Source organism: Cupressus sempervirens, chromosome 10 (assembly GCF_028749045.1).
Source record: "Cupressus sempervirens isolate cs-2001-9-10 chromosome 10, ASM2874904v1, whole genome shotgun sequence".
Classification (NCBI taxonomy): domain Eukaryota; kingdom Viridiplantae; phylum Streptophyta; class Pinopsida; order Cupressales; family Cupressaceae; genus Cupressus; species Cupressus sempervirens.
In genome coordinates, this window is record NC_143127.1 from 977,823,339 (window position 1) to 977,895,427 (window position 72,089).

Genomic DNA, 72,089 nt, shown 5'->3' on the forward strand with positions numbered 1-72,089 from the left:
GACTCTTTCCACGAAGTCTCGGAGGCCCTGCATTTGAGTGGTTCATAAATTTGCCTAAGGATTCTCATACTACCTTTGATGAATTGGAAAATAAGTTCATAGCACAATACTCTTACAACACGGACAATCAGGTTTCATTAAGTGACTTGTGTAATACTAAGCAACGAAATGGAGACATCTTGCTAGTCGTATGCCATACAAAATTGAGGACTCTCATCTTGTAGATATGTTCATCAAAAATTTGATACCTGAAATGTCCTTTCACTTCAAAATGGCGAGTCCTGAGGACTTTCCTACTCTAATCAAAAAGGGTAAAAACATTGAAAGTGGACTTTTAGAAAAAGGCACCATCAAACATTATAGTTCTTCATCTTCCCATAATGAATCGAACAACGATAACAAGCCTAGATCATGGTCTAAGAATAGGGGTGTTACGCACGGTGGTGTTACTGATGTCAAAAGCCTTCGAGGAAGTAGCAACAATAATTACCACAACCGTAACAACAATAACTCAAATCAAGACAACCAGGGCAATCAGCAAACTTGATTCTTTCCGCGTGACAATTACAATCGTGATTATGATCAAAATAGGACATTCACCAACTTCCGTGAACCATTGAAAGCCATCTTTCAAAAGGTGGTAGATCATAATTTGATGGTGTTTCCTAATACACATCCTTTTGATCAAAATCAACCAAAACCTAGGTGGTATCAAGAAAATGAATATTGCAAATACCATTGCGTCAAAGGACATGATACCAATAAGTGTTTCAAACTCAAAGTGTTTATCCAAAACCTTGTTGATAATGGAGAAATTGAAGTGGAAAGAGGTCCTTCCTCTAAGAATGCTAAGTATAAAATATTTCAAAAGCCATTTCCCGATCACAACAATGGTAACAATAATACGAATCAAGCCTCCACATCAAACATTGTACCTTATGATTACTCTACTAACCACATATTAGGGTTTGACTCCTTGTGTGGAAAAATAGATACCAACGATATATGTGGTTTCGACTCCTTATGTGGTCACATTGAAGGGGTAGATGCTCATGTGAATACCCTTGTCTTACAAGCAGCTGATTGTGATGCAACCACTGGATGTGGAAGACTCATTTTGCAAGCAGCTACTCCTAATAATAGTAATTCACCAGCTCCACACGCGCCTGTTGTGCCGTCCACTCCACAAAGGCCCACTTTATGCTATGATGTATTATCCCAACTAGGTAAGACTCTTGCACAAATATCCATCCTCGAGCTTCTTACCACCTCGCCTATACATAAGGAAATCTTGGAAAAGGCTCTTTTAGAGTCCTATGTCCCTGATAATATTAATGCCGCCCAATTCACTGCCATGATTGGAAACCTTGCCGCTCAACAACATTTGGTCTTCACAGATAAAGATTTCCAAGCTCCCAATCCCAACCATAATATGTCGCTCCATATTGAAGTCCTTATACAAAGACATAAAATAAAAAGAGTACTCATAGACAATGGATCTGGTCTAAATCTTTGCACATTCAAGATGATTCATTTCCTGGGACTTCCAAAGGATCTCCTTGATTCTAGCAAAAGAATTACTATAAAGGCATATGATGAAAGAGAAAGGGAATCAAAAAGAGTTATTATGTTGCCTCTCAAAGTTGGACCAGCCATTATCAATACTGAATGTCATGTCCTAGATTTAGAGTTGCCATATAACATCTTGCTTGGTAGGCCATGGATACATACTCTCAAAGTAGTGCCTTCCACATACCACCAATGTTTGAAATTCCCACACCAAGGATGAGAAGTTAAAATTCTAGGGGATCCTAGACCTTTTGAATTTTGTAGAAGATTGGAAGGTACTCTGGCAAATCTTTGTCCCATAAGTGAGTTTTTTGTAGTCATACCTAAGCCTCTTGTCATTAAAGAAACTGCTTCCCCTACAGTACCGAAAGCAGCCCATGAGAGTTCAAATTCCTGTAAAGGAAAAGAGAAAGTTGAAGATGCTAAAGTTAGCACTACAGGGAAAAAGACCACCTTTACTAACTTGGGAATGAGAGAGTATAAGTTCGAAAATGCCTTGTGTGTTGGACAATTACTACTCTCCCCTCGTTCCCTTGGAAAGCCTTCACAATTACCATCCTCTACTAATAAGGAAACCATGCAAGTTAAAAAAATGACATTTGAACATTGGAGTTCCCTTAGTGATGAACACATGGAAGATAATATTTTGGATTGGTTATATTATGATGGCAAAGACGAACCTGTGGAGTTTCCTAAGGACAGATATGTCAAAGCACTTCCCATTGTTGAAAGCATGGGATATCATGGTACTGGTCTTGGCTGAAATGAAAATAGAATTAGACAACCCTTAGAAGCTAATAGCTATCCTAAAAGATGAAGTTTTGGTTCCCTCAAACCTAAGGTTACCTTTGCTGACAACTATTTGGCCGAACCTGAATCTGAGACTGAAGAGGAGGAATTCTTCGAAGTGCCTTTCCAATACGTCAAAGATGACCTAAATAATCATGTCCATACCATTACCGTAAATGATCTTTCATTCATTGATCTACCCCTCACTAACCCTGACATGATAGACTGGGACCTTCAAGATATGCCACCAAGTTTGGACATTTGTAAGTCTTATGAGGCATTGATGGCACTCTTTGGCCTTAAGAATCTTCGAGATTACGAGAATGAGATCCAATATGATGAAAAAGCCTACTTTGGTAGCCAAATCAACTCTCTTAGTCACAAAAATGAAAAGGAAAACAAAAATAAAAAAATCAAAGAAACATCCTCTAGTGAAAACCCTTCTAGGGCGCTTTTGGATGATGAAAAAGATAAAATAAAGGACGCATCTTCTAGTGAAAACCTCGTAGAGGCACTAGAAGAGGGAGAGTTGAATTTTCCATTCAGATCCTTGGAGCCAGAAAAGTCATCCATTTTGAATGAAGACACTATTCCAATAAACTTGGGAACAAAAGATAATCCACAAATTACCTACATTGCTGCCACCTTGAGTCCTGAAGAACAAAAAGCTATGACAATATTCTTGAAAAAAGGAAAGATCAACTTTGCATGGACCTATAAGGATATGCCTGGATTGGATACAGATTTAGTGGTACATCATTTGATAGTTGATCCCAAAATCAAGCCAGTAAAACAAAAGTTGCGTAAAATACATCCTAAGGTAGCACTTCTAGTCAAGGCAGAATTACAAAAGATGCTAGAAGCAAAGTTCATTCGACCCATTGACTATCCTGAGTGGATCTCCAATATTGTTCTTGTAGGAAAAGCATCTGGGCGCATTCATGTTTGTTCTAATTTTCAAGATTTGAATCTCACATGCCCTAAGGATGATTTTCCACTACCCAACATAGACATCATAGTGGATTTGACAGCTGGACATGAGATGTTGTCTTTGATGGATGGATTTTCCGGTTATAACAAAATCAAGATTGCAGAAGAGGATCAACATAAGATGGAATTTATCATGCCTTGGAGAATCTTTTGTTATCAAGTCATGCCCTTTGGTTTGAAAAATGTTGGCACCACATATCAACACGCGATGACTACCATATTCCATGATCTTCTATACATCATAATGGAGGACTATGTTGATGAAATCTTAGGAAAATCCAAGACTAGAGAAGCCCACATTGATGTCCTTACTACTATTTTTGAAAGATTGGAGAAGTACAAAGTGTGCCTTAATCCAAAAAACTGTGTATTTGGGGTCAAATCTGGTAAATTATTAGGTTACATTGTATCCAGAAGAGGAATTGAAGTAGACCATGCAAAAGTAAAGGCCATCATGGATATGCCTCCTCCTACCAAATTAAGAGAGCTTTGCAGTTTTCAAGGAAGATTACAATCAATCAAAATATTTGTGTCACAGCTAGCTGATAAAGTTCATCCCCTTCAGCATTCGCTTCGTAAAGGAAATCAGTTTCAATGGGACTGCTTGTGCCAAAAAGCATTTGAACAAATCAAGGCATATTTGACTAATCCTCCAGTCTTAGTCCCTCCAGTAGCAGGACAACCATTGATTTTGTACATTTCAGCTACTTCAATTGCCTTAGGAGCACTCCTAGCACAATTAGATGATAATGGAAATGAACAAGCCATATATTACCTTAGTAGAACACTAGTTGGTTATGAGTTGAATTACATTGCTATTGAAAAAGCATGTTTGGCCGTGGTCTTTTGTACATAGAAACTATGCCATTATATGCTTAATCATACTACATTTCTCATTGCCAAAATTGATCCACTCAAATACCTATTTTCAAGAGCCGCCCTCACTGGTCGAGCAGCAAAGTGGGTCTTAATCCTAAGTGAATTCGACATTGTGCATAAGGATTGTAAAGCTATTAAGGGAAAAGTAATCACAGATTAGTTAGCTGAAGCACCTCTTCCAGGCAGTCACCCTATTGTGGCAAACTTTCCAGATGATACCATTATGACTATAGCCCCTAGTATATCATGGAAACTATTTTTTGATGGATCCTTCACACGAAAGGGATCAGGGGCAGGAGTTTTATTTGTAACGCCACAAGGGGATTTAATTCCTAAGTCCTAGAAAATTTCATTCCCTTGCACAAATAACATAGCTGAGTATGAAGCATTAGTGACAGGAATGTGTCAAGCCATTAAATGGAATATTAAGAATCTTCTTGTCTTTGGAGACTCACAACTGGTTATTAAACAAGTGACTGATGAATATCACACCAAAGATGAGAAATTGTTGCCCTACCGCCGAATAGTTGAGAATCTTAAGCAACACTTTATAGAAATTGTCTTTCAACAAGTTCCAAGGGCTAACAATAAAGTAGTAGATGCCATGGCCACTATTGCTTCTATGATTTCCATGCCAGAATATATTCCAAAATGTGAGTTTCTCGTTGAGAATCTTGTTACTCCATCTTATGAGCAGAATGATTCTAAAATGGTGTGCGAGATCGTTGGTCCTGAGTCTCCATGGTATGCCGACATTTTTGCCTATCTATGTCATAAAACTATTCCCATAACCCTCACTCCAAACCAAAGTAAGACCTTTATTCACCGAACCGCTCGCTATACCATTATAGGTGATACCCTTTTCCAAAAACACTTTGATGGAACCCTCCTCTGATGTCTCAATTTAGATGAAGCTAAAACGGTGTTAGAAGAGGTTCACCAAGGGATTTGTGGGGACCACTTTAGTGGCTTTAAGTTAGCGAAAAAGCTTCTTAGGATAGGTTATTATTGGCCCACTATGGAAGCAGATGCATATCATTTTGTGAAAAGATGTATCCCTTGTCAACAGCATGGCGATTTGATACACGCTCTCGCCCAAGACTTGCAACCTACCATCACACCATGGCCCTTTTCCCACTAGAGATTTGATCTTGTTGGTCAAGTGTATCCTAATTCTGCTAATGGCCACAAGTATATTATTGCCGCAACTGAGTATTTCATGAAATGGGTTGAAGCTATTCCCTTAACCTACATCACCGGCAAGCAAATTTCTAAATTTATCCTAAACTATATTATTTGCCGCTTTGGTATACCTAAAGATATTATCACTGATAATGGAACCCCATTTAAAAACCAAGAGGTAGCCACGTTATGCCAAAAATTTGGAATAACCCATCATTTCTCCACCAGATACTACCCTCAAGGCAATGGCCAAGCTAAAGCCACAAATAAAACCCTCCTGAAAATCCTAAAGAAAACTGTTGATGCAGCTGGCCGTAATTGGCATCTCCAGATTGCTCCCGCACTTTGGGCCTATCGAACCTCCATTCGCACCCCCACAGGAGCCACTCCATTCTCCCTTGTCTATTGTTCTAAAGCCATTTTACCCATTGAGATTGAGTTACCCTCCCTTAGAGTCTCTCTACAAAACCTCATATCCGATGAAGAATACTGAGTTGCTCGCTTGCAAGAGTTGGCACTCCTTGATGAGAGACGCCTCCACGCCCTTTCCACCTCTGCGTGTATCAACATCACCTCCAACTACAATATAATAAGAGGGTCCAGCTGAGAGAATTTGAAGTGGGTGATCTAGTGCTACAACATAATATGAGGAATCTCCAGAACCGTGAAAAGAAAGGAAAATTTGAGGCAAATTGGCTAGGTCCATTCGTTGTTACAGCCAAATATGGTTCTGGGGCATATCAGATTGCTACACCTGAGGGGGATCCGCTCCCTGAACCTGTATATATATTTTTTTTACATCTTTTGCTCTATTTTCATCCTGATGATGGATCACATAGTGTGATTCGAAATGTTGATGGTAAAAAATCTCTACACAATCAAATCCAGAAACAAATATATATTATGCAATGGATTGTGGAAATCTGATCTCTTTAATCTCAAGCACTTTTATGCTTGAGCATTTGTAGATCTTGTACAGTCTTTAAAAGTCCTGAAAAAAACCAAAAAAAAAAAAAAATAAATAAATAAATTAAAAAAATGCCAATCCATTGTCTATCCAAACCATTCCTTTCATGTCCTACCATCATTCCTTTTTTTTCCCATTTGTGCAGAGTAGTACTTAGTCTTTCGCTTGTTGCTAAATCCAACAAAAGACCTCTTGTCTGCGAGGCCTCATTTTCATTTCCATTCTTGCATGCTTCCTGTCAAATGGTTTTTTAATTACATTCTATTGCACACTCTTACGATAGTGACCACACTTGGATACGCATAAAATCACCTTTTAGAGGCTAAATGATTCGAGAAGTTTGTTCATTTCACCAACCCCTGCCAGAATCACACAATCATATTATCAAAAAAAACTTGATTCAACATTTCCTTGTAGGTTGAGTCCTTCCTATAGGCGATATGGGGACTTTCACTTTTCCAAACTTAAGGCTCTTGGCAGGAACTGTGAGATAAATGACTACTTGGTCATGAAGTCTCTTTTGTTTGGTTTGTCGTATTTTCTTTATGTCTTTTATGGTTTTACTATGTGTGTGTCTTGGATATTAATGCCTGCCGCAATGGGGGCAATTACACAAAGGAGCTTTTAACATTTATGCTTCTATAGCATATAATGCATACACTCTTTTGCAAAATAAAAATAATGGTATGCTCTCCACATAAACACAACAGAATCCCTTGATTTCGCTTAGTTAGGGTCCATGTAATATAGGGTTTCATTTGAGTCGTGCTTGAGACAAGGTTCTATTTATGTCCTCCTCCTATGCTATGCTCCTGGATCTTTATAGGCGATGATTTTGACAGATATTCATTAGGTCGCATCTTTAGGTGGAGTGTTCATTTTTCATCCTTTTAAGTTACATTAATTATTCAATATAGATTGCATTAGTTTACTCGTCAAATTACATTTCTTAGTGCTCATTAGATAGTCTAGTTCATTTTAGCATTAGCATTACATTTAGGGGCACATACATATCATAATGCATAAGTCTCATAATCGCTAGCCAATCTGCATCACACATGTTAAGCATCATATAGTATATAGAAAAGATACATCACATCCTGCATCATAAACGTTAGTCTCATAAGCATCACATAAAATCCATACATATGCATCATAAACACTCATACACATATAGAATCATTGACTCATGTCATATATATATATCAAAAGAATCAATGTCTGTACAGTCCAAATACATATAGAATCATATAGTACAAATGCATCATCTGCACATATCTGTCAACATATCGAATCTCTATACAAAATCTAGGAGCCAAGCTATGAGGGTCCTGCTCCTCCTGTGTCACCCCCTCGAGGTGGTCGGCCCTGCCCTACTGACTGCTCTAACCTAGCTCTGCCACCCATGGTCCAGGAACTAGCCCCTCTCTCAAAATTAGGCTACCACTAGTCGGCAGGTACGACATCATGATACAGTGACCTATAATAGGCTGCCTCTTGTACTGCCCGTGCCTCAGATTGCCTGGCTGAGATGGTCTCCTGCATCACTGTCACACTAGCCCCTGGTGTAACCATCTATCTCGCTATGTCTTGCTGCCTGCAATACTCATTGATCTGAGCCTGATATGTCGCCTACTCGGCATGCAAGGTAGACACCTCTCCTCGTAACCTCGCTAGCTCCTCAGTGTCAACATGCACTACCATACCCGCAAAATGCCCTGCATCCATGCGTGCCTGTAAAACTGCTAGTACCTCCTGTGTGCTATCTGCTCTGACTCTCTACAGCTGTACCTCTACTTATAACCTAGCAACCTCTCCCCATAGACTAGCCCGCTCAGCCTTGACTATGTCTAGCTCCTCTCCCGGTACCTATCCCTATGGAGGTGCCTATGCCTGTACTTGAGGTCCCCTCTATGGTGGCACCTGTGCTGCTACGACACCCCTCCTGGAAACTATCCTATGGCCATGAGGTCCATGCTGTGCTCCCTGAGTTGGTACTGCTACCATAGCAGCCTGTCCCCCATCTCCTATGCCATCTCCCTCTCCTTGTGCCTGCTTTGTCAGTGGAACCACTCCAAGCACTGTTAGTCTGACTGGTTGGTGTGTTGCCCACCACTGCGTATATGTTGGTGTCATACCAACATCTCCCCTGTCCTGACCATGAACCCATGGCACTCTATCCATTGGTAACCATGATGCTCGGGAAAATTGTAGCATCGTCCCTCGATCCCACAGCTGACCATACTCACGAGTCACTACAAGATACAGGAACTTTTTTGGAACCACATCCTGGATATGCCCAAACTGTCGTCGCACCCGAGAAGGCATATATCGCATGATCACATGAACAAATCGACCAATAATCCAGTAATCGATCTATATAAATGGGAGATACATCTAATCCTCTGTATCATCCTCACCCCCTTCTACCTATACTCTCCCCCAGTGCTCCACTTCATCATAAGGAGTCCAATCAAACATGATAATCTCATCAAGGCACCTGCGCCAGAATCCCACTGACTCTGTCGATGTATACTAGATAGGAGGCTGATATCTACATGCATATGGCTCTCTAGGCTGCCTGGTCTCTCTCCGTGTGATGGGTTGAGTAACCCCAATGTGCTCCCAAGACCAGACCATCAGTAGTGTCAGTCCTGGTCCCATCATGCGTTGTGTCCGGTATGCACACATATGTAAGTCATGATACAACTCTGCTAGGATGGTCTATCCCCAGCAGTAAACCTTGCCGTCCTCCTGTAATAGGGTGCTCAACACTCGTGCCCACCCAATAGGCCACCCATTTCCTGCATGATCTGGTAGCATCTGCCATATCAAAGAGGCTAGGAATACTGCCAGTCTAGGTAGTCTCTGCTCCAAGTCTCCCTGCCAGGATAGCCAGGATCGTTGTACTGGTAGTCTCTGTCGTCGCCTACCGAAGCACTCTCTCAGGAAGGGATCAGCTCCCTCACCTACATACTCTGGATATGTGCCTCTGATAGGCACTCTAAGGATTCGCCATACATCCAGGAGAGTGACGGTAGCCTCCCCTGTTGGTAGATGGAAGCTCCCTATGGGTGTATGCCATCACTCTTTGAGAGCCGATAGCTGTGCTGTGTGAGCTCTCAAGTCTGGCCACTCGTGGACATGCTAGTCCACACAACCATACATGTCCCCAATCTATGTTTGTGAGTCTCTCCTGTATAACCATGGTTGGTGGATAGTGCTCCCCTGACTTAAAAAGCACCGTGCCCTCTTGCAACATGGACATGTGGTAAGTCAGTTATTTCATTCCCAGAAATGGGGCATTTCATGCTCGCCATTTCTCATTTCTGTTGCGTCAGGTGGAGACGCTGATCAGTAGAGATGCTGATTAGTGCAAACGCAATCTGCAGAGACGCTGGTCTACGCTTACGTAAAACATGTGTTGTCATCTCCGCTTTGCTTTCGAAGACAACATGGCAAGGTCTGTCGTCTCTGACACCGCTGTCCCTATCACGCAGATGACAGACTATGGTCTGTCATCTTCGTTAGTTTTGTCGCGGTCTTAGCGTTTGCGCAGATGACAGGATGTTCCTTGTCGGCTCCGTAGGCACCGGTATCCTTTCTTTTTCATCTGCGCAGACGACGAGGTGGAGACTGTCGTCTGCACCCAGGATCAGTTTTTGCCGCATTTAGGGCATCATAAATGCCTCTAACCTAGTTTAGCTATCAAATTACTAGGAGGATCAAATGACTCACCAATGCCCCCATCGCAGCTGGTCTCTAGTGCTCTCGAACGCACTCACCAAGCTGCAATCTCTCGATCAGGTCCATAGTTGCTCTGGATGCTCTTCTTGTGGTGTGACAATGACCTTCCTATGGGTCCCTTGGAGGCTTATGTAGGTCCTGTGGACCCCGTTTGCGCCCTTCTCCGCTTTGAGCCATGTCTGTCTCATGATTCCTCCATATTTTTATCCTGTTTTTCTCATTTCTTTCTTTCCCTTCTTTCCGTTCCAAGACCTTTTCATGAAAATTTTCCAAATTTGTATTTCTTGCGTAATTTCTGTGAGGGGGCATCAGGATTCTCCTTCTTTCTCTGGGGCAACCTGCATTTTATTTTCTTTGATATGATGTCGTGCCGACACCACATCAAAGAGGGGCAAAATGTAGATACTAAAAATTGTCCCGAATGACTTTATTAATTTAATTAATAATGGTCACATTCTTCTACTTATTTAATTAAAATTATTTTAATTAAATAGGTTCATTTTTGGCCTAAGTATTTAAATTTAATTTAAATACCTCCTAGCCTTAATGTGTTAAATTTAATTTAACACATGATTCTCCATTTATTCCCTTTTTTAAATAAATTTTATTTATTTAAATCCTCCATATCCTATTAATTTCTTCTAAACTTTGATTAAATTAAATTTCATTTAATTTAATATTTATCCTAATCTATATCCATAAGCCTAAGAGTATGTGTACTCTTATGAGTTGTCATCATAAGGGTTTACATTTCTTTTTAAGCACATGGTGTCTACAACTTGAGAACTTTCTACAAACATGTGCCACCTCATTTTTATCCTCCCAACTAAGGACATGGGATAAGGTGCTTAATTGTTAATTCTTATCCTTATCTTTTAGACACCTTCTAGATGTTCCCTGAGAGTCTTTAAATAGAAGCATTGTCTCAAGCATTGAATATAGAGGATTATTGGATTACATTGACACACCGTCGCTTTGAGTCTAGAATCACTACATTGAGAGCTTGCATTATAGCTACATTTTCATATGGAGTTCATAGGTTTCATATTAGTGATTTTATAGTTGGTAAGATTTACATTTTGTATTGTATCTTAGTTTTTGTTGTGCATTCATATTTAGTTTACATTCTAGTTTTAGTTTTCATTCTAGTTATAGTTTGCATCCATAGATAGTTTTCATAATTTCATGTTCATTGCATCATAGAGTACCTTTGAGTGTGACTTCCTCTATAGTCATATCTTGAAAGTATTCTTCTTTTCATATAGTCTAGGATCATATTGCACATTCACTTTGCACTCACACTCACATTTGCACTTCCACACAAGGGATTTACTTATTGTTGTGTTTGTGAGAGCATACCAAACACACCCTCCATCAAAGATACACCAACAATGGCTACACATAGCTGCCCTTGTGGACTAGTAGAGGTGGTTGGAATTTTGGTTTGTTGGTTGCTTTTGTGAATTTCCTTTAAATTAGCTTGATTCCTTAGGCTTCCAGCAATTTGTACATTTTTCTAGCACACAATTTGCAACTGGCAACCCATCACCTTTCTTAATGTGTCATATATGATCATTGCTAAGGCCTTATCTCTCAAGATTTGACATCTTCTTCCCTTAATTGTATGCCCAAAGAAAATTGGTTGTATCAAGTCTTGGTATATTCTTGACAACATCATGACTATCTGGGAAGGCATGGAGTGGGTTTGCAAGTCCAATCAGTAGATTCTATTTTTGAAAATTGATTTTGGAAAAGCTTATGATTGAATTGAATGGCCCTTCACTTTGGCTATGCTCCAGGCTTTGGGTTTTGGCCCTAACTTTCTTCTATCTATGGAAATACTTTTTGGTGATGCTAATTCTTGTATTACCATAATAGCTCTCAATCTAAAGCCTTCAAGCTCTTTTGATCTATCCAGTAGGGTTTCCCTCTGGCTTCGGCTTTGCATGTTCTTGTTGCTAAAGGGTTTGGTTACTTACTAGCCCACTCTATTTCTGCTAGTTTGGTTTGTGGAATTTCCTTTCTTGAGTCTTCTTCTCAACTTGTCAATGGTCACTTTGTTGGTGAATCTTTTCTCACTCTCTTAGAGGATGAGAAAAATATCACTAATGCCATGCAATTCTTGGACACTTTTTGTCAATCTTCTGGTTTGGCTATTCAATGGTACATGACACTCTGTTACAAGCAATCTTTCCTTATGGTGCCACTTGGCTTGCTCAATTCAAGTCAAAATGGGTTACTCATAGCAAGATATTCCTCTTTTTGGACATCCCCTTCACCTTTCAAGCTTCTCAGATGGAATTCTCGAATGTTGTACTCATGAAAATTGAGAAACAACTTCATTACTAGATTACTAAACCCCTTTCTCTTGCTGGGAAATTTCAAGTTTTGTAACGCCCCGCCATGTGACCCAAAAGAAGTTAACCTAAAGTTTTACTAAGTTTGAATTTTTTTTTTTTTTAAAGATAAAGATGCAACAATAGTTATAGAATAGCAGAAGCAATTAACATACACTCATACATCAACAACACATAAACAAGTTAGAACTCTTAAGGGTCCCATGATGTTGAATCACATTTAATTTTTAATTAACACTAAATCCAATATATAATAAATGCACATCAAAGAATAATGTACAAGTATGATTCCATTTAAATAACATACAATCATCTCGAATGCCACTTGGCAATAATCATAATGCACCATCATCCACTATATAGGTCACAGGGTATGAAGGGCTGAAATAGATTACATCATCTTGTAAGATCTATGAAATCAAATACAATACACTAAGTATAACGATCCATCATATAAATATAGGAAATAGATAGAAGTGAACATCTGCACAAACACATACAGTAGCGGCATTTGATGATCAGATCTCAATGGTATAAGAAAAAGCACCACAACCCAACCTCGTAGAACCCAAAATGGTCCACTACCACCATGCTAAGGAGATAGTCTCAAGTCTCAAATTGGATAACAAACTCACAAGTCAAAACCAACATCTAGGTTCAAGGATTCACTTAAAAGAAAACTATCTCAAGGGTACCAAAACACAAGTATCAACTAATGCCAGAGGCAACACAAACACATAAAAAATCTACTATGCATGTGGGCAAGTTTCATCCAATGAACCAACTCTAAGGTTACCCTACTAGTCTTTTAATCCTTCAGCCCCCTAGTGACTCTATGCAGCACTAGTATCCTTTCATACTAAGAAGCCATACTAATGAAGCATGGTTAAAACCAAACATCCTCTCTACTCCCATCCTAGCTTATACTAGCACTCATGGAATGGGCAAGGAAAACAATGACTCTTATTAATTCATTTTAAACTCATTTAATGAAATGTTATCACTTATTAAATAATCTACAATGGGTTGCCCATCAGCCTCTTTAGGGCCTCAACCTCCATTGCAAGACACTTCTCAACATGACATATAGATAACCTACCCTAAGCTTAGTAAAATCAAAAGATCACAAAAGACCACATACCATACATCAGTTATTAAACAAGCAACTGATAAGTACTAAAAATTACTGATCAAAATACAAGCATCATTAATACGATCATCCTAACAGGACTGATCCAAGAAAGTACACATAAACCAATCCATGTCATAACATGACATCACCAAGAACAAATCATACAAACACCTCAGTCCTATACAAGTGACTAAAGAGAAATCCAAAAACAACTGATCAAAGACACAAAGGTTATATCAGATAGGTCACACCATTCACCGCAGTTTCACACAAGAACACTGGAAAGCAATAACAATCAATAGATCAAACATCTCATAGAGCATACAAGACACATTACCATGGTTGAGTATGAAAAATTGTAATCAAAACATCATCATGACATCACAAAATAGAACTCTCAAGCCTTTGGTAAACATCCCGATTTGGTAAAAGTATTAAGTCATCCTGACACCCAATAGTAAAATCACACGTCATAAATAGAGTACTTGCAAAAGTAACTTTCACAAAATATTAGGTTTAGAAAATACACCAGTTCCATTTTCACTTATAGTTTTTTAAGTTTTCAATTTTGTTATCAAGTATATCAGTTCACAATGTTTTTTGATCTCAATCCAAGTTTCAATTTCATTTCTCTAATTGTTAGATTCACTAAGGTTTCTCAAGGTCACTAGAATCTTAGATGATTCAACAAATCATATAAAGTTACTTAAACATAGTTTCATTATTTAATTTTTTACCAAAACAAACACAAGATTCAATGTTGAAAGCAAGGGTTTTAGTTTTCATTTTCTCAAACTATTGTAATTACTAAGGTTTCTGAATAATAAAATTTTCCTAGTATTACAAATCATTTTCGTAAATCTAAACCATATAAACACATCCAAGTTTATAAAATGAAACATTAATTTTCTCTCAATTAATTTCTTTGATTTTCAATTTACTTTAGAATTATATTTAAATAATAAAGTAATAAATCAAATTTTCAAATAATTAAATTTCAAATTTTAACAATACTTATTAAAATTATTAATAACAATTATTATCATGATAATTTTAAATTTATTGAACTTTGGAAAAATATTCCTAAAAAGAAAACTTGCTAAAAATAGAAACTTACAAAAATAGAAACTTGCTAAAAATAAAAACTTTCCAAAAATGGAAACCTACTAAAACAAAAAAACTTTCCAAAAATAGAAAGCTTCTAAAAATAGAAACTTTCCAAAAAATAGAAACCTATTAAAAATAGAAACTTTCCAAAAATGAAAACCTGCTAAAAACATAAACCTTCCAAAAATAAAAACCTGCTAAAAAAGAAACTTTCCTAAAATGGAAACCTATTCAAAATTGAGACTTTCCTAAATTGGATACTTACTAACAATGAAAACTTTCCAAAGATAGAAACTTGCTAAAAGTAGAAACTTTTCAAAAATGCAAACTTACTAAAAATGAAAACTTTTCAAAAATGAAAACTTACAAAATTGGAAACTTCTCTAAAATAGAAAATAGAAACTTGCTAAAAGTAGAAAATTTTCAAAAATGGAAACCTACTAAAACAAAAATACTTTCCAAAAATAGAAACCTTCTAAAAATAGAAACTTTCTACAAAATAGAAACTTGTTAAAAATAGAAACTTTCCAAAAAATGGAAACCTGCAAAAAACATAAACCTTCCAAAAATAAAAACCTGCTAAAAAAGAAACTTTCCTAAAATGGAAACCTGTTAAAATTTGAAACTTTCCTAAAATGGATACTAACAACGAAAACTTTTCAAAAATAGAAACTTGCTAAAAATAGAAACTTTCCAAAAATGCAAACTTACTAAAAATGAAAACTTTTCAAAAATGGAAACTTACAAAATTGGAAACTTTTCAAAAATAGAAACTTACTAAAAATGAAAATTACTTACAAAAAATGGAAACTTTCCAAACTAGATCTGATAAAGCAACAAAATTTAAACAATTAAATTTAGTAATTTAAAACTAGTTTTATTTTCAATACCCCTATCTCGAATTTAATCAAATCTATTATGAATCACCCAATTTAAATCGAACGAGTGTTTCCAATTTCAATTTAACAAATAAGGGTTTCAATTTAATTAATTTGTTCACAGACAAAATCAAGAACAGAAAATAGGAAATTTCAACACAAAGGTTTCAAGCAAATCTAAAATTCTAAAAACAAACTTATTATAGACACAAAAAAGATAGGAATTTGAAGAATGGAAATCCATTGTACAATTAAACCATGAGATCCTACTTGGATTTGATGCTAAAACAATAATCGGACGAAGCACACAAAACAATCTCCTTTCTCTAAAAACTTCCTTCTTTGAAATTGCTCCTCCAAAACCTGTGTATTTGCAAAAATGAGCTCTAGATCTCTAATAAAGAGTTCTCGCTTAATTTGGGGCTCTGATTGTGCAATCACACAAGGGAACTCATTGATCAATTTCAATTTCTCTTAATTATCTTGTTATCTTTTACATCTTCATGCAAACTTTTAACAATTTAAAATATCTTTATTAAATTAATTAGCTTTCTCTCTTTAATTAATTTACTATATTTTAAATTCATACATATGCTTTATGCAATTTAATTAAAATAAACCTTATTGAATAATTGATTTCTCTCTCTTATTAAATCACGAGACACTTTTAATATAATATTTATTGATTCAACTGATAATAATATTTAGTGTTTATTATTTAGAATAAAACTCCTAAATAATAATTATTAAATTAAATAAATATAATTACACCTAAATTAGAACTATAACTTTATCTTTAAGTTTCATTCTTTTATTTGATTAATTCATGATAGGTTTTTAATAATATATTTATTAACTTAATTAATAACATTATTTAGAGTTTATTACTAATATAAACTCCAAAATAATTATCATTAAATTAAATAAATATAAATACATCAAAAATGGAACTTAAATATAATATTTTAAATTTAATTCTTTTATTTAATTAATTTTTCAATTAATTAAATATAATTAAATATTGAATTTCTTTATAAATTTTTCATTAAATTAAATCATTAAATTATATTTTAATTTGATTTAATTATAATAGAAAATCACAATAGACCCACAAAACCAAATACGACAACCCAATTGAAAGTCAAAGAACAAAGTCAAACTATAGGGTCAAAGTCACAAATTCATGTGATTTGACAAATTTAAAAAAGTGAAACTAACTCAGATACTTGTCCTATTTTCTAGGACAATTGGCTTAGGTTGGAATTTAGACTCGAGAGTTATCTCCCCACTTATATCATTGAAATACTATGATAGGGTATCCTCATCTTGGCAATTCAGGGAAGTTGATACCTGGTACCTACAATTTGCATAAAATCCACGCATGTACAAACACAATATTCTAAACTAAATAGGCAATTGCAGGATGTGGTTCATCGTGTAGATCGCACTAGCAGGTGACTACGACTCTCTTCCTCAACCACACCAGAAACATCAAACATAAAGAAAACATACCTGCACATGATACACATGCAAGTATGGGGTAAGTATCCATAGAAACTGCATATAAATAATTCATCTATCTAACCATCATGAGATAACTAAAATCACTAACTGAACATACTTATATCATTATTGAAAAGGGTAAACATAAACACATGAAATAACTGAATTAACTTAGTAACTCAACACACATATCAACTAAATATGAAATACATTTAATCTAATCCAATAACCAAGTACCGATAAACATAAAACACAATAAAAAATTTGCCTAAAAGAATCTGATAATACAATTAGAAAAGTCAAGTAGGGGTAGGCATTACAGGTTTTGTCTAAGGTGTTGGTGGCTACTCATGTGTATTACTCTTCTTGTTGGGCTCCTTCCAAAGCCTTCTATCTCAAGCTAGAGTGTTTTCTCTGTGACTTTCTTTGGGCTTTTGGGTTTGGTCATCATGGTTTTCACAAGGTTGCCTAGAATTTTTGTTGTCTCCCAAAAGAGCCTGGCAGCCTTGGCCTTCTTTCCACACAGAAGCAAGGGCTCCCTCTTTGTACTTAGTGGATTATTCATGCTCTCACTAGTGATGAAGCTTGGAACGTGTTGTTTCAACATTGTATCTCTTCTGGATTCCCTATTAATAGGCTTGTGTTGAAGGGGATTGGTCTTTGGACCCTTCTTATCATCCACGAACTTGTTCATATCCAGGGCTCCTTTGTTATCAAAAGAATTTGGAAAGCTTGGGAAGTTGTGAAGCCTTGGTTGTGTTGGGATGGTGATGGGTTTTGTGATGGGCTTTCTTTGGATCAACAGAATCTTTGGTGGTCCTCGTTGTTTTCCATTCAAGGTGTTCCTCTGGCCAAGACTCAAGGCACTAGTGCTCTACATTTTTTTAAACACAGCATCAAGACTCCTAAGGATCTTTTTTCCAAGATATCTATGAGTCTTAGATCTTGGGAGGATATGCAGGTCCAGTTCCATCTTTCTTGTCCAAATTGACATACTTTTGATCTTCTGCTCCCTGACCTTCCAGATCATTTGATTCACAAGGTGGGCATCCAGCCTGTGCAACCTTGGTGGAAAGGCTAGTAGTGGTATCCTATCATGCCCTTCACTAGTTACAAGCCTAGCTTAAGATATCATTGGCATTTTTCACATCTTCCTATGGTGGATACTCTCAACCAATGTTGGTATCTTTAGTCTTCTACTTATCATTGGAGGATGCTATTTGATACTATTTGAAGTGCTATCACTGAGCCAAAGATTGCCCACTTTTCCAGGTGCTTGTTGTTTCAAGGGCTTCCCCTTGGGCTATGGCTCAAACATATTGGCGTTTCAGATCCTTGGTGTTCTTTTTGTGGGCATCCTAAGTCATTTTTGCATTTTTTTTTTTGGTTATGTAGGCATGTTAAGAATTATTGGCAATGGATATATGATTTTTTTAAGCCCTTCAGGCCAAAGTCCTTTTCTTGGCACATGATTGTGCTGGATGACTCCCCTAGGATTTTCAGGAAATTTTCTTAGATTTGGCATACTTTTAGGATGGAGATTTTGTTTACTTTATGGAAGGATAGGAATGTTGTTCTTTTCACTCACAAATTTCTTCATATCAATGTTGTTATGTACACTAAAGCATGCATTTGTAATAATGCCATGTTGCAAATTTAGGTCCAAGCAAACAAGGTGGCACTGGAGGTGGCCCACCTTTTGGAATTGCTCAATCATTCGGGTAACACACCTTGCACAATTTCCAAAGTTCCTCCTAACTCCTTGGCTAACCACACTCTGCCACAAGGTTGCTATTGAGGTCACAGTTCTTCTACTCGTCACTCGTAGGTTCCCTGCCACTAGTCTCCTAGTGGTGGTGAAGTTGGTTGGCAGTGCCGCTCAACTTCTCCACCTTGCTGCAGCTTTGGCTAGTCCCTAGTTCTTGTGGTTCCCTTTCTAATTGCTTCTCCTAGCACTGGTGGCTCCAAATGGTCTTTCCCCCACTTGGATCTAGCTATTTCTCTGTCGCGGGCGAAGGAGAAAGACAAGGAAAAAGTTTTTGTTGATGGTTGGACTATTCCTAGTCCTCCTGCCAATCCCAAGGATCCTTGGGGTTATAATGATCATGATGATCCACCTCCCTCAACTGGCACTACTTTGGTAGTCTGAGGGAGTTGCTTATGTGTTTTTTTTTATGAATAGTTGTTGATTCTAGCTTCGATCGTGTGAACTTTTGTGGGGTGATTATGTATCCTTCATCACCTTTTTTTTTGTGAATTTGTAACTAGTATATTAATTTAATAATAGAAAAGAGACTATTCATTAAAAAAAAAAAGATGTCTACAAAATATTATGATACAAATACAAATTTATTTAAAATATTTTGAAATGATAAAATATGAATATTTCTAATGTTATATATATATATATATATATATATATGATAGCATATTTTTAATAAGATTGTCTTTAAAAACAATTAAAATTAATATGTAGTAATTTGTTTCTATAATAATAATTTAATATATTTATATCAATTTTGAATATTTTTAAAATAAAATGTATTGCTTAATATAGAAACATAATTCATCTAAATATCTTAAGCATATATTATTAATATATCATTATTTATTAATTTTACATTATTTTTATCTATAATATTATAAATTTATGTTATTAGAGAAATGACTAAGATTTTCATTTCTTTTAGAAAACTCGGGTGTGTCAACGTTTTAGTGTGGGGTTTCAATTTTTTTTCTTTTTCTATTAGATATAAGAGTTTCAGAAAATACAGAACAACCAAAGTACCACCACAAAAATCAAGGAGGCCAAGCTTCACAAAGGAAGAACAGACTCAGTTGTACCACAAAAACAAAAAGAGGAGAAGGACTAACTAACTAAGAACATCATAGTAATTGACCACCCAAGCAGTCCAACCAAAGGGACCCTCCATCCAAATGATATTTTTACGTTCTTGAATCTGCATCAGCCTGAATAAATCTTCTTTTTTAGTATTCACTTTCTTACTGATTTCTCTATTTAGCCCAATGCAAGCATGCTCAAAAGCTTGCAGATCATCCAAGGTTCTACGCCATTGGTATCCTTGCTTCAACTCGTAGTAGAAAAAAGAAGCATGCCCATCGTGAAGGAACCTTCTCATCTTGTCCCACTCGATTAGCATAGTAGCCTGCACCTGCAAAAATTTTTTAAAATAAGTGAGTTTTCTAAAAAAATTCAGTAAGATCCCTTGGCTTACCTTGGTACCTTTCCTCATTCTTGCACTTCCAAATCTGTTAGAGAATGTTAGATGACAATATATTCCAAAATAAATTGGTATCTTTAGGAAGACCATTAATATGACCAGTGATAATATCAAGAATATTAACATCAATAGGATAAACAATGTCAAACATTCTCCATATTTCTTTAGCAAAAGTACAATCTAAAAGAATATGTCTACCAATTTCAGGAACTCTACATAAATTACAAAAATTAGAATTAGAAAAATCTCTCTTAATAGGCAACTTGTCCAACATGACTAACCATCTGAAGCATCTAATTTTAGGCTCCACAAAATTTTTCCACAAGATATCAAAGTATTTTTTCCAAGCATCAGCATCATAAGAAGAGTACCAAACAACATTGACATGATCAATAATATTAGTATTACAATCAAGGATTCTGTATATATTCTTGGCCTTAAGTAGATTCGTGACAACTCCACCAGGCCATTTACAATTAAGGTGCCTTTTAGAATCAACATGGCATATAGTGGGAAGACCATTAACAACTTGCACAATCATGTTATAAGTTCTTTTATGGGAATCAGAGATATCATATATATTTTTAAGCTCATCCCAAGGAGTGATTTGATTATGCTCAAAGAGATCTATGAACTGTTTAATACCTTTCTTAGCCCACACTCTGGCAGAACACCCTTGGGTAAGGGCCAAAGGTTTACCATTTAGGTGAAGATTCCACCAAATTGATCTTTCCCCATGGAGTTGATCATTACAATGAAAATCCTTGTTAGTGATGAATTTCCTAACATGGTCCCAAGCCTTTCAAATAGATCTAAAAATTGTGGAACCTTGGACCATGACAGGAAAGTTACCAATAATAGTTACTTGTCCATAGTAGTTTAGAGAGCTTAAGGTATGTATTTCACAATTTGCACATTCATGTTTTGAATTTTTTATTCATCAAAAAAATATAAAACACTACATAAAAATTTTAAACGCTCGTTAAAAATTGAAGCTAGCGAGAAAGCATTCATTATTTGAGGCAGTAGATTCTCATTGATTTTAATCCAAAAAGAAAATTTTAATCGTTGGAAATTAATTCAATATTTTAAGAAAATTAGGCAAGGACGACTTCTTGTTTGGATGACCTTGAGTAGACTAATTCAATATTTTAAAATTGTAATGTGGTCCCTTTCATATGAACAAGTTTGATGAGTTATTGCATATTTTTTATTATGGTTGATTATCATTTATTATTGTGATTATTGTTTGTTTGACAAATCTTCATTCATAGCACATTAACAACAAGAAGATAAAATAATGTTTATAGAGACAAAATTACTGACAGACAATATTTATTTGTTAAATGGTAAGGTGGCATCTTTACTATTGTAATTTAGCCCTTCCAATAACGAGGTTGTATCTTTAAGGTTCAATATTTTTATAATTATAGTTATAGATAAATTTAATTTGTTATTAAAAAATTACAATTTAATGATTTAAAAAAATGGATTCATAATTAATCGATATTTTAATGTGAAAATTGTATATTTGTCATTTTATTTATTTTGTTAGTATATATTTTAGTGTCTCTTTTCCTTGTATTACCTAAATCCTTTGATCTCAATGATTAAAAAATTATCATAAATTTTGTATATTTCATATTGTTTTTTTCCTATTATCTAAAGTTGTTTAGGAATCAATGATAAATTAGTAATAGACGCATAGATTACATAATAAAGATATTTTTTGAAATGCAAAAGTCTAAAATTTAATAATTTATGATAATTACATTTATACATACTTTTTTTTTTCTTATTAAAAAATTACAATCCATCAAATTTAATAATGATTTTGAAAAAGGTAATTCTTGATCAATTGTTGTTTTTATGTGAAAATTTTATATTTTCCATTTTACTTATTTTTTTAGTATATATTTTAATGTATTTACTCTTTGCATTACCTAAACTTTTCTTAAATCGTATAATTTTATTTTCATCATAAATTTGGTGTCTTTTCTATTGGATTTTTCCTTCTATTATTTAAAGCTAGTAACCATCAATTGTAAATTAGTAATAGATGCATAGATCAAATAATAAGAATATTTTTTAATTTAAAAGTCAAAAAATTAATAATTTATGAAAATAGTATAGACTGGAATGATTTTGTCCCTTTCTAATAAGATTTTGATAAATATAAAAAGTTATTTTATCTTATAGATACAATGTCTTTTTTATTGGTTTGTATTCTATCATGTAACATTGGTATCAGATAATGATTACTCGATTAAACACAAAAGTTGAAAAAGTTCATATTTTATAGAAATATCATAGACTAGAATCAGCTGTCCTTCATAATAGAATTTCTTAAATACAAAGAATCTTTACTCAATAGATCTCTACATGTTCAAAATTGTCCTGATCAAATAGCTATTTTATTTATTTTTTGATGATGGATAATATTGAGCCCAAACAAAATAATATAATCAATAACACAAACTTTGCATATTAAGATTTCTATAAATCCAAAAAATCTTTACTCGATAGATCTTTAGACACTTATATTGCCCTAATCTTAAAGTTATTTCTATTTATGAAGATAAATGATGTTGATCGGGCAAACAAACTAAAATAAACAATTACAAAAACTTTAGGAATTCCAACATTACAAATTGTAAAAGCCATGTATCTAGAATGTCCTAACATAATTAAACAATAAATATTTATCATTACCCTCGTCCTTGTTGGCCTATATATACTAACTCATATGATCAATTAAACAAAATTTACATAGTAAGATTTCTAAAAATTCAAAGAATCTTTACTCCATATATCTCTACACACTTATATTGTCATAATCTGATAGCTATTTTATTTACTAATGGTAAATGATGTTGACACCAAACAAACTCATATAATCAATTATAAAAAACTAAACTCGTATAAACGATTGCAAAAACTTTATATCTATGTCCAAACATAATTAAACAGTAAATATTTATCATTGCCCTCATTCTTGTTGGCCTATATATACTAGAAAAACTACTTGTATGAAGTATATCAAAGACTGTAATTAGTATAAGCATAGTTGTGATTATGGTTGTTTCAGCTCCCATATTGGGCACATGTTTCGAGGTTGCTGATGTGCAGGAGCTTTCAAAGTTGAAGAGTAAAGATGTACCAGAGATACATTCAACTTGCAAAAGAGACCATTGGATTTAACACAGAGTGCTCCACCTGATCTTCATGTCCCTCTCATTGACATGGCCAACATATTCTCATTGCACCATTCCACTAGACAACTTGAGATGGACAAGCTTGCTTGGGCTTGTAAAGAATAGGGTTTTTTCTTTTCAAGTATGAATATTTTACAAATGGTTTTTTTTTTAATGTATTCTATAATCTATGGTTTAAGCTTTCCAGCCTTATTGTGGACTTTTTTTGTGATATGTAACTTTAATATTTTAATTAATAGAACATAGACTATTCATAAAAAAGAATGGCATTTTGTTCAGGTATATATGTGTTAGAACTATGATTTGAAATTTTGATATTGTTTTTGAAATATGAAGCGACCAAAACAAGGGGGTCGACCCTTACAAAAAGAAAGTTGGTAACCAACAAACACCTATAGATGAAATAGGAGGCAACACAACCACATACTATACTAACCAAAAAATCAAGTAAGAAGTAAGCAAGTATAGCAAAAGCTTGTAATGATCAAACCAACTAAGATTGTTTAGAATAAACACTATTAGAAAAAGTAAGCCAACCCAACCCAAAAAAATATACAACCATTAATAGCAACATCTTAACTATAGTACTAAACAAACTATAAAGTTATGAATAAAAACTATTGGCTTAAACAGGCCAACCCAAGTCTTAGTAATAACTATAAACCAACAAACTATGTAGCAGTGGAAAATAAAAGAAACTACGATCATTAGATCCCCCCAGAAAAATAGCCAAATTATTTCTCATATTTTTCCTTTCCTTTTCTAGCCAGAAGAACCTGAGCCCAGTCATTGGTAAGAAACTTATAGAGGAGCTTATTATCTTCCATGTCCATCCTTGAATCATCATTCTCTTGTGCCAGCAATTGGAGGGTGGTAGCAGGTGCATGAGTGACCTTCAGTGCAAATTTAGGGAATGTGTAGAATCCCTCCTCCAAGGTTTTGACTCTTGTTTCTAGCTATGTAGTCTTTTCCTTTTTTTCCTCTTCTTTTTCCTTACTTTCTTTATCAACCTTTCTAGTCCCCTCATTAGTCTTTTCTGGTTGGTTTTCATCCTGCAAAACTTGAGGGTTAGTAAAAAAATTACATTTTTCCTTTATTGGAGAGGAAATTGTGATGGGGGAAGTGTCCACTTTGATACTATCTTCACAGAAAGTAATGGGTTGGAGAGTGAAGCTGGTTGACACATGAGTCTCAATGGTAATGTCTTTACCAACCGACGCCTAGATATTACCAACAGACACATGGGTATTATCCACCAAGTTCTCACTTTTTTCTTTTTTCTGTTCCTCTTTCTCTCTCTTGGATTCAAAGAAATTCTCCTCCTCTAGCTCCCTTTCATTGTTCTCAGAACTCTCCTCTTCCTCATCTTCCACCCTATATCTTTTGGAATTTTGTTTAGATTTGGCTTGGGTTTTAGCACACCTTCCTAACTTTCTCCTACCCTTACCTCCTCCCTCCTCTTTCAAATCCTCAACTTCCACCTCCATAGGTTTTTCAGCCTTAATTTTTTTACAACCCTTTTGTTCAATGGATGACTCTAGTTTTTTCTTTTTCTTATTATCTCCACTAGGGGAGGGGCACAGGGTGTAGATTTTGGTACCTATGCTGGTACTTGGGGGTGAATTTTGGTGATGGCATTGGTTTTCAACCACCATAACCCTAGGGGGGCAGAGGGCAAGATGGAACTGATATAGTCTAAAAATAAGGCCTTGGTGGATAATGGTAAAATTTTGACCCTTACTCCTTTTTTCCCTAACATCACTAATCATATCCTCCAGAGAATGTAAAACAAAATACGGAATAGAAATGAAATCCCTCCTTCTAAAATGATTGAGTAGGGGAAAGTGATAGTAGTAGTAAACTCCAAACCTACCTTCAAGCGTAAGGTATTTCATGATCACCAAGTTGAAATTGTACCATGGAGCTAGTAGCTTATCCCTCCTGAATCCTCCCCTATAACACATTGGTTCTTCATCTTCTGCAAAAAAATTAATCATACTAGCCTCGTCCACCATTGTTGTGACCTTCCTCCATTTTTTCCCATTCATGGACAACCCTATGGCCATTGTAATTACTTCCTCATTAACTTGAAAAGTAATTCCATTTATAGTAACCTTGCAATCATTCCACCCATTCACAAATTGGAGTGCACAATTTTCATCATATCTTGTGACCGCCTACATGTAGGGAAGATATCTCCCCTCCTTCTACAGAAACTAGGTTGCCATTCTGTCTTTAAAATTTTCAATATTTGATGGTTCTAGTCTATTCAAGTCTCCACCCATTTCTTTCCCACTAATTTTGATCCTCCAACCTCAGTAATTTGCATTTGAACTTCCTTTTCATCAGACTTGTTGTGAATATTAAACACCAACAACACAACAATGATACAACTAACACCTACACAGGTTTTAATCATCTCCCAAACCAGTTTTTGGGATGCTTCAAAATTTGAATCAATTTTATGATGGGATTCACACATACTTAGCATCATTATTTTAACATCCCTGAATTCATTGACAGCCTTGGTACTAAAGTGTTTTATACTTTTGAAAAGGAAGGAATTCAAATTTGCTTTATGTTACCATGATGGAAAAATAACTATGACCTCAAACCACCTCCATTTATGATCCAATCTATACATTGTTGTCTTATCAACTTCCCCTTAAACTTTTTATTAAATTTAGCAAATTTCATCTTCCTAGGTATAATGTTGCCAAAATTGGCACTGACCTTTATTTGCCTAACCATACTTAACTTTTGTTCCCCTCCTTGTCCTTGTCAATCAAGGCCTTAATTTCCTCCTTCAGACTTTCTATGTTTCTCCAACGTGTCAATTCCTTTAATTCAAATCCCATGTCAGCAACAACATCCACCACCTTATTTCCTTCTCTATAAATATGCTACAACTGGACTTTCTCCATCCTGTCTATGATATGTCTTATATCCATGATAACATTTCGGATATTCCAACCTAGTTTGGAAAATCTCTTCACCAAATGAAGGATTAATTTGAAGTCACCTTCTATAGTTATTTACTTTAACTGCATTTCCCTTATCAATTGCAAACCTCAAAGTAAAGCCATTGCTTCAGCCAGATTATTACTTCCTCCACCAACATTCCCAACATAAACTAGCAACACTTTGCCATTTTCATTCTTCAACACTCCACCCACCACTCCTATACCCCCTTTTATAGCACCATCAAAATTTAGCTTAAATTGTGTTAAAGTTGGTGGTTTCCATCTTGTTTATTGCCTCTTTAAAACCTTGGAGTTATCAAAATAGTTAAAACCCCCTTGGATACCCCATCTTTTTGCTGTCTGGCTTTCTTTTCTACTTGGTTCTTCCTTTGGAAGCTTACATTTGGTAATCATTATATTTTCCTTCATCAGTTTCTAAATAATTCCCATAACTACCTCCTCTATTTTTTCCTCCTCTTGAAAGATTCTATTATTTCTTTCTTTCCAAATATGCCAGCAAATATATGGTGGGACGCTTTTCCATAGGAGTATTAGCTTAGGGTGATAGAAGGGACAGTCCCATTTTTCCACAAATTGACATAAGTTATCCTTCAACAACCAACATAGTCCCAATTTCTCCCATACTAGCTCCTAAATCTTTAAAGCATAAGGGCATTTCAGGAATACGTGGGAGATATTCTCCTCTTCTTCTTTGCAATGATAACATCGGTTTGGTATAAAAACCCCTTTTTTATAGATTTTCCAATGTTAGAATTTTACCATGTTGAATAGTCCAACAAAAAAAATTGATTTTGGGAAGGAGATTACTTATCCAAACTTTACTCCATATTAGGGAGTAAAACCCTTTTCTCTATAGATGCTTGTAGGCCAATTTGATTGTAAAATTGCCACTAGGAGTTAAGTCCCATACCACTTTATTCTCCTATATTAGTATTGGAATTCTTTGTGCTTCCATCAATTCTTCCAGTTCTTTAAGAAGTTTAATATACTCCTAGGAAAATGTATCATATTACAATTTCTTCCACCTTCCCAAGTTAATATAATCCACCACTCTAAGTCCCATTTCCTCCTTTAATTTCTCCATTAGTCCTCTAAATTTATTGTAAACTAGTGGTTTCCCTCCCATCTAGTTATCCTCCCAGAACCTGATGTTATGCCCATTTCCCATAATCTATCTTACCCCTTCCTTCAGTAGACCTTTTCTCCTAACAATATTTATCCAAATTTTGGAACCTCTTGGGTGGTCATTATTAAAGAGGTTATGTTTGAATATGAAGTTTGAGAGATATTTAGCTTTCATGATATTGCTCCAATCAGTATTGTCTTCTCCCAATCTCCATCCAACTTTCTTAAGGAGAGCCTTATTCAGGTCTCGAAGTCTTCTAACTCCCAATCCTCCCCTCTCCTTTAGTTTACAAACCTCCTCCCAGTTGACCAAGTTTAATTTTTTCTTGTCTTCCATTCTTGAACAAAGGTAGTTCCTCTATATTCTCTCTATTCCATCAGCCATGTTCTAGTTAATTTTAAATAGGGACAAGAAATATATTGGAATTCCCTGGAGAGCCACAAAACTATCTTCATTATGTCAAAGTATATTCTTCCATGCCATAGCTTCCATTATAGAGGATTCACCAAATAGAAATGTGTCATCCACAAATTGTTATAATACTTCAGTATTAGTAGTAGTTGTAGGTTTTATTCCTTTAACACATCCTAAATTAACCAATTTATAAAATGATTTCCCCAACATCTTTGCCACCGTAATAAAAAGGTAAGGAGATAGTAGGTCACCCTATCTTAGTCGTCTTTTCGCATCAAAATTTCCCCAAAGAGAGCCATTTAGAAGGATCGCATACTAGACCGTCCCCACCATTATCTTGATAAGATTTATGACTACCATTCAATCCCACTCTTTCAAGCACATCATATAGGAAGTCCCACTTTATCTTATCATATGCCTTAGAGATATCTAGTTTGAAAGCCACACTAGGTTTCTTATTCCTTTCCATAGAATGTATGATTTCATGAGTAGTTATCGCTACATCTAGGATTTTCCTACTTAGCACAAACGCCTTCTATGGTGTTCCTATGATGCTCTCAAGGAAAGGCTTAATCCTGTTGACCAACACTTTTGAAAATATCTTATATACTATGTTACAAAGCCTTATAGGTCTAAAATCTAGGAGACTCATGGGTGTCAAAGTCTTAGGGACCAAGGCAATAAAGATTTTATTTATCCTTTTTAGTAGCTTTCCCATTTTGAAGAAATCTTTGGTAGCCCATATCAATTCACCTTTAATGACCTCCCAAAATTGTTGGAAAAATGTTGGGGGGAAACCATCAAGTCTTGGGGCCTTATAGGCTTTCATGGAAAACAAAACCCTTTTTACTTCCTCTTACGTGATGTTTCCTAGGATGCTATTATTTTTCACATCTCCCAACATCTATGGGATCATATTTATCAAACTTCTTCTGATAACTTGATTTCCTATTCTATTATCCTTTTTATAAGCCTTGCAGAAATACTCTACCACATGTCTTCCCATCTTCTCCTGATCCTTGTATTCTCTTCCCCTTTCACCTTCCAACCTGTTGATTGTGTCTCTTCTTTTATGACTGGAACTTGTTGAACTATGGAAGAAGGTGGTGTTCTTGTCTCCCTTAGTTAACCATTGAACCCTCATTCTTTGCTTCCAAAAAATTTCCTCTCTTAATATGATGTCCTTCAATTTTTTTCTATTTCTTCCTCTTCTAGAGTAGTAGTATCTAGATTATTACCCTCAACAATCTCCTTTTGTAGCTTTTTAAGTTTTTCCTCCACCTCCCCTTTGATTTTGAACAAATCTCCAAAGGAACTTTTAGCCTGACCCTTAACATTCCTACTTATATTATCCAACTTTTGTGTTAGTCTATACATAGAAGTACCATCTATCCTTATATTCCACCACTCTTGGATTTGATCTTTGAATTCTAGGTGGAATTGCCACATAATTTCATATCTAAAAGGTTTTGGTCCTCCTCTTAAACCATCCTCCCAATGAAAAATTAAAGGGGAATTATCAGAGGTAGTTCTTGTGAGATGCTCTAGAAGGGAATTACCCAACTGATTCCAATTCCCTGACACCATCAGTCTATCTAGTCTTACTTGGATGAGATCTTTTCCTTTTCTATTATTAGTCCACATGAATGGGTTCCCTCTTAAATAAACATCAATTAAATCCATTCTTCCATAAAATCATGAAGATGTTGCAAGCTTTCAAGGCTATCTCTGCTTCCTCCTAATTTTTCTAAGTGATAGAGTGGGGTATTAAAATCTCCCATACACATTAACTATTTATCCTTTAATGGTTTATATAATCCTTTCCAACTTTCCATAAGTTTCCTTCCTCCCTACCTTGTTATTAGAAGCATAAATGTTTATAAGCCCCCAATTTTTATTACTAGTTTGAAACTCAGTTATTATAAAAAAAAATTCCTTCCATATCTCAATCACAGTCAAAGAGCATAGGTTCCACATAGTTGTAATACCCCCTGAGGCTCGATCAACATCCATATGTATGAAAGTAGCCCCTGGCCAGACATGACTTACTAGTCTAACAAAACTAGCACTAGACATTTTTGTTTCTTGAACTAACACACAATCAACCTTTTCCTAAAATATACACTACTTTAGAGCATATTTCTTCTGGGGGTTATTTATCCCCCTCATATTCCAAGAAAAGAATTTCATTTCTTACCTCTTTTTATAGTCTCCAATGTAAGCCTTTTACCACTGGCCATGTCTCTTATTGCCTATTTAGTCCTAGTTGCTCTACTAGTTGGTCTTCTAGCTGTCCCACAAGTTCCTATATTTGGTTTCTCTCTCACGCCCCCCCCCCCCCCCCCCACTTTTCTTCCTTTTTTGAACTTCCCATTCCCATTATCATCCTCTTGTGGTTAAGTAGGACTTAGTTCCTTTTTAGCTTTCTCTAGACTTGCCATCACTTTAGTAACAATCTTGGTTGGGGAGACCTTTATCATTCTTAGAGGAGTGCAAACCCGTTCTTGGGCAACATGGTCTACCTCTATATGTTCTTGCAAGTACATGTCACCCTGACTTTTTGGGGAACTAAGAAGGGAGTGGTGTGCCACTATTTCACCTTCCTCCATCATTTCTCCTTCCTTAAGTCCCCCTAAGGGTGAACTTATTAATTCCTCTATCTCACATCTAAATGGGTATTCTTCCATTTTCCTATTATCCTCTAGAGCTTCCCTTACTTTAAGTTCTCTCTTCCCCCAAGTCCCTTAGCAGTGGTATCTTGAATCATGTTATCCTCCATATTTTAAACATTAGTAACCCTCTCCTCCGGTCTTGGATCTTTTGAAGGTTCCCAACAACCTCTTTTACTATTCCTGGGGATCCTTCTTTTTGTTTCTTTTTCTATAGTTGGGCTTTATAGTCAACAATAAGGTGTCCAAATTATCCACACTTCTAATAGAAAAGCTCTAAATTCTCATAATCTATGGGTTTGTATCTCTCTCCCCATTTAGTTTGTAGAGTAACCATAGTCAGGAGAGCTCGGTTTAATACCACATTCATATAGAATCTTGCATACACCAGTCTAGATTTTTGCATTTTCACCTTGTCCTCAGTCACAAAGTGACCAAAGGAATTCCCTATCCACCTTAGGATCTTCTCATCCCAAAAGTCTAGTGGTAATCTAGGTAGCCTTACCTAGATAGAATTAATCTTATTAAGTTCTATGTTAGCATCAAATCCCAAGTGCCACCTTGTTAGTGCAAGACAATGCTTCCCATAATACCAAGTTCTCAAGAGAATTAAATTGAAATCCTCCTCCATGAATAATTTAAAATAGAAGAGGCCACTCGACATAGCAAAGATATCAACACTATCCTTTATCTTCCATTTTTTTCTAACCCACTTATGAACCATCTCTATCATGGGTTTGAAGGCCACATATCTCCCTACCACACATAGTTTTAGGCTAGAGGTAATGTGGTCCACCCAAGTATCTAGGAGGGAGATCACTAACCCACTTCCAACCTCCTAGTGTCCCATCTATCATCTTCTGTCCACTTCCCACTAGGTAGCCAGTAGTTTCACCTATTCCCAAAAGAGTAGGGTCAAATAGATTCTTCCTATCCACCACCTTGGTCCCACCCCAGTCTGTCGTGACCTACAAATTTTTGTACAGAGTTAACACCATCTACAGATCAGGGTAGGGTGGAGGGTTCAAAGGCTCAGGGCCTACCAAGAACCAAGTCAAATTCAAAATTTGGAAGAGCGGTAACAGGTTACACAGCACTTGAAAATTTTTCCAAACCTTCATATACAAGCTTGTTAGTATGAATACTCTAACAATAAATTTTGATGTTGTTTTTGACTTGATTGTGTTTTGATTTCTTTTTATCATTTTAGATTATATTTAATAATATGTCTTCAAAATGTATATAAGTATAATAGAATGCAAAATATAATTTTTTAAAAGACATGAGATATTGATATTAGTTGTAAATTATTGACTTATACCTTAATATTCAGATATCTAGGGAACCCAAATCTTGAATCTAAAGAATTTAAAATATATGAAGAAATTATTGCACACACAAAATTATCTTTTATTGACTTTTTTTTTTTTTTTTTAAATGGGGTAAACACTTTATTTGGAGCTATGAAGACTTGAGATATTGATATTAGGTGTAGATTCTTGTCTTAAATCTTAATATTCATATATCTAGGAAACCCAAATTTTGAATCTGAAGAATTTGAAAGATATGAAGAAATGATTGCACACACAAAATAATCTTTTATCGACTATTTATTTTTCAAAAAGTGGGGTAAACACTTTATTTGGAGCTATAAAGACATGCGATATTGATATTAGCTATCGATTCTTGACTTAAATCTTAATATTTGTATATCTAGGGAATCCAAATATTGAATATGAAGAATTTGAAAGATATGAAGAAATTATTGCACACACAAAATAATCTTTTATTGACTATTTATTTTTCAAAAGTGGGGTAAACACTTTATTTGGAGCTATGAACTGGTAAGGTTGCAAATGGGGGACCTCATCCCCTAATGGATTAGAATCTTTATGGTAAGAAGAACATACAACATCTAATTTTATCGCTTTCACGCGATTTAAGAATCTTCATATAAATTGATGCCAATATATTCTTTAGCTATGGTATAAATAAGTGGGAGATATTTTTCATCAAGTCCAATTGTAATATTTTTATTAGGATTCAATTGAGTCAAACTCATTGATCCATGTTTCATCAATAAGTAGTTAGCATGAACCAAAATGATTGCAACAACACTAATTGCATCTAGGTAATGCTCACAAAAGTAAAACACTAAAACTTTTTTTGGAAGTCACCCATACCAGATCATGATAAAAGTAACTACATGATCTTTTGATCTCTTCTACCATTATTCTTACAGATCATATCTCTTTCTTTGATCTATCATAATGCTTATAGATCAAATCTTTTCTTTATCTATCATTAATTACAAAGTTATATAAAATCCCTAATTCATCTTGTTTGACTTCAAACTCAAAGAAGAAAAAACTTTCTCCATTTAACTTGGACATATATCTTAGTTGAAAAAATCTCACAAAAATAATTTATAATCTTGGCCAATTATTATTATTTTTGAACAAATCCTCAAACACAACAGACCTCCACTTTTCTTGTAGAAAAACTACAAACTGCTCTCTTCTCAACAATTTCTTCTTTCTAAAAATATTTTTTACGGAGGTTTAGGAATTCAATATGAGCATACATGTGCACTTTGGTTTACTAATGAAGTTGAATGTTTCACAAAGAGTTCACTAGGAACTAAAACAAAATCTAATTTGTTTTAGTTGCATAAGTGATCTCTTGACATTATCCTTTTGAAATGTGCAAAATACTAATTTAATTGAGAATTCTTTCTTCTCCTTTATGTGTTGAATCATGAAATTGTGAAAATTAATGCTATTGTAGTCACTGATTATTAATCTCCTATCATAAATGATTATTAAACTGATGAAAATAAATTCCTAGCTAATATTGAAAAATAACACGACTACAACTTCACGAATAAAATATAGAAAGAAATTTAGAACACAATATTTTTAGAGAAATTGCCTCTAGAAAAAACCCTAAGGGAAAATAGTTCTATAGATGGAAAATATATTAACTTCAACAAATCAAGAGATAAAAAATTCCTTGCTTCTCATTGGCAGAATTCAAAAAACCTCCTAATTTCTCCTACTGATATTCTCCACTGCTATCCCCAACGCTATCATTATGCCCTTGCTAACACTACAAAATTATTTTATATCACTACAAACTCATTTGCTAACATTGCAAATGTTTCTAAAACTTCTTGTTGTTCTTTATTCTGTTATGTTCTCCAAATGCCTCCCTTGACCCCCTTTCATACTACTTAACCAAGAGGTTTCTAGTTGCTTCTTGATCAAGACAACTCAACCAAGAAGTTTCTAGTTTCTTCTCAATTAAAACAACCCAACCAATAGGTTACTAGTGCCTTCTAGAAGAATTCAACTAATTAACAAATATTTATCACAAATCTAATAATTATTTTCCAATTAGTCACATATGGATGAACAATTGTCCAAGCTACCTAAAACTAACACTCTCTCTTAGCAAGGAAGCTATTCTACATGACACCCAACTTATCTCTGAAGAAGACGAATTTCACCTTCCCCAATGCCTTAGTCAAAATGTTTGCTATCTACTCCTCTATAGGTATGTATTGTAGCTAAACAACCCCCTGTTGTACACAATCTTTGATGAAATGATTTTTAATGTCTATATATTTAGACCTATCATGACACACTAGATTATTAGACAACTTGTTGCAACTTTGATTGTTGCAATGTATCACAATAGTCTCAACCTTCTGACCAAACAAGGCTATTAAGAACTTTTGAAGCCATATAGCTTCACATGTCATCATGCTAGCTATTATGTATTCTACTTCTATTGAACTCAAAGCCACAGATTTTTACTTCCTACTAAATCAAGATACAACTCCTGATCCCAAACTGAAACAACACTTTGAAGTGCTCCTTTTGTCTGTTGTACTTCCTGCCCAATCTACACCAATATAGCCCATGAACTTGATACCTTCACCTCAAATATATTTGATCAATCTGCACATGTGGGTCTCTTTTTTGTGTGCTACAAATCCTTTTGGTTGCTCTATGTATACCTCCTCCTTTAACTTAGCATTAAGGAATGTTGTCTTGACATCCATTTGATGGATCTGCCATCCCATTTGTGTTGTAAATGAAATCACAGCTCGTATGGAAGTATACTTGGCCATTAGAGAAAATGTCTCCTTGTAGTATATTTACTCCTTCTGAGAGAACCCCTTGGCCATGAACCTTTCCTTGTATTTCTTGATGCTACCATCTACACCGTGCTTTATCTTATAGATCAAGCATGATCAAACTACTACCATATTTTTTGGTCTAGGAACTACCTCCCACACATCATTCTACATTATTGAGGAATACTCCTCAACCATAGTTTCCCACCATACCTGATGCTCTATAGCCTCCTGATAGCTAGAAGATTCACTATCTGCCAACTGACTAACTAATACCACATAGTCATTGAACTTGGCTGGTTCTCTCCATTGTCTAGTACTCTTCCTAGGAGCTCCCACAAACTCCTGAGTATCCCTTAGTGTCTCTTTAACCTTGTGGTTTCTATTACCAATTGTAGAGGATGAAATATCAACCTCTAAGTCTTCTAGATGCATTTCCTCTTGCACCTATTGTTCCATGCTTTGTGAATATTCACTACTTGAGTCTACACTTGCACTAGTAACTATACTTGTGCTTTGTTGTCCTTGACTAGGCCTTGGAGCTTCTACTAGCTACTCACTCTGATCGTCTACTAGAAAATCTCTAGACCTTCTAAATGCCTTGTCCTCCATGAACTTTACATCATTTTTGACAATAATTCTTCTAGTCCCAGGGATAAAAATCCTATATACCTTTGAGGTTTCATTGTACCCAACAAAGTACCCCCTCTCTGTATTTTGATCTAACTTTGTACATATATCACCAAGAATATGACAATATGCCAAACTTTCAAATATTTTAAAATGGTTAACATCAGGCTTCTTACTTGTGAAAGCCACCTCTAGTGTCATCCTCCCTAGTGCCTTGTGTGAAACCCTATTCTAAATGTAGACTATTGTACTACATGGTTCTGCCCATAAGTAGTGGGGCATATCCTAGTCATGTAGCATAGCTCTTGCCACCTTTGATATAGAATAGTTCTTCCTCTTAGAAACTCCCTTCTAATATGGATTGTAAGGAACCGTCCACTCTCTCTTAATTCCTTACCTAGTACAGAACTCTTATAAGTTATTTCCTTTGTACTTGCCTCCATTGTCCGACCAAAGAACCTTTATCCTCTTTCCTGTCTAGTTCTCTACTAGAGCCTTGAGCTCTTTGAACCAACTAAAAACCTCGTCCTTGGTCTTTAAGAAGTATATCCAGGTCTTCCTAGAGAAATCATTGATAAAAGTAACATAGTACTCATATCCTCTGATAGATTTTGTCAACATTGGTACACATACATCTAGATGTACTAGCTCAAGAACACCTTCAGATCTAGTGTTACTCCTTAGAAAAGATGCTTTTGCAAACTTCCCCAGCACACATCCCTTACATACATCATCATGCTCTGTGCTCACCTCTAGAACTCATGTCACCATCTCACGAAGTAATTTTAGTGCTCCATGATGAATATGGTCCATCCTCCTATGCCATAGCTCTCCAATATCTCTAGGATTACAACTAATCATGAGTACCTTAGGAGTATCCTAAATCCAATAGTTATGGGTGATTTCCAATTCTTGTTCTTAATCAACACATGTGTCCCTCTAAAGAGTACATTATACCCCCTATCCTAAAGAACATATACAAAAATCAGATTCATACCTAATCTTGGCACATGCAATACATAATGAATTGGAATTATCTTTCCATTCTCCCTTTGAAACCGAATAATCCCTTTCCCAATTGGGTTGCATTTGTAAAAGTTTCCCATAGAAATCTGGATATTAGTGTCTAAATCCAAAATAATTGGAGAAGTACTCTCTAACTCCTATCATATGAAATGATGCCCTACTATCTATATACTAGAATTTTGTGAGGTTGAGATCACCATACAAGCTATAAGTGCAAATTCATCTTCCATTCTACTAGAGAGTTCTTTTGCACTTGCTGAAGCTACCACTTGCTTGTTTGCCTTTTTCTTTTTTGGGAAATCACTGACATAGTGACCATACTGATGACATCCAAAGCACTTGACCTTAGAAAGGCCTTTCTTCTTCTCTTCACTTTATGAATTTGATCCTTGGCTAGACCCCTTCTTTACTTTTCCTTTCCTTGCTACGACAATGCTTTCCTATTCCACCTCACTTTCCTGACTCTTATTGGCCCCATTGACAAGACTTAGTCTAAACTCCTCCCCAATGAAATAAATTCATATTTTATCCCAACTTGGTAAGGTATCTCATCCATTTAAAACTTGAACAAAGACACTCCACTATTTAGAAAACCCATTTAGGGCTATTCTCACTAGCTCGTTATCATTGGGACTATCTCCAAAAACTTCTAACTTGTCCTTGACAAGTCTAAGCCTAATGAGGTAACTTGTAAGATCTTCTCACTATTTCATTCAAGTATTCTTTAGCTTCTCTCTGAGAATCATCTTCCTATTGGTGGCAACATTCTAGTACAAATTCAAAATGGCATCCCTCATCTTCTTTGTTGTGTCTAGCTCTAAGATATGTGGAACAATATGATCCTTGACACCATCAAGGATAATCCTCCTTGCCTTGGCATCATCCTTCTTATATGTTGTAATTTGTGTTGCATCCATTGGTATAGGTACAACATTGGTAACATAATCCTTGATACTATTCTCCTCCAACAATAAAGAAATATTGTCCTTCAAGGCACCAAAATTTGAGGCACCATCCAATCTATCTTGATCTCTCAAACTAGCTGAAGCCATTTCAAGGGATTAAAGCAATAATAATTTTGAAGAGAGCAATCTAGGTTATATAAACCCTTAATTTCTTTCCTAGGGCAAAACTCTTCTACCCTCAACAATGCTCTGATACCATGTGAAAATTAACACTATTGTAGTCACTAATTATTAATCTCCTATAGTAAATGATTATTGAACTGACGAAAATAAATTTTCAACTAATATAAAAATTAATACAACTACAACTTCAGCAATAAAATATGTAAAGAAATTTAGAACACAAAGAACACAATATTTTTAGATAAATTTTCCTTGGAAAAACCCTAAGGGAAATTTAGTTTTGCAAATGGAAAATATATTAAATTTAGAAAATCAAGAGATACAAAATTCCTTCCCTCTCATTAGAATAATTCAAACAACCTCCTAATTTCTCCTATTGGTATTCTCCACTACTATCACTACGCCCTTGCTAACACATCAAGACTATTTTCTATCATTGCAAACTCATTTGCCAACATTGTAAATGCTTCTACAACTTCTTGTTGTTCTCTATTCTATTCTATTCTCCAAATGCCTCCCTTGACCCCCCTTTATAATACTTAACCAAGAGGTTTCTAGTTGCTTCTTGATCAAGACAACTCAACCAAGAAGTTTCTAGTTGCTTCTTGATCAAAAAGACCTAAGCAATAGGTTACTAGTGGCTTCTAGAAGAAATCAATTAATTAACAAATATTTTTCATAACTCTAACAATTATTTTCTAATTAATCACATATGGATGAAAAACTATCCAAGCTACTCAAAACTAATAGAAATTGAGGTGGAGCTACTAGAGATGGCAAAGAAGGTGTGGAGGGAGTTCTTCAAGTTTGTAGTTGAAGAAAAAGAGAAGTATGAAATGATTCCTCACAAAATCCATAGATATGGCCTTGCTTTCATTTTCTTAGAGGACTAGAATTTGGATTGGTGTGACATGATGGCCTTGGGAATTAGGTCCAATGCTCTTCACAACAAAAAGTTTGGCCAAAAAAACCCATAGAGTTTTGGTATTAATCTATGCACATTTTGTCTAACTAAATTTTTTCTAAGGAACAAAAAAATGGGCATAGCCATTGAAGTATTTTTCATTTAATGTGGATAGTTTGTCTCTAATTTTTTTCTTGTATTCTATCCTAAAAATTGTAATTTGAACTAAATTCTTAGATTCAATGAAGTTTGCCAGATTTCTACAGATGAATGTAAGTACTTTTAAGATTAAGTTGTGAGAATTTTTATATCAATATTATGGATTATACTCTTTGAATCAAATGTCATCAAGATGAGATAGAACAACTGAGGGAGAATTTTTTCTCCTTCAGCTTTTATATCCTAATGATAATGTGATTGAAACAATTTTCTCCTCCTTCCATTGTTCTAATTCATCCTGATAACATATGATTCATAGAGTGTAATCCAAAATATTGATACAAAACTTTCACAACTTAATCTTAAGAAGAATTATAGAGTGTAATCTAAAATTTTGATAGGAAACTTAATCTTGAAACAATTACAATGCCAAAACTCTTGGACTCAGTTTGCTAAAGGTGAATTAAATGATAATCATGACATGAGATATTGATAGTGCATAGTTTGTTGCACGAATTTTGTAGTGATACAATGGAAGCTTATTTAATGGAAGTGGCAAAACTTTGTAGAAAATTATTGAGTGACATGGCTGAGAACCTATGCTTAAGGTCCACTATATTTGAGGAGATGTTTGGAGAGAACTTTGAGGGAATGAGGATAAACTTTTACCCTCCCTGCCCAAGGCTTGATCTATTTGTAGGTTTAAGTGCACACTTTGATGGAAGTGTTCTTACTACCTTTTTGCAAGATGAAAACTATGTAGGTTTGTAGGTTCTTCACCAAAACTAGTGGATTTATGTTGAGCCAATCCTGAGTGCTCTACTTATCATCATAGGGGACACTATGGAGGTATGTTGATTTGAAGTAATTTTTTACTTTGATTGTCTAAATGTTTTTTTAAGTGTCAATTTTTTAGATTACATTGTATGATCTATTTTCTTACTTCTCCTTAAACTTTATGTTGGAATGTGAAGAAATCCATCTAGTTATCTAATTGTGGTTGAGTCATCAAAATGAGTTGGGTCATCCACATTCTATGATCTTTCATCTTACTTCTTGTTAAACTCTTTATTGGAATGTGAAGTCATCCATCTAGTCATCTAATTGTGGTTGAGTCATCAAAATGGGTTGGGTTGTCCACATTCTATGATCTCTTATCTTACTTCTCATTAAACTCTTTGTTGGAATGTGAATTTCATCCATCCAGTCATCTAATTATGGTTGAGTTATCAAAATAAGTTGGGTCATCCAAATGCTAATGTAGTGTGCTTGTAGGCACAATTTTATTTTGAGACTTACCATAATTAGTAGCTTTATATGTGTTGACTTACCATAATGGTAAGTCTTGTAGGCAGCTTGCCTACAATAGTAATTTCAACAAGTGTATAACATGTAGTTGTAAGAATCATACTTACTAAATTTAGAAAATTACTAAATTTTAGTAAGTGATTTTTATTTTCAAATTCTTCAATTAGATTGTTATCTATAACTAGAAGTCATGATTGTTTATAGTTATACATTTTGAACACTTCTTGACAATGAAAGTTTGTGAGTAATAGAAGTTAAGAGATTGACCATTTTTACTGGTATATTTTTGTCAAATTTTTCTTTGTGTCATGTGAATTTTCTCAATTCTACAGTTTTATACACTAGATTTTTTTTATTACACTTTCTTAGGTCAAATCCAAAAATTCATATGAATTTTGAAAATATAATAATAGTTTTAATTTTTTGTAGGTTTTGACAAATGGAGAGTATAAGAGTATTGAGCACAGGGTAGTAACAAACAAAGACATGGAAATATTATTAATTGTTATATTTCATTCTCCGAATTATGGAGTAGAATTGGGTCCATTTGCTGAACTGATAGATGAAGATCATCCAAGGAAGTACATGAACTATAAACATGTGAAATACAGTAACCACTATATAGCTAAGAACCTAAATGGGAAGAGATCCCTAGGTTTTGTAAGGATTTGATCAATAAAAGCCAAGGCTAATTGATGATAATAAAATAAGACCCATTGCAATTAGACCTTATTTATATCTTATAATGTCTTGTAAATCAACTTTTTTGTTATGGGAATAGTTAGAAGCTTTGTCCCCTGTTCACTTCTTGTTATTTAGCCTCTCACTATCTTTTTATAGATGTAATTTGCTACATTTTAATATATATGATCTACATCAAAAATTTTAAAAAAAAATTATAATGGGTATGATGAGATGAAATACAAATATATATATAGTAAAATGGCATTAAATTATTGTGTGTTCATCATTTAGAGCTATTTGGGGCTTTTGTCTTATCTTCCAGAAATAATTCTTGTAGAGGAGATTGGTTCATTGATGCAAAGTGTAAATTTCTAAAGTTATAATGAAAAATATATAAATTATTTTAACACACAATCATTCACTGATTCAAATTGATTAGATGAACTACATCATAATACATAGAGGTGTCCCTTAAGCCCATAAAATAAATAGTAAAGGAGAATATATATAGAGAACACAATCCATAAGATAGATAGTAAACATAGATATGATTTTTCATGCATATCTTTGGAAGCGACTAAACCTTATAAAATATGGATCTTGTAGAATCAATGATAGCATGCTAAAAAATTTAGAATTTTTTTTAGAATTTAATGAACTTAAGCTTGTCATCATTATCCAACATATTCCCTCCTGATGCTAAGAGCACTGGCAAGCATAAACTTTGCAACTTGTTCTACCAATATAGTTAGTGTAGAACTCAAATGCCTACTTACTTATTTTTCTCCTTCCTGATATGAACAATATATTTCCCCTTTTTTCTCTATTATTGGGAAGACACATGGTCTTTCAAATTACTCTTGCATATATGAATTTTATGTTGTCATTGATGTCAAACTTGTTGTATTTAGTCCCAAAAGATGGGTACAATTTCCTCATGTGCTCCAGAGTAGTACAATGTCATCATTACACTTATATAATATTTTAAATATATAGAGGTTGGTGGCAAAGAGTGCACACAGGATATCTAGAAGTCCTAGTTGATGCAATCATGATAGGAGTGGTCCAAACCATGTAGCACAAGTCAACTGAAATGTTCCTTTCTCTGATTTTGTATGATATTTCCAACCTCTAATCAGATTTTTAAGATGAAACAACTAATATCACAAAGATCCTCCAAATTTCTGAAGAAATCCCAAATTGGGTATGCCAGAAATAGTGCCAAAAGCTTCACAACTTCACCTATTATTAATAAATCTGAAAGTGGACATTTTTACAGAAATTTCAGTAGCATAAAAGCCTAAAAAATGAAATTTCCAGATCCATATAGCCTTTACACAACAGTTCACAAATGTAGGACAAAAACTATGCTCATCGGGCTCCCGAAATTAACACAAAAATGCCCGGAAACACCACAAAAACACTAATAATCTATCTCAGAAGTTTAATAATGTATCAATATATATATATATATTTAGCTCTATTTTAACACCTTAAAGTCTGAAATACAGAAGCAACCCAAACTGATATGAAATACTCAATTGAAAACACCAAACTCGTACAAAAAACACACTCGAAAACTCACAAATCTGCATTGTTCAGCACATAGGCAAACTCTTTATGAGCATGCACATGGAATGGCTTCAAAATTTTGTCCTTAGCCTTCTTGGAAACCTAAAATCTCCCATTCTTGGGTCTCCCTGGAAACCTACAAACTCCCATTCTTGGGTCTCCTTCTCCACAGGTTTGGTAGCCTCTGAAGAATAACAAAGAATTGAGCAAAAATCAAGTTCTGGAATCAGCCCAAAATGCCTCCAAACCCCTTAAAAGAGGGCATAACCATAACTCACGTCCAAGAGAGGTTAATGAAACATATTTTAATAATAATTTTCATTTATTAGTCCAACGGTTTCCAAAGACTAACCCCCTTTTTCTGAAACTTCACTTTCTTGGGCCTGCCTGCCTTAGCAAAGATTATTATTTTTTAATTATTTGAAAAGGGGACATGACAAGTCCTCCCCTCCCAAAAATTTATTTTCCTCAAGCAATGGCTGAACAATAAACCAATCAATCCACCTGGATCCCAAATGTAGTCATGAACTATACTACTACCAATTAACACAGGCTCCTGCAATATCCTCTGCAATATGACCAAGAGGAATCCATAATCAAAATGACAATTATAGCTCAACCAAACTCTAAAATCACCACTACCATAGTCAAAAACCCATGAGACACAAACTCTTAGAACATCAGAACCCAAGTAAAGTGGACAAATCAAACTACCAACACAGTAAATACCATCAACGCATCCCACTGGCCTATACAGAATGTACAATCCAACTCTGCAACAATGGTGAATGCTCTCGAATGAAACTGTACCAAGTATGGAGAATCCACACACTGTACAACTCCTGCAGTCAACACAACTTTGCAAATCACCAACCACTATCTCATAACCATAACTCCCATGCACTGCTGATGGTGAAAAGACATTACAAGATAAAGAGTAAGAAATGGAATCCAAACCAAATTTGCCTACCATCAACTCCTCAAAAAAAGGATCAAATGCTAACTGATGTACATACCCTATAATATAATGTTGATTAAAAAAACCAACCTCAGTCAACAGCTCACCATGAACAAGTGATACAACCCACTGTGACTGATCACTAGCTAAGTCAGGAGATGTCATGGCTAAAGGAGTAGAATCAATAACAACACCCACTAAAGAATCACTCCCAAACTCCTACTCTAAGTCACATATTATCAAGCTGTCAACTGCGGAACCTATCACCATGTCATGCCCATCACAACTCTCATCTTGAGGCATCAAACTGTCCCATAACTGATGATAAGCACTAGGAACCAAAGTACATCTCTGTATCATCATCTCATCAACATGGTCATCAAAGGTAAATTGATGAGCGTACCTCACAGTGTAATGCCGATAAAATTCACCAATCTCAGTCAGTGGCTCAAACTATAATCTAAATGAAACTAATTGCAATTGATCATTAACCATGTTGGAACTAACTACTACCTCCGAAGATATCACCAAGGGAGTAGTATTACTAGTAGGAACCATGCCAACTGCCGACTCACCAACATCACACATGATCTTTGATACATCTCTAGTCTTCATGTCATCAGTACTAGAGGCCACCACCATGTCTAGCATACAACAATCTGCTACAACACCCAACTCAACTGAGCCTAACTCTAGTGGGAATGAACCTGATATGCCAATGTTAGTATCAAGGATGGATGCATGCCCATCTCCACTGTCTCTGACAATCTCGGCCATGGACATACTTGGATCACCAAACACCACAGCTTGTGACTGTATAGAATCAGGTAAAGATTGTAGTCGCTCTAACTCCATGGTCACCTTAGCCAAATGAAACTATGACTCCATGAAAGCCAACTGTGTACTCTCAAGAATCTCAAAAGTCACCTCAAGCTGCTCAGTAAGCTCACTCACCTCATCTTCCTTGGCCAAAAATGCATCATATGCTGTACTACCCCACTCCATAGGATAATCTCTGTCGACTACCAACTGCATATAATTCTGTCTCAAAATCTGAATAGCCTCCCATAAAGAGTGGAACTTTGTCAAGGAAAGATAATTGCCTCCCTGCTCATTACTAGTAGGAGAACCCCATCCATAAACTGCTAACAATTGATGAGCAGCATCAAAATGCTGGCAAGTGATAGCAATGTCTCAGTCACTAACTCTCAACTAATTAGACACATGATGGCACTAGCTTGACTATCTCCTACAAACCTCCTCTGATGCACTGTCTAAAGGAGTATCCTCAAAGTTACTAGTCTCTAGAGTATTACCATCCATATCCTGTGAATCAAATCTAAAGCTCATATCAACATACGGAGTATCAAAAACATTAGCATTTTTGTCCAACTCCTCTATACTCTTCAAAACTGCCCACTGCATCCTCTTGGATTTCATCAATGCCAATATGATCATGGGACTCATCTATACACACTGCCAAATATAAAATATCATCAACACATTCCAGCAAGTATGGTCGACTGGATATATGAACAAAGCCCAACATCGGTGTATAAAAACTAATACCAACATCAGACAAGATACTAGCACAAGAAAAGACAACACCATGTAATCTGCTAATCAAATCCATGATAGCACCCAAACAAACACTACTACCAAAAAGTGTTAAAGATCTCCAGTCAACTGAATTCCAAATGCCAATATAACAATCTTGAGTGCATATCCGTAAACTAGAATCAACTGGTAACTCAAGAAAACTCCTTACCTGAGTAATATGACCAATACCAACTAACTCCACATACCTATCATAATGAGATAATGAAGTCACAATACTATCTTTGTTCACCTTCAGCTGGCTGGACAAATCATGTGAAGTACTACCAGCCTCAACCTCATGTGATGAAGCATCTAACTGTGCCTAGTACTCTTTCTCAGAAAATTCATGAATGCTCAATATCTACTCATCTCTACCAGGTATCTCACCATCCTACACAACAACATCCTCATAATCATCATCTGAACCCACTACACTGTAGTCACTATCTGTTGTAACTATACCATCCTGAATACCTATGGCATCACCCTTTGACGACCTGTAAACAATTGTCTCAATTTGAGTATCAAGTTGACCGTTACTATCAATCTGTGTAATATCCTTTCCCACCACCTCCTATGGTAGAGTAGAATCTGAGACCTCTACCTAGCTATCAACTAGTTTTTCAAACTCCTCATGCAAGTTCTTGGTAATTGTGTCATTTTCCCTGTGAGAAAATCTGCCAAATAGAAATCCAGTCAACTTATCCACCTTAGCTGGGTCGGACAACATGTCATTCATTATATGGTGGTGCTCAAAAAACTATTTAGAAATGTCATGGCTTATTTTTATAAGTTTATCTTGAATGTCTAAATAACCATCCTTTCTACTATTTTGACTTTGGATATAAATTGTCCAAGATCGTGTCCTCTGAGACTCTGTACTATACCTGTCCATTCTAGATAAAGTACAGTGTAACCCCAATAGGATATAACTTCTTAAAACACCAAGAACTAACATGCAAATGATTAGAAGTAGCATGCAACCATATATTTTGACATGCAACTGATTAGAAGAAACATGCAATCATAAATTATGACATGCAAGATCTGGGTAGTTGTTAAAACTGACATGCAAGATCTGGGTAGTTGTCAAAACTAACATGCAAACTTCTACAACCACAAAATTCACTAAGAACTAACATGAAAATGATTAGAAGTAGCATGCAACCATAAATTTTTACATGTATCTTATTAGAAGCAACATGCAATCATAAATTATGACATGCAAGATCTGGGTAGTTGTCAAAACTGACATGCAAGCTTCTACAAACCCTCAGGCTGGCAAGATCATGGCTCTGATACCACTGAAATGTCCCTTTCTCTAATTTTGTATGATATTTCCAACCTATAATCATATTTTTAAGATCAAACAACTAATATCACAAAGATCCTCCAAATTTCTCAAGAAACCCCAAATTGGGTATGCCAGAAATAGTGCCAAAAGCTTCACAGCTTCACCTATTATTAATAAATCTGAAAGTGGAAATTTTTAAAAAAATTTGAGCAGCATAACAGCCTACAAAATGAAATTTTCAGATCCATATAGCCTTTACAAAATAGTTCACAAATGTAGGACAAAAACTATGCTCATCGGGCTCCCGAAATTAACACCAAAATGCCCGGAAACACCACAAAAAACACTAATAATCTATCTCAAAATTTTAATCATGTCTCAATAAATATATTCAGCTCTATTTTAACACCTTAAAGTCTAAAATACAGCAGCAACCCAAACTGATATGAAATACTCAACTGAAGACATCAAACTCATACAAAAAACACACCCGAAAACCCACAAATCTGCACTGTTCAGCACATAGGCAAACTCTGTATGAGCATGTACATGGAATGGATTCAAACTCCCATCCTTAGCCTTCTTGAAAACCTACAAACTCTCGTTCTTGGGTCTCCCTAGAAAACTGCAAACTCCCGTTCTTGGGTCTCCTTCTCCACAGGTTTGGCAGCCTCTAAAGAATAACAAAGAATTGAGCAAAAATCAAATTCAAAAATCAGCCCAAAATACCTCCAAACCCCTTAAAAGAGGGCATAACCATAACTCACGTCCAAGAGAGGTTAATTAAACATATTTTAATAATAATTTTCATTTATTAGTCCAACGGTTTCCAAAGACTAACCCCCTTTTTCCGAAACTTCACTTTCTTGGGCCTGCCTGCCTTAGCAAAGATTATTATTTTTTTATTATTTGAAAAGGGGACATGACATTAACACAAGAAAAATAATCAAATCATATAAAATAATAGACATCCAACATTCTAAACCAATCTTTGCATTATCACAAAATCAAGGGTTTGCATCAAATAGGCCTACAACATGTAGTCTTACATTCTAGACAAACATGCATGATTACAAATAGAAATCTTACTGGAAATATTTGGTCTAAGACTTCACTTCATACTATCTTTCACACACCCACTCTATAAATCAATTAAAATACTTATAAAGACTTCATGACACACATATTGGCCTAGAATAGATTCTGTTCTCCAAGAATTAGGAAAATATATGGAAATATAGGGGAGGACCTAAATTACATAAATCTCTTGACATAAGCCATAATTTTTTTTGCAATGAAAGATACAAGTCCACATATGATCTAAGAACATTGAGATTCATGCCAACATGTTTTATTGATGGGGAAATAGCTTTCCAATATTATAAAAACATAAATTAATAATGAAACTAGCAAGAACATTAGCAACCCAATAAGAGTCTATCATAACTCATGTGTGACACGACATTGAGGTGCGATCCTAGGAAATGATCCAAAATTATGTTTAGAATATATTCCTAGATTTGAAACAACTAAATCAATAAATTGAATGTTTGTTATAAGAAACACTGCAAACTAAAAAATATAAATGTTTAGGTGAAAAAATGGACACACTCAATAAGATGTGTGTATTTGATGTAGGAGCATCCTGATGTAGTTGGAAATCCTACATGATTAAGATATTTTTGTGGAGTTGAGTGGACCTATTTGGGTCTTGGTTAATAATTTTGATGTATTTATTAAATGTTGTAAGCCTTTAAATGTATTTGGTATATAATTTTTATTGGAGACCGACTTGTGGCTCTTCATGTAGTTAATGTAAGGGATATTTAATTTTTAGCTTACTGGGTCGAATTGTGGCTTAGTTGGGTATAAGTAGGGGGTGTGATGAAGTCTTTGGTCATTATATATTCATTCATTTGAGGAGTGATTTTTTAGAGTAGTTGAAGAGTAATTTTTTCCTAAGTCTTTGGATAGAGCACCGAATGTGAGGTAGTTTACAATAGGATTATGATTATTCATCCATCTTGGAGAAGAAGATGTGGTAGAGGAGTGAATTTTGAAAAGGGCTAATAGTTGCAGCTTGGAAAACAAGGAGATTGCTTGGTGGGCTTGCAAGCACAAGTTGGGATCTTCCTTGGAGGTTTCTATTAGAATGTGGATCTGGGCTAGCTAGAGTTGGGATTGGATCTCGAGGGATCTTGCAGAACTATTACTTTCTTTGTATTTGGCCATAACTAGGAATGCCTTAGAGCCTGACACATTGAATGTAATCAATTATATCTATAAATAAGTTATTATTATTTGGCTTCAAATCTTGTACTATTATTGCATTTCTATTGTACAATTATTTGATGGGAGCTAGGATGTCTCCTTTGGGGATTCTTCTACCTTGCACTACATCAAGTGGTATCAGAGCACAATCATTCTTGAGCTTATAGAAAAATCACCAAAGTTGAGGTAGTTTTCACTAGGATCTAAGGAGGACATGAATATGGATCTATGCTTGTAAAGTTGGGAGGTTGATCTTATTTGGGAAGATTGATTAGTAAGTGATTTATTTTAGAGGGTTTGCAAAGAGCTTGGAAGATGGCTCTAAGAGGATTGGATGCTTAGGTGATTTTGAATATCTATAATGTGGTGGAGAGGAGGTTTTCTAAGTTGTCTTCTTGGTTTAATTCTAGCTTGGCTAATTTAGTTAAGGATAGGATGAGGAAGGAATTATATGGATGTTTGTGGAGTTGGAGTCTATTGATTAGGAAGTGAGTTGTCTAGTTGATTAGAAGACTTGATCAAGAGAGAAGATGACATCACAAGGTCAAAGTGGAATAGTTTGGTTTTCTTGATCAATTTGTGGAATCTGATATAGAACCTATCAAGAAACTAAAGGTTGTTTCTGAGGATATTCCTAATCTTGTTGATGTTGGGATGGAGATTGGTTTTCATGATCATTTGATCAAGTCTGACATGGAGATTGCAGAGCACTTGGTCATGGATGATCCGGTTGCTATTGGTGGTTGTTGGAAATATAAGAGGAGTAACTAAGAGGGGAGGGGTGAATTAGTTACTACTAAAATAAATCCCAGATCCCTTAGATGTCAGTATAGAAATACAAATTGAAAAGTAAATACTATTGAAGCTCATTAAATATGCATAAAATGTTGTAACTCGATAATAATTGAATTAGCTTTGTAAATGCTCAACATATAAAATTTTAGATGTTGTCTATGATTACCATTATGTTAACTAAGTTGAAAACATATGAAATAAAATAACATGAACATAGTAGACACCAAGATTTAATATGGAAACCCAATTTGGGAAAAACCACCAATTGCAACTAGTTACTATTTTTCACTCTTTTAAAGTGAGCCCTATTAGGAGCCAACCTTGTTAAAGGTTACAAAAAAAATTGTTAGGTGTGACCCTATTAAATGATTTAATCACCCTATTAGGAATGGCCTTGTTAGAGGTTTTAACACAATTCAATAGAACTTCCATGTTGTTAGAGGATTTGCAAATAGCTATTAAACCAACTTTGTTAAGAGATTTAGGTCATTGTTACAATGGTTAGAGAGTAACAATGAGATGACCTAATTTGAATGCAACTAATTTTTTGATTAGAAATCTCTATTCTGGCTTGTACTTGATCCTTTCATATTGAATATAGCTTGACTACTCCACAAGCATATTCTACTTATCCTTCAAATTTTCTTCCTCTTTTCATCATTAGATATTCAATAACATCTTTCTTTTTCACACACACTTTGAAATCACAACTTCACCTTATACTTATATCTTCCACTTTGTCAAGTCAGCTCAAATACAACTTAAAATAATTAGTATTCATCACCTTAGTCATCTAGAATCAATAGATAAATCAATTAAGCTTAATATGTCAAAATAAGAAAATCCTTCATTAGCTAACCCAACTTAGTAGAAACTAACTCAAAACTAATTTCTATTGTTAACCAACAAAAGCTCAGTTAACACTGCAAACTTGCAAAAATCCCTTGGAAATTGAGTGAGTTTAGTTAGCACTAGTTCCATCCAACTTTCCTTTATTAACCAAGTGAGCTCAGCTAACACTCACTTTCTGCATATTTTCCTTTGACACCTGAGTGAACTTGGTAGACACTGCCTTCTAAACTAGGCAAACACAAGAATTCTCGATAGACACAAAAGATTGTCTTCACTGCCCAAGTGTTCTTGGCATTTACTAACTGATAATGATATGACATTTGCATAACATCAAAGACAACACACAATTAATTAATTGTATCCATCATGTGGCAAGTTGTATGTTGCAAAGCATCTTGTTGTGAGCAATGAGACCATTGGTATTGTGAGTTTGGAATCTTTTAATGAGGATCTACATATTATTATTGATGGATGGTTTTTTTTGTTGGTGTGGATTTATTATTTGCTAATGTGAATGAGGTTTTTCTAATGAAGCATTACATGTTTAGTTTGTTCCTGGGAGTGAGCATGCTAATTGGATGATTAAACTTTTGGTGTTTGAAAGAGTGATGGAGATGTGGATGATGTAAGAGTTGATGAAATCCAACTCCACATCTTGCTAAGATCACCTACATGCAAATAACCTATCAAAGGGAAACCAAGAAGGAAGAGGTGGAGCTTGGAAAAATCCTAAATGGACTTGAGAGAAAATATTGCAAAACAAAGAAAATTTATTTACAATGAAAAATGAGTTGCGAAAATACAATGAGAGAGCCCAAATATAAAGGCCTCATGGAAGCTTGTAGAATAAGCTAGAAAGTGGTAGAAGATAAAGTTGACAACTAAGCACACTTCCACAAAAAGGTGGAACATGCTAGAAGGGAACAAACTCCCGTGTTGTCAACAACTCATCACTACAACTATTAACTACATGTATTTACCAAAGTAAGATTAAGTAATAGAATAATAAATAAATAAATAAATAATTATTTACTCTAACACCTCCCCTTAAGTTCAACTTAGGGGAATTCCTTAAGCTCACAAAAACTAAGAGAAAATGCAGGATGGGTCCTGATAACAATGACCATGTTAGGTGCCAATGTACAATGCAAAGAGATGAAACCTTTGGAAATGAGGAAAGAGATAAAACCTCATGGGAAAAACCCTCCCCCAAAAAGAGGTTACCTAGTGAAGGACTAAAGAAGCCTCCAACTAGTGGAGTATCCCATAAAATAGGAATAAAAAGTGATCATGAAGAGCATCATTGAAGCATGAAGAATCTATAGATTCTGCCATCAAAAATAAATTGTTGATTTGAAGAACCTCCATGGAAGAAGAAGGCACAAACTGAGCATGTCTATATGGTAGATGATCCATCTCATTGAAATGCATAGGTAGCTAGCCACTACAATCGCTTCATATATAGGATCAACCACTGAATATATAGCTCACACTATCAAAAAATTGAACCAAGGATGCATTAGAACAAAAAAAAACCCCCTCTTAATGTAGATGGGGTGAGATGATAGGCAACTGAGAAGGTGGGCCAAAATTCTCTACAGATAGAACAAAGAATGATGAGAGAGGGAAAGAGGTGTAAACACTTATAAAGACATGGTCACATTGACAATACATGGGAAAACAAAAGGAAGAAGGCCAAAAATAAAATAAAAACTATCCCCCCAGGGTGCTTTATAAAAATAATGCAAGTACAAATATCTCAAAACAACGTTCATGAACTTGAAATGCAAGAGTGGCACTTTAGCTCAATGTGTATACATGAAAATTCTTACAAATGATAGCTACAATGTTTAGAAAAGGAAAAAAGTTGATAAAAAAGATAGTACAGCCCAAAAAAAGGATCCGATGCCAAGAAAATGATCCTCATACCTAGGACACCCAAGATATCCACCATAGAGAAAAAAATTCCAAAAACATGATAGAAAGAGCATGAGGCAAAATCTGAAAGAAATGATAGTATTTTTGAAAAGATGACAAAACTAGCTCTCCAAAAATATAGCATTTTCGAAAAATAGACATGGGACACAAAAGAAAAGCTTGTTGGAGTCAAAAATAGAACTTTGGACATTTGACTACAAAAATGAGCAACTAAACTGCATCAAAACCTAAAAATACCTACACCAATATCTCCATCTCAGAACTAGATTTTTGGTAATTCTTTTGGATTGGAAAAATACCTCTGTATGCTCAAGATATGGCCAAAAAATAAACTGTAGGTCAAAAAGACCCTAGAGAGGTGCATGAGGGTTGATGATTTAGTGTTGATGTCACCTTGACATCAGCAATCTATGGAAAAAAATTTGATGGCCTAGGGTTCATCATAGAAAAAAAGGGCCACATGGCAATACCATGTGGATGCCACATGGAAAATTATAGATGTGGCAGGTGACGTGGTAGGGGCCACATGGAAAATGTCAATGTGGCACCCATGCAATGTGTCATCCCCATAAACTACCAACTATGCAAAAAAGTGACTAAACTACCACATGGGTAGGCTAAGAAGGTGCTAATAGTGCAAGGTGGCACTAGAGCGAAGTGCAGGAGCAAAACCAGTGGATGAGTAGAGTAGACTGATAGAGGCGGTGGAAAGAGGTGCACCACCAGTGGAGAAACTAGGGGGCATTGCCGCATGGGCTAAGAAGGTGGCCGTGCATCATGAGGGTGGAATGACTAACATCAGCAAGGTTTTGGTGGTGTGCGGGTAGCCCCACAATGGCTACTAGGCAATGCCATAGTGGTGTGGCCTAAAAATGATTTTAATTTTTTTTTTATCAAATCATTCGTACGATTGTACTGTAGACTTGCAACCAAAATTTTTTGCCTCCTGAAGTGACTTTCTCCAAAATCAACAAAATTTATATGAATCCTAACCATAAACGGCCTTTTAGATCCAATGGCAACATCTATTTGGGCCCAAAGTGCTCTAAAAAAATGCTCTTCCCCTGGATTGAAGCAAAATGCACAAACAAAATAGGGTTTGTGTGTTTGAATCATGGCTTCAAAAAACCTTCAACCAAGAAGTAGTAGGGAGGCTCTAATACCATGTAGGAGTTGGTGAAATCCAACTCCACTGCTCACCAAGATCACCTACATGCAAATAACCTATTGAAGGGAAACCAAGAAGGAAGATGTGGAGCTTGGAAAAACCCTAAACGAACTTGAGAGAAAATATTGCAAAACAAAGAAAATGCATTTACAATGAAAAATTAGTTGAGAAAATATAATGAGAGAGCCTAAATATAAAGGCCTCATGGAAGCTTGTAGAACAAGTTGGAAGGTGGTAGAAGATAAGGTTGACAACTAAGCACACTTCCACAAAAAGGTGGAACATGCTAGAAGGGAACAAACTCTCATGCTTTCAAACACTCATCACTACAACTATTAAATACATGCATTTACCTAAGTAATCTTAATTAATAGAATAAATAATTAGTAAATAAATAATTAAATATTTACTCTAACAGATGATTTGCATGTTGGTTTTCTTGTCCCTATTTGAGTGGAAGCCTTTGGTAAAGATAAAGATAGTTGTGGATTTTTCATTGGGCATCAAAGTATGGGACGCAAATTCCTTTTTTCACCTGGGGAATTTTATGTAGGAGCATCCTGTGGTATTTGGACATCCTACATGATTAAAGGATTTTAGTGGAGTTGAGTGGACCTATGTGGGTCCTGGTTAATTAATTTTTATGTATTTAATAAGTGTTGTAATGATGCAGGAGCATTGAGCTTGGATTTTGGTGAAGTTATGATTTTTTAATGGTTAGGGATGTGTTGGAGACACATTAGAGAACCATTCCTCATGATTTCATAGAGATTGGATAGATTGAGTTGAAGTTTGAGCTATTTTTACCTTGCTACTAGAACTGTGTTTTTCTGGTTTTTGGGTACTTGTTGCAAGCTATGTAACTATTTTTCTCAATGAATGAGAGTATTGTCTTTTTAGATATTGAAGAGGGCCTAGATTAATTCATTTTATCAAAGGAACCAGTTCTATTACTTCATGATTTGGGAGATTTGGAAATTATCTTGGAGTATCAATTTTTGGTAGTATTGTGTGACAGTTTTCTATGCTTGACTTTGGGGATGGATGTGCACTTATCCTTTGTGACAACCTATGTGCATCTAAGGGGTTGTAGAGGACCTAAATTAATGCCATTAGTTCAAGGAGCATGTTCTAATTCAATCAGAGCTAGGAGATATTGCAATTAGTCTTGAATATCAATTTTTGGACATTTAATTGCTGATGCAAGCCGACTTGTGGCTCTTCAAGTATTTAATTTTTTGTTTTTAGCATTCTAGGCCAACTTGTGGCTTGGATTAGTATAAGTAGGGATCTTGGGTAGAGTCCTAATCATTAAGTTTGGTAGATAAGTCTTAGGTGGAACATAGGGAAGTCTTAGGTGGAGTAGCTTAGAGGTAGAAGTTCATAGTTGAGTTTGGAGATTTGTTATTCTTTGAAAGATGTATTCTTCTTTGTAATGGTCATAACCTAGAAGGCCATACATTCGAGCATGTTATTGTCTCTCTAGATCTGGATCTTGCTCCTCTTGTTCATTTTTTTTTGAGTGTTTGTTTGTTGGTTTCTAGATCACCTCATTTTGGGATACATCCAGATTAGTGCTACATCATGTAAGCCTTTAAAGGCATTTGGCATTTAATTTCTATTAGAGACCAACTTGTGGATCTTCATGTAGTTAATGTAAGGGATATTTAATTTTAATCTTACTGGGCTTACTTGTGGCTTAGTTGGGTATAAGTAGTGGGTGTGGTGAAGTCTTTAGTCATTATTCATTCATTCATTTGGAGGATTGAGTGTGGAGAGTAGCTAGAGAGTGATTTTTTCCTAAGTCTATAGATAGAGCACTTGAATGTGAGGCAATTTATAGTAGGGATATGATTATGAATCCATCTTGGAGAAGAGGAGGTGGTAGAGGAACAAATTTTGAGAAGGGCTAGTAGTTGTGGCTTGGAAAACAAAGATATTTCTTGGTTCACAAGTGAGCACAAGTTGATATATTCCTTGGAGGTTTCTACCAAAGTGTAGATTTGGGATAGCTAGAGCTCGAATTGGATCTTGAGGGATCTTGTAGAACTATTTCTTGCTTTGTATTTGGCCATAACCAGGAAGGCCTTACAACCTAACACATTGCATGTAATCAATTATATCTATGAATAAATTATTGTGATTTGGCTTCAAATCTTGAATTGTTATTGTATTTCCATTGTATGGTTATTTTTTGGGGGCTAGGAAATCTTGTTTTGGGATTTTCCTACCTTAAAATACATTAGTATCAAATCAAAATTTCATTTCCTAAACATTCAAACACAAGAGAAAGAGGGGCTTCCAAACATAATTCTCAATAGAACTCAAGTTAGATTAGTGAAACTTAAAAAAGATGAACGCAAGTCTTGATACTAAACCCAAATTATACTAAGTATACAAGTAATTCCTCTTTCATGCAATCTATATTAACCTTATATTTTCAATGTGGTTAAATTGAATTGATTGATTAAGTATTTTATTGATTAACTTTCTTAAGATTCAATGATTTAGATGCAAGAAACACATTCACAATCCTGACAAAGTGAGAAATGAGATTTAAAACACAAGACAAAGAGAGAGAGAGAAATGACTCACCTTAAAAAGGGGTAACATAAGACACCTTTCTACTCAAAAAAATAATCATTAGAAACTATGATACAAAAATTGACTATAGATCTAAAATCAAGAGAAAACACCTAGAAAACCATGAATAGTAAAAATCTTTGGGTACAAGTTGATCTGGTCAACCTATATAGGTATATGTTCTACCTAATGACCATGTTCCCCAAGGGAATAAAATATAGTTAAACCTAATTCTACATAGATAGCTCCTAAATTTAGGTTTTTGAATTTGAATTCATAATTCCAATAACATGTTCCTGCATACAAGGAAAATTGGTTTTCTTTGTTGGGGGATGTCATGCCTTGGTCAAACCTTAGATTGAGAAACCAACTACAAAAATTGAAATGATAATAAATAAGGGAAATACTAGAAAGTAGTGGAATTAAATCTAACAATGAATAATATAATTACCTTTGTAGATGCAATTGAATTTAATATGTAACCAAGTATGTCAATGTAATAGCCTTGACTTAACACAAAAACCAAAAGGAAACTATGTAAGTAAAACCTTATGAATAGGAATGTTTTTGATCTATTATGATGAAGAATGGAAAAATTTGAATGAGTGAATGGAAGATATCCTTCTTAGAAGGCAAGCTCACTACACCTTGACAAAACAACTTTGATGCAAGAAGGAAATGCTATATCTTAATGAATTCGTGAAGATTTCCTGATATCTGTCTTGAGAATTCTTTCTTGATATCTCATGTGTGTATGTATACTTAATCTTAAATGCTTCATGTGTGAAAATGAAATGCCTAAGCTTAATTATATAATAGTCTCTAGGATAAAAAATAAAGCAATCCAAACAAGACATGAAAAAAATAATTAAAACACCTAAGACAACATGGATCCTAGGATGACAATCCCTCTAGGTATAGATTGACCATGTTGAGCTATACTTGAGGTTATATTGAGGAAGGGTGATCAAGAAAGGTCCTTGGAAAAGTATGGAAAGAAAAAATAAATGATGAAAGCATAGGAAGATACAACCAAAAAGATGATAAATTAGCACCAATAAGGGCTATGCATAAAATAAGAGATACCCTGTAGATTTGGGAAAGTTTGGAAGAAGAAAAAGGGACCAAAACACACTAAGTAGAGCTAAAAAGGTCTCAAAATTAAGAGTTTTCATTTTACTGGATGGTACAAGAAGCCAAACTGAAGTAAATATTTTTGGGTGATGCAAAATTTCCAATGACACAAGGATTCTCTTACATTAGAGAATCTAGGTGACTAGAAGGTGTTCCACATGAGGAGCTTATAAAACCTTATAGGATATAGGACATAAATTCCATGCTCATACTTAATCCAAATATTCTCTTTATATACAACTCTTATTTATCTTGATATCTTTAGCTATTGTTGTCTATTAGTGTCAAACACTTAGTCATATACTAGGCAGAGTTAGATGATCATCACTGCAATCGAGTTGCTCTATATAGGTCAAGTCATGATGTAGACTTATATATATAGACATGTATATATTGAGCTCTACAAGAGTTGATAAAGTATATGCTCACCAAGTATTTTCAATGTAAGTTGAGTCTAATGTTAACTGATTGATTAGTTTGAGCACATTGAATCTGAGTTACATAGAGGTGTCAAGCATAGTAGAGACCAAGCATCCAAAAAATATATAGTGAGTGTTGACTATCAGAAATAGTAAGTGCCAAGCAATGCAAAAGTTTCATTCAAGTTAGGAATGATACAAACTTTGAGGTAAACCATTTTAGGCCAACATGGACATGATATTTAATACTTGTAAAGTTTTTTATAGAGAGTTTTGTGCATTTTATGACATGGATCATAGATCCCTATGTTCTGTGATGAAAGAATTAGTTTTGTATGCTAAAGTGTATGCGGATACGAAGGAGCAAACATGTTATTCATGTGATTCAAGTGTGAATGTGTGAACATTGTAGAAGAGGCAAAGAGTTTTGTTAGTCTAAAATAGAGCAAGTGACCTAGTCAAGAAGTGAAGGACAAAGTGCTATATTAGATCAAACTAGAAAGAGGAGATCCAACATTTACTTATCAGAGTAGATAAAGGATCAAGTACTAAATCAAAATTAATAGATTGAGTCAAGGTAAATTTCTTAATAGAGTGGTCTTATTTAGGAAGATTGATCTATTGGTGATTTATTGCAGAGGATTTGCAAAGATCTTGGAAGATTATGTTGAGAGGATTAGATGATAAGGTGATTTTAAATCTCTATAATGTGGTGGAGAGGAGGTTTTCTAAGATTTCTTCTCAATTTGAAGCTAGCTTGACTAATCAAGTTAATGATTGTATGAGGAAGGAATTCTTTGGATGTTTGTGGAGTTGGAGTCTACCAATCCAGAAGTGAGTTGTTTGGCTAATTAGAAGACTTGTTCAAGAGAGAAGATGGCATCATAAGGTCAAGGTGGAACAATTTGGTTTTTTTGACCAATTTGTGGATTCTAATATAGAACCTACAAAGAAATTGGAGGTTCTTACTGAGGATATTCCTAATCTTGTTGATGCTGGGATGGAGATTTATTTTCATGATTAGTTGGTCAAGTTTAAAATAGAGATTTCAGAGAACTTGGTCATGGATGATCTGGTTGCTATTAGTTGTGAGTTTTATGTTACAGAGCATCTTTTTGTGAGTGATGATACCACTAGTGTTGTGAGTTTGGAATGTGTTGATAGGGATATAAATATTACTGCTAATTTAGGGTTTGTTTCTATTAGTGTGGATTAGTTAGTTGCTAATGTGAATGAGGTTTTGCTCTTGAATAATTATATGTTCAGTTTGTTCCTGGGAGTGAGCATGCTGGTTGGATGATTGAGCTTTTGGTGTTTGACAAAGTGATATAGCTATAAATAATTTTCATGTTGGTTTTCTTGTTCTTGTTGGAGTGGAAGCCTTTGGTAAAGATGAAGATGGTTGTGGATTTTTCAATGGGCATCAAAGTATGTGACACACTTTCCTTTTCACACCTAGAGAGTCCGATGTAGGAGCATCTTGGGGTAGTTGGACATCCTACATAAGTAGGATATTTTGATGGAGTTAAGTGGACCTATTTGGGTCTTTGTTAATTAATTTTGATGTATTTAATAAGTGTTGTAAGCCTTTAAATTTATTATTCTATTGGAGATCGACTTGTGGCTCTTCATGTAGTTAATATAGGGGATATTTAATTTTTATCTTATTGGGTTGACTTGTGGCTTAGTTGAGTATAAGTAGGGGGTGTGGTGACGTTTTTAGTCATTAATCATTCATTCATTTGGGGGATTGAGTGTGGAGAGTAGCTAGAGAGTGAATTTTTCTTGATTTTATGGATAGAGCACCAAATGTGAGGTAGTTTATAGTAGAACTATGATTATTCATCCATCTTGGAGAAGAGGAGGTGGTAGAGGAGAAAATTTTGACAAAGGCTAGTGGTTGTGGCTTCAAAAAGAAGGATATTGCTTGGTGGGCTTGCAAGCACAAGTTAAGATCTTCCTTGGAGGTTTTTACCAATGTTTGGATCTAGACTAGCTAGAGTTGGGGTTGGATCTTGCAAAACTATTACTTTCTTTTGATTTGGTCATAATTGGGAAGGCCTTATAGCCTAACACATTGCATGTAATTAGTTATATCTATGAATAAATTACTGTGATTTGGTTTCAAATCTTGCATTGTTATTGTATTTTTATTGTATGGTTATTTTTTGGGGGCTAGGACATCTCCTTTGGGGATTCTCCTACCTTAAACTACATCAGTATCAAATGAAAATTTCACTTCCAAACATTCAAATATAAGAGAAAGAGGGGCTTCCAAATGTAATTCTCAATATAACTCAAGTTGGATTAGTAAAACCCAAATAAGATGAAGGTAAGTCAATATTAAACCCAAACTATACTAAGAAAGTACTCAAGTAAGTCATCTTTCATGCAATGTGTATTAACCTTATATTTTCAATGTGATTGAATTGAATTAATTGATTAAGTATTTGATTGATTAAGTTTCTTAAGATTGAAAATTCAAATGTAAGAAACACATTCAAAATCTTGACAAAGCAAGAAATTAGATCTAAAACACAAGAGAAAGAGAGAGAAAATGACTCACCTTAGAAAGGGGTAACATAAGACACCTTTCTAATCAAAAAATTAATCATTAGAAACTACGATATGAAAATTGACCGCAAATCTAAAATCAAGATAAAAAACCCAAAAAACCCTAAATATTACAAATCTTTGGATACAAGTTGATTTGGTCAACCTATATAGGTATATATTCCACCTAATGGCCATGTTCCTCAAGGGAAAAATTACAGTTGAACCTAATTCTACTGATAGCTCTTGAATGTAGGTTTTTGAATTTGGATTCATAATTCCAATAACATATTCTTGCATACAAGGAAAATTTGTTTTGTTTATTGGGGGATGGTGTGCCTTGGTCAAGCCTTAGATTGAGAAATCAACCATGAAATTGAAATGATAATAAATAAAGGAAATGCTACCAAGTAGTATAACTGAATCTAACAATGAGGAATACAATTACCTTTGTAGATGCAATTTAATTCAATATGTAACCAAGTATGTCAATGTAATAGTCTTGAATTAACACAAAAACCAAAAGGAAAGTATGTAAGTAAAACCTTATGAATGGGAATGTTTTTGATCTACTATGATGAAGAATGGAAGAATTTTAATGAGTGAATGGAAGATTTCCTTCATAGGAGGAAATCACACTACCACCTTGACAAAACAAGTTTTATGCAAGAAGAAAATGCTATATCTTAATGAATTGTTGAAGATTTCTTGATATCTGTCTTGAGAATTCTTTCTTGATATCTCATGTGTGCATGTATACTTGATCTTGAATGCTTCATGTGTGAAAATGAAATGCCAAAGCTTCCTTATATACTAGTCTCTAGGATAAAAAATAAAGCAAGCCAAACAAGGCATGAATTAAAATAATTTAAACACCTAAGACAACATGGGTCCTAAGACCATAATCCCTCTAGGTATAGATTGACCATATTGACGTATACTTGAGGGTATCTTGAGAAGGGATGATCAAGAAAGGTGTTGGGGAGAGTGTGAAAGGAAACAAGAAATGATGAAAGCATAGGAAGATACAACTAAAAAGATGATAAATTAGCACTAATTAGGTCCATGCATAAAATAAGTGATGACCTATAGATTTGGGAAAGTTTGGAAGAAGAAAAAGGGACCAAAAAACACCAAGTAGGGCTAAAAAGGTCTCAAAATTAAGAGCTTCCATTTTACTTGATGGTACAAGAAGCCAACCTAAAGGAAATATTTTTGGGTGATGCAGGATTGATCTGATTAGGATCTAGGACTATTACAGAGGAATGCTTAACATTATTTCATAAAGTAAAATTTCAAAGCGTTAATTAGCAAATTAACACAACTTAAATGCTGAAATGAACAAAGCATAAAAAGGCAATGACTGAAAGAAAGAGAGTAGAGAGACATAAGGAAAAACACGATTGATAACAGAGTTCATCCGCGGGTAGGACTACATCTCTGGGTCCTGCTCCAATAGAGGGAACAATCCGATTTGCTCCAAAATCAATTACAAGTGTTCAAGATCTTCCCTTCAAGCATAATTACAGCATTACTCTCCAATGTGCAGGAATAATCATCAAGTCTCCAAAATCATAATCTCCTTCTCATCACCTGGATTCCTTTCCAAAGCCTACTACCCCCATTTTATACATCAAATTTAGCCAAAAATGGGCTAAAACAATTAACTAACAAAATCCCCCATTTTGGTTACATATTTCGAATTTACCCCTTTTACCATTATTTGGATATGATTTGACAGCAAAATTAAGGGTTTGTTTTCAACAAATACCCCTAATTAAATAAGCTTGGGCGGATTTGTTATGAATAGATAACAACTCTTCCCTTAATATTACATATGCCATAAATAGCCCATTGGTTGGCCTTAATTTTAGGAGGCCAATGGTTAGGAGTTCAACTCCCATTATCTCATTCCTTTAATTTGAATTAAATAGCTATTTTAATTCAAATTTGAATGTTTTCCCTCTCTTTATGATTTTGTGATGTCATGTTGATGTCATCGAAATCCATACTTTTACTGGAATTTGAAACCATCATAACTTTTATATCCGATCTCCGTTCTTGATGAAACGAATGCCATTGGAAAGCTTTTGACGAGCTCTTTCATTTGGAACCCATTGTCAAATACTTTTGAGATGATTATTTTTTCACCCTTTTACGACCTTTGGTCCCAGTTTGACCAAATTTTGACCAGTCATAATTTTTGCACTTGAACTCCAATTTTGATCATTCAAGTTATGTTGGAGTCAAAATTGTGAACACTTGTAATGATGTTGATTCTTGGAGCATTGGGGACATTTTACTTTTTAGTAATTTTCATCCCTTGGATCAAGGATTGCCAATGACACAAGGATTCTCTTGCATTAGAGAATCTAGGTGACTAGAAGGTATTCCACAAGAGGAGCTTATGAAAATCTTATAGGATCTAGGACATAAATTCCATACTCATGCTTAATCCTAATATCCTCTTTATCTACAACTCTTAGTTTATGTTGACATCTCTACCTGTTTTTGTCTATTAGCATCAAACACTTAGTCATATACCATGTAAAGTTAGATGATCATCACTATGACTGAGCTATCCTATAGAGGTCAAGTCATGAGATATACTTATATAAAGACATGTATATGTCGAGCTCTATAGGAGTCAAGAAAATATATGATTGCCAAGTATTTTCAACGTAAGTTGATTTTAATGTTAACCAATTGAGTTGTTTGAGCACACTGAAGCTAAGTTACATTGAGGTGTTGAGCATAGTAGAGACCAAGCATCAAAAACATATGGTGAGTGTCGACTATTAGAAATAGTAAGTGTTGAGAAATTTAGAAGTTTCATTCAAGTCAAGAATCATACAAACTTTGAGATAAACCATTTTAGGTTGACATGGACATAATATTTAACACTTATAAAGCATTTTACAAAGACTTTTATGCATTTTATGATGTGGATCATAGATCTCTATGTTTTGTGACAAAAAAATCAGATGGAGAGGTGAAATATGGAAGCATATAGAAAACTTTTTATGAAATCTTTAAATAGGGTAGAACCTAATCTAGTTTTGTATGGTGAGGTGTATGTGGATATGAAAGAAAAAACATGCTATTCATGTGATTCAAGTGTGAATGTATGAGAATTGTAGAAGAGATAAAGAGTTTTATTATTCCTAAATAGAGCAAGTGACCTAGTCAAGAAGCAAAGGCCAAAAACCTATATTAGATCAAATTGGAAAGAGGAAATCAAACACCTACTCATTAGAGTAGATTGGGGATTAGGTATTGGATTAGTTTTAATAGATTTAGTCAAGGTAAAATTTTTAATAGAGTGGTCTTAACAGATATTTATAAATCTCCTAATAGAGTCCTTACATTTTTGTAAGAGTAAAATCCTTCAATAGGGTGAGATTTAACAGTCTCAAAAGATTTTAATAGGGTAGACCCCTCATAGGCTAGATCATTGGATATGATCAAACATTGTAACCCTAACATGTAGACTTTATTAATATAGTAGTGAAGATTTTTGGGTGTCATCCCCACCCTATTTTTACCTTCACCTTGACATGTTTTTGGGTAACCAAAATCTTTGTATCATGTGATTACTTTTCATGCATGTGAATGATAGATTAGATATATATGCTATTATAATTTGATTATATAAGTTATGCATTCATAAGAAATTGGATATGATATGGTAAATGTGGTGAATGCATTATAGAATCATTGAAAAGGTTAAAGTGTTTAAGATCATGATTCACCCCCCTCTTAGTATCTTGATTTCCAATTAAGACTTCTAACAATTTTCTACAAATCTTCTCCATTCTCTATCAGGTCCATCAACTTACTCCTCTCCCCATCATACTTCTCAACACTATCAAATGGTAAATGAATATTATTATCACCTACACTTTTCTTCTTATTTTATTTAAATATGATATGAGTCTTCATCTTGTTAGCACCCAAAGTCCTTATATGTTACTCAACTTTATCTCTGTTAGTACTCAACAAACTCTTATTCTCAATTCCAAACACAAGATTACTCTTTTCCACACTAAATTTTGATTTATCTTATACAATATTCACCTCCCTAAAGTTAGTCTTCACAATGCTCAAATTTATTGCACTTATTCCCTCTTATTTATTTTAGGGAACCAAAGTAAACTCTTTCCCACCCTTTTCTATTGCAACCAATTTCATCCTACAATCATGAAAATCTCCCTTATCATATTACCAAGGCCTACCTAGTAAAGTTATTGGAATTATGATGGGGAGATTATTGGCACTCAAGGGGGGTTACCTTTTTGCTTAACTAAGTTGGGATAGTCAATTACCATAGTCAATGAATTAAGGATACAATTGGTAAGAAAGTTTTGTGATTGGTAAAGTGGGAAATTGACTAAGTGTTGATGATTAGTTGGTAGTGAAGATAACACGTTGGCAGTAATCTTGGTTGAACCTGAATTATGTAATACAATGACAAGTACACCATCATGATGGTTAATTTTTAGTATAGTCATGATTGCAACTCAATTGGTTGATCAATAAGAGAGGTTGTATTGTCATGGTTGTTAATAAAAATAAGAAAACTTGAGTTCTTGAACAACATATATAGTAGATTCCAGATCAGTGAGAAGCATAGTAAGTGTCATGACATTTGGTAACATAATTATAAATACTATAGGTTATGAAATGTTAAGTTGGAAATTTTGGGATTGATGGAAAAGTATAAGGTAGATTTAAAGTAGTGCATTAGAGAAGTCAAAGTGCATTAACTATCTTGGAAATAGGATAGGAAGATCCTATTATAGGCTGAAATAGTCATGGTAACTTGAATTATGATATCAATATGTGTTAATTATCTATGAAATTTGTGTGGAAATATTGGAATTTGAATGGATGGAAAAGATCAAGTGGAAAAAATAATGTTCCTAAAATGTTTTTTTCTTAAGAATTAATGTGATGAGATAAAGGAGTTTTCAATACAAGATGGTAAGGTTGTGATTGAGGTATTGAGAAGGATAGGAGAATTAAGAAGCACAGATTCCAGATCAGTGAGAAGTGTAGTAAGTGTCATGACATTTGGTAACATAATTATAAATAATATAGGTTATGAAATGTTCAGTTGGTGATGCAGGAGCATCTAGAGGTATAAGGGCAATCCTGTGTCATCCAAAAAAAATGTACTTAGATTTAGTTTTTGTTTCATGTGTTTTCATTTCTAGATACCCATTTGGGTCAAATAAAGGTTCCAACTCTCATAGTTCCACTATCAGTGTTCTAGGATAGAGTATTTGAACACCTTGGGATATGTGTAAATGTCAAAAAAAAGGAGTATGTAATTGAGCCATCATTTTGGTGAAAAAGAAGGCATAAATTGGCTAGATGAATGTAATTGTAATTTAGAGCATTCCAAAAAAAGAATCAGGTCAAAAGGCCCCACGGTTTGAAAGTTATGGTAGTTTTTCAGCTTCTAGAGACCTCCTAAGAATGCTTCAAAGATAGGTTAGGGGCATTAAATGACCTTAAAAAGGGCTGAAAAATGGGGGAAAAGTAGGGCTATAGAGCACTTCGAGAGATTTCCAAAAATGTAAACCGTTCATCAATCAAAGCTATGGTTCAAAAGTTATGCCTCCCGCAAGTTCGATTATCGTTTCTGGATTCTTCTAATTTTGTGCCAACTTCTAATGCGACTTCTAGAGCCTTCTATTTGATTGGTGGATGCCTACTAGCACTTTCTAGAATGTATTCCTAATCCTTAACCCTCCAGGGTCTATTTAAGAACATTTTTGGCATTGTAAAAGGCAGTTTGGAGTGGAGTTGGAGAGAAGGTACTGGGAGAAGAATTTATCTCCAGATTTATGCTATTGTAAGCCCTTAGGGCATGTTTTGAAGTCTATTTTCTCTGTATTGAATGTACTAGCATATTTTCACAATTAATAAATTTTTACCTTTCTTGTTGTGACCAATCTGTGCTTGGGTCGTGTCTCCATCAAGTGGTATCAGAGCTAGTTTTCCAAAGTGTGTAGACAAAGCACCGATTGTGAGGCAGTCTACACTAGGACTGTGTGGTTGTGGGTTTGAGTTAAGAAGATTCCTCCATGAAGAGAGCATGGTGTGAGGGCCAAAGCTATTAATCTTGAGCAGGTTAGAGCCCTCCAAAGGCAGGTACAAGTGTTGCAGTAGGAGCTCCGTAGAGGAACAAATGTTACTATAGGTGATGAAAGTGAGGATGACAATGAAGAAGAAGAAATTAGACCAGAAGGGGAATTTGATAGGGAAGTTCTGAATTAGGCTGAGGAAAGGCTTTTTAGGGCCATTACTAAGTTTGGAAAAAGACCTACAATTGATGTGGGTGCATTTTCAAGAAATTTGAAACTAGATGAGTTGATCGATTGGATCAATGAACTGGAAGAATACTTTGAGTATGAGGATATCAGGAACCTAGATAGGGTTAAGTTTGCAAAGTCCAAACTAAAAGGATGTGCCAAAATCTGGTGGCAAGAGGTTCAATTGGAAAGAAATAGAAGAGGAAAGGAGAAGATCACAAGGTGGGATTGTATGGTGGACAAATTGAAGAAGCAGTTCATTCCTGTTGATTATGAGATTGATTTGTTTAAGAAGATGCATGGGTTAAAGCAAGTAGAAAAATTAGTCCAGGAATATACAGAGGAGTTTTATCGACTTTTGATTAGAGTGGAGCATGCAGAAGAAAATAAGGATAAGGTTGCTCGTTATATCAATGGGTTGTGACCTAGCATCCGGGAGGACTTGAGTCTAGTAAGAATGACCAGCATTGAAGAGGCATACCAATTTTCCCTATGAGTTGAAGAGAAGCTAAATAAGAGGTTTGAAGGGAGACAAAGAGGGTGTGGTCAAGGAGGAAGGGGTAGTGGTAGGTCATCTAGAGGCCAAAATGAAACCCAAAAGAAAAATGAAGATGTGGGTACTAGCAAGAACCAGAGGAATGAGGGTTTCATCTGCTCCCATGATCAAGACTTTGGAAATCAAAGAGGAAGAGGTAGAGGACATGGACAAGGAAGAGGAGGCTTTTGTGGTACTTGTTTCCATTGCAATGAAGAAGGTCATCATTCCTTTGAATGCCCTCAATGACAAGGAATGACAGATAGGAGAGCTGAGGGTCAAACTAGGGTTGCTCATGTGGATGAGGATGCACAATCATCACATTTAGAGGATGTAGAAAGAGGAGAGACTTTAGTAAATGAATAGGTCCTACTAAGTGGTGAGATTGAACTAGGACAAAGGAGAAGTTTATTCCATACCAGGTGCAAGTGTGAGGATAAATGTTGTGATGTGATCATTGATGGTGGTAGCATTGATAACTTGGTATCAAAGGAGATGGTCTCTAAGATGAAGCTCAAGAGGGAGAAACACCCCCAGCCCTATCAAATTTCTTGGGTGAAGGATGATCATAAGGTCTTAGTAAGTGAACAATGTTTAGTAAAATTCAAAATTGGGAGTTACCATGATGAAGTTCTCTGTGATGTTATTCCAATGGATGTTTGCCATCTATTGTTGGGTAGACTGTGGCAGTTTGATAGGCATCCAGTGCATGATGGTCATGCAAACACATACTCTCTAACAAAGGATGGAGTTTTCCACAAACTAAAACCCATGAAAAGGAAGGTGAAAAGGTATGTAGTAGTGCTAGGATTTTTCTTGTTGATGGAAGGAAGTTTTTAGATGGCATGAAACATTAGTGTATGTGCTATGCTTTGATTCCTAGGAAAGATAGAGAAGGTAGTAGTGAAATACCACTTGAAGTTTTAGATTTACTAGGTGAGTTTGGAGATATTATCTCTAATAATGTTCCAAAAGGATTGCCACCAATAAGGCAAATTAGTCACCAGATAGATTTAGTCCCAGGAGCTAGTTTGCCTAACAAGGCTGCTCATAGGATGACTCCTAGAACTGAGGAGCTAAACAGACAGGTGCAGGAGCTATTGAGAAAGGGCTTGATTCAAGAGAGCCTAAATCCATGTGTAGTACCTACAATACTAGCACCAAAGAAGGATGGAGAGTGGAGGATGTATATAGACTCTCAAGCTATAAATAGGATAACCATCAAGTATCGGTTTCCTTTGCCAAGAATGGATGATCTTATGGACTACTTGAGTGGAGCTCAGTAATTCACAAAGATAGATCTCAAGAGTGGCTATCATTAGATACTGATTTGAGAAGGAGATGAGTGGAAAATTGCCTTCAAGACCAAGGAGGATCTTTCTGAGTGGTTAGTCATGCCCTTTGGATTGACGAACGCCCCAAGAACCTTCATGCGGCTTATGAATGAGGTACTTAAGAAGTTCTTGGGAAAATTTGTTATTGTCTATTTGGATTATATTTTAATTTTCAGAAAGAATTTGGAAGAACATTTATTGCATATTCGTAGTGTCCTTGAAAGGTTAAGGGAAGAGAAACTGTTAATTAATCTGAAGAAGTGTATCTTTGCAAAAAGGGAGTTAGTCTACTTGGGGTTTGTTATATCACCTGAAGGTCTCAAAATAGATCCAGAGAAGGTAAAAGCCATCTTGGAATGGCCTACTCCAAGGTTTGCTACTGAGGTAAGATCGTTCCATGGTCTGGTTAGTTTTTACAGAAAGTTCATTAAGAATTTTAGTGGCATATGTGCACCCTTGACTGACACAATAAAAGGGGATAGAAAAGAGTTCAAATGGACTGCGGTAGCTGCGAAAAGTTTTGAATTGCTGAAGAAGAAGGTAATAGAACAACCTGTGTTGGCACTTCCAAATTTTAGAAAGGTGTTCTAGGTGGATTGTGATGCTAGTGGTAGTGCTATTGGGGCTGTATTAAGCCAAGAAGGTAAGCCTATTGCATATTTTAGTGAAAAATTGAATGATGCAAAGAAGAAGTATTTCATTTATGATCAAGAGTTTTATGCAATAGTTCAGGCTTTAAAGAAATGGAGGCATTATTTATTGCCAAAGGAATTTGTTTTGTATACTGATGACCAGGCATTACAGTACCTAAATAAACAAGGTAAATTGAATCAGAGGCATATGAAGTGGGTAGAGTTCTTGTAGAGCTATACATTTGTGTTGAAGCATAGAAGTGGAAAATCTAATAGGGTTGCAGATGCACTAAGTAGGAGACAGTTATTGCTTATAGTAATGCAGGTTGAAGAAGTTGGGTTTGATGAACTCAAGAATTTCTACCCTGAGGATCTTGATTTTGTTGAAGTGTCTAAAGCTTGTAAAGAGCTTGTTGCTATAGACAGAACTAAGTGGTTAGACTATCTGATTCAGGATGGTATGTTATTCAAGGGCAGTCAATTATGCATTCCAAGGAGTTCCATGAGGGAAAATTTGATTAAGCAGAAACATAGTGGAGGGATGACAGGACATTTTGGTCAAGATAAGACCATTGCCATTCTCAAAGAACATTATTTTTGGCCTCAAATTTCACAAGATGTGAAGAAGTTTGTACAAAATTGTCAAAATTGTCAAGTTGCCAAGGGATTTAGTCATAATACTAGACTATATCAGTCATTTCATGTTCCATCAAAGCCATGGGAGGACATTAGTATGGATTTTGTTCTTGGATTGCCAAGGACACAAAGGGGTAATGACTCAGTATTTGTGGTGGTTGATAGGTTCTCCAAAATGGTACATTTCATTCCATGCCACTAAACTCATGATGTTGTCCATATTGCAAACTTGTTTTTCAGAGAGGTGGTAAGACTACATGGTCTCCCAAGGAGTATAGTTTCTAACAGAGACACTAAATTTTTGGGGTATTTCTGTAGAAAATAGTGGAAAAAGTTGAGAACAGACTTGAAATTCAATTCCACACATCACCTCCAGACTGACGGCAATAGAAGTGGTAAATAGAAATCTGGGCAATTTGCTGAGATGTTTAGTTGGGGATAAGCCCAAGGGATGGGATTTGATTCTACCAAAAGTGGAGTTTTCTTACAATAACTCTATAAATAGGAGTACTGGTAGATCACCATTCCAAATTGTATATGGAAGTAGCCCAAGGACTACACCAAAATTGAGGAAGATAGAGCAAGGGGAGAGGACTACTATTGAAGCTGAAGAATTTGCTGAACATATCAAGCGTCTACATGGGGAGGTTCAAGCACACATTACCAAGATGAATCAAGAGTATAAAGCTAGGGTTGATCAAAGGAGAAGACATAAGGAATTTCAAGTAGGGGATCTAGTCATGATACACTTACAAAAAGAAAGATTTCCAGCGAGTACTTACAACAAGCTGAAAATGAAGAAATTTGGCCCCTACAAAATTTTGAAGAAACATGACTCAAGAAATGCATATGAGGTGGAGTTGCCAAATGGTATTCACATTTCTCCTATTTTCAACATTGTAGACTTAACAGAGTATCATGATGATGGTGTAGATGAGGAGCCGATGTTAGAGCCATGTCCAATTCCTACTTCTAAGAAGGAGGATATAGAAGACATTCTAGATCATCGTGTGGGTAGGAGTACCAAACATAGGTAGTATGAAGAGTATTTGGTCAAGTGGAAAGGATGGTCGATCAAGGACTCAACTTGGATATTAGCAGCTAAGGTTTCCCATTTGGAATTTCCTCTACCATTCATAAAGTGACAGGGTCACTTTTCAATCTACCCTGGGTGTTTGATGTAGGAGCATCCAGAGGTATAAGGGAAATCCTATGTCATCCAAAAAAATGTACTTAGACTTAGTTTCTGTTTCATGTGTTTTCATTTCTAGATACCCATTTGGGTCAAATAAAGGTTCCAACTCTCACAATTCCACTATCAGTGTTCTAGGATAGAGTATTTGAACACCTTGGTATATGTGTAAATGCCAAAAAAAAGGAGTATGTAATTGAGCCATAATTTTGGTGAAAAAGAAGGTGTAAATTGGCTAGATGAATTTAATTGTAATTTAGAGCATTCCAGAAAAGGAATCAAGTCAAAAGGCCCCACTGTTTGAAAGTTATCGCAGTTTTTCAATTTTTGGAGACCTCCTAAGAATGATTCAAAGTCAGGTTAAGGGCATTAAATGACCTCAAAAAGGGCCAAAAAATGGGATATGAGTGAAGCTTTTCCATAGGGCTATAGAGCGCTTCAAGAGCTTTTTGGAAATTTAAATGGTTCGTCAATCGAAGCTACAGTTCAAAAGTTATGCCTCCCAAAAGTTCGGTTACCATTTCTGGATTCTTCTAATTTTGTGCCAACTTCTAATGTAACTTCTAGAGCCTTCTATTTGGTTAGTGTATTCCTACTCGCACTTTCCAAAATTTATTCCTAATCCTTAACCCTTTGGGGTCTATTTAAGAACATTTCTGGCATTGTAAAAGGTAGTTCGGAGTGGAGTTGGAGAGAAGGTACTAGGAGAAGAATTTATCTCCAAATTTATGCTATTGTAAGCCCTTAGAGCATGTTTTGAAGTCTATTTTCTCTATATTGAATGTACTAGCAAATTTTCACAGTTAATAAAATTTTCCCTTTCCTGTTGTGACCATTCTGTGCTTGGGTCGTATCTCCATCAGTTGGCAATTTTGGGATTGATGGAAAAGTATAAGGTAGATTTAAAGTAGTACATTAGAGAAGTCAAAGTGCATTAACAATCTAGGAAACATGATAGGAAGATCTTATTATAGGTTGAAATAGTCATGGTAACTTGAATTATGATATCAATATGTGTTAATTATCTATGAAATTTGTGTGGAAATATTGGAATTTGAATGGATGCAAAAGATCAAGTGGAAAAAATAATGTTCCTAAAATGTTTTTTTCTTAAGAATTAATATGATGAGATAAAGGAGTTTTCAATACAACATGGTAAGGTTGTGATTGAGGTATTGAGAAGGATAGGAGAATTAAGAAGCTAAAGAGTGTAGAGAGCATATTGGATTTGATATGAAAGTATTGCCACATGTAGATAATTTGAACATGGAGCCCATAATAGTGGGTTACACTTTTTTGCCTAAACTGACAATGAACTCTAAATTTTCAAGAAAATTTTAATTTTCAAATGCAAATTCCCGTTTAACGGTTAAGAATTTGAAGATGAAGTAAACTAGAGTCTTTTAGGATTTTGTGTCTAGATTCTAAATATTTTATTTTTATTTTTTTTAAATTTAATTTATTGAATTATTTTTTCTCCTACAAAAATTGGTATGATATCAAAAACCTAATTTTTAAAGAGTGACATTGTTTTTGACACACATAACTTTTTTTTCTACAATAGATATCAACATGATTCTTTCAAATTTAGTTTTTTAACATCCATACCTAAAT

The 72,089-nt window shown here is 35.0% G+C and overlaps 1 pseudogene; it reads left to right on the forward strand.

Moving 5' to 3' along the window:
- Window positions 1–9,739: 9,739 nt before the first annotated feature.
- LOC149537241 (protein LATERAL BRANCHING OXIDOREDUCTASE 1-like) lies at window positions 9,740–40,678 on the forward strand (annotated as a pseudogene).
- The last annotated feature ends 31,411 nt before the right edge of the window (window positions 40,679–72,089 follow it).